Here is a 72,089-nt window from a genome sequence, read left to right on the forward strand (position 1 = left end):
CAAGTGGAACAACTTTTAAACCTGTTTTAATCAATAAAGTTCGGTTACTTATTCTAAATTTTGCATGAGTTTGGTTTGGAGTTTTTTAGTGTTCACCTTAGGGAACTCTGGTAGTACAAACAGGTGCTGAGCAGTAAGATCTATACTAAAACATATGTACAGTATTATTTTTGACTATAATCAGAATGGAGTTTAATTTGGCAGGCCGTGTGGCAAACCGTTCATTTCCACCTCCCTCCACATCAGTTCCTAATTGATCTAAATCAAAACCCCCAAAAGATATCTTAATCAACAGGTTGAGATGCTCATAAAGTTTTCCCTGAGCAAGCAGTGGAATTGCCAATTAGTGGTGACAGGTATTTTGAAAACATATTCATACTGGGTAGCATTTGCTCTCACTGCATCTTCCCTACTAATAGGAAAAGAAATCTCATTCTACTGCTGCTACAGTATGTGATTATTTAGTGTAAATTTTCATAAAACCTACAAAAAAAAAACCCCACAGAAATCTATGTAATATTTCAGAAAAGCAGAGCCTAAGCATATTGAGGGAGTAAAGGATCATTTTACATTATTTTATTTCTTAATCCCAGCTACAGTGATAATATTATCCTTGAATCTTTGGATCAGAGCAGCTATGTTCTTTTAGCACTCCTAGCTTGTAGTGAAGAAGTGTAGTTTGTGTTTTGTTCAGTGGGGTTCAGCATTTTAATACATTATTTCTGTTTAAAAACCTGTAGAGAGACACATTATTGATTGCAGTCACCATTCTTCCATCTCTCTGATGAATTCTGTCCAAACCAAAGCATCTGAGAAGTGCTTATTGGTCTAAGCATAAAGCCGAGAGTCAGAAGTTTTACTAAGGGAAAGGGTGGTTTTCAACTTGGTACTTCATCATATGCCTGACTAAGCAGAGTGAACGCACAATCTTTGCATTAAATTTCAGGAGGTTTCTAGATTAAAAAGCCTGAGTAACATGAGTAATAGTAGTGGAAGCATGCCCTAACTTCAGTACTGTTATGTACAAACTAATGACAGAAATATAAATCTTAACTTCATTATAGTAGATTATGTGTAAAACGTACTTGACATCACAAATTCATTTCAATTTTTGTATTTCCATACTCCTACTTTGGAAAGCTGTAATGAAATTCACATTAAAATTAAAGTCATTTTAGTTTGCAATAACAACTTCAGTTCAGTTGGTATTAACTGCACACTCGATCTATTAGAAATTAAGGACTTAAATATGCAACTGCTTAAATTAAATGATACTGAGCTAAGAATCATAGAATCATAGGATGGCTTGGCTTGGAAAGGATCTTAAAGATCATGTAGTTCCAACACTCCAGCCATGGACAGGGATACCTTTCACTAGACCAGGTTGCTCAAAGGCCCACCCACCTGGCCTTGAACACCTCCATAGATGGGGACATCCAAAACTTTTCTGTGTAACCTGCTTCAGTGTCTCACCACCCTCATTGTAAAAAATTTCTTCCTTACACCTAATCTAAATCTGGCCTCTTTCACTTTAAAACGGTTGTCCTTTTCTGTCACTGCATGCATTGGTGAAATGCCAGGGTGTTCTCAATGATGTCCAATGATAGGACAAGGGACAACAGGTACAAACTGGAACATAAGAGGATCCAAAGAAATACAAGGAAGAACTTCTTCCCTGTTCAGGTGAGGGAGCACTGGAACAGGCTGCCCAAGTGGATTGTGAAGTTTCCTTCTCTGGAGACATTCAAAACCCACCTAGATGAGTTCCTGTGTGACCTAATCTAGGTGGCCGTGTTCTGGCAGGAAGGTTAGATTGGATGATCTTTTGAACTCCCTTCCAGCCTCTGAGATTCTGAGATTTATATATTCAAAGGCCACAATATTTTTTCCCTGGAGTATCCTCTTTCCCAGACTGAAAAGTCCCAATTCTCCCAGCTTTGCTTCTTAGATGATGTGTTCTGACACTCTAGTCATTTTTGTGGCCCTCTTCTGCACCAGCTCTTGTAGTTACATGTCTTACCCAGAACTGTACTCCAGAACTGAATGGAGTACTCCAGATGGGCTCTCACAAGAGCAGAATAGGGCAGAGAGAGTTAGCTCCCATGACCTAATGGCCATGCTTCATTTTATGCAGCCCAGAATACAATTGGCTTTCTGGGATGCAAGTGCACATGTCAGTTCATGTCCAATTTTTCACCTACCAGTACCCCCAAGTCCTCCACAGTGTTGGTCTTCATCTATCCATCCCTCAGATTTTTTTGATACTGGTGATTGCACAGACTCAGGTGCAAGAACTTGCATTTGGACTTGTTGAACTGCATAAGGTTCACAATTGTCCACTCCTTATGCCTGCCAAGGTCCCTCTGGACGGCTCTCTTTCCTCTAGCATATCAGTTGCATCATTCAGCTTTGTTTTACTTGCAAACTTGCTCAGTTTGTTTTCAGTCCCATTATCTATGTCATTAACAGCAGAAGATTTGACTTCTATAGTGAATGTGTAGGGAACAGAAAGGATCTTCACAGAAAATGGATCAATTACAGGAGCCAAATGGAAAATCAGAACATTTTTTGGCATAGCTGAAGGATTCATGCCAGCCCAGTATGTCAGCAAGAGAAAGGGGTTAAATCATCTACTCAACAGCAGCTTTTTTTTGTTGATGACAAAAAGGCTAAGGAAGAAAAGTAAATCTGAAAATTATATTGCAAATGGATTCTGTTTCTTCTCCCTGATGTAGCTGTAAGGGTAAACGATAGTAGTAGAAAAGACCAATTAGAATCACTGAATTTGTTCCTGTTATGGTAACCAAATACAAATTGAAATCTTTCTCTTGAATAAAAATTAAGATTATATTGTTAATAGGATTTTCTTTAAGTATTTAAGCTAATGACTGTGAAGAGCTGCCTGACGCAGTTCAAAATTATTTGCTGTAGAATAGAAACTGGCTTGTTATTTCAACTACTTGTTGGCAGACTTTGAGAGATTTTGGTGTAGAAAATGACCTAGAACCTAAACAGTCTGACAATTAGTCTGATACTCCTGTAGCAGTCTCATATTAAATTCAATGCTCTTTAAATGAGAACAACTAATTTGGGGTTGCTTGATTATCTTCTCCTGAAGCCTATAAGAAATCTTCATACAACTTAAGCATAGGTTTTGTCAGAACTCTTATGTAATCCCTTCCTACATAACTGCTCTACCTTCCTTGGGATGAAATCAGGAAGCTGTCTGTTAGTCCTATGCCTTTTCTAAACCTGCCAATTTTATACTCTCCAGTGAGTAAGATTCTGGCTTGACAGCAAAAATCATTTCAAGTCAGATATGAAAACTTGTTCTCCATATCCATTCAAATAGCCCCATTATGTATAGCAAAAGAATGAATAAGGTCTCATTTTTGTTAGCTCTCCATGAACTTCAGAGAATATGTCCAAGTCTACTACAGGATTTTCTATTGATATCCCTAGCAATTAAAAACCAATACAACCGATTATAATTCTTCAAAACATTATGCTTCCTGCTAACCACAGGATTCCTGCCTGTAAGACTGTAACAGCTCAGTAGTTAAAACACATTTTGAGCTAAGAAAATGAAATGGTCCTGGTACCTGCCAAACCAGACGAGATATGGGCAAGACTGTTTTATGTTCTCTTCTCTGATCTAGGTTTCTTTTATGTGCTTAATGTCAGATATAAGCATATAAATTCCTAGAAATAGAAAGAAAAGTCAAAACCCCTTTCTGATCTGAATGTCCTAACAAACCTGTGCTCCAGTCCTCATCAGTGAGTTTTGAATTTGTTATAAATTATGAACTGAGTAATAGTCCCTTGAAAAACAGGTGTTTGCAAACAAAAGCTGCATGATAAAATCCTTCAAAGCAGAGATATCCTTGCCATTGAATTTCTCTCAACATTTTCATAGTACTATTTTACTGTAGATATCTGAAGCCATTCTTTTATAACTAGAAGAGCTGGAAAAATTTCAGTAACCCATAATTACATTTCCCAGTGGCTCTCTGTAGGCACCTTTCTCTGTAGTCTAGTCTTTGGGTTAGATATTTTTCTGAAATGAAGAATGACTCACAGATAAGTTTAAATCACAAGAAAAACTACTACTACTCCCAACTAATCTCTAAACCACCATTCCCTCTCCATGAACCTGCTCTCATTACAGTAGTAAGTGCTGAGCCACATGCACACTTGCTGGTAAACTTAGAATGTAGCTGAATTGCCAGTATTCCCTATATCCTTTATAGTTTCTTTTAGCAGCCAGGACTGATGTGCAGTTTGACTAGTTGCTTAACCTCTGAAAGAGGCAACCTAAAGAAATTGATTGTCAGTTCAGGATAATGTTGCCTTTTTCAGTTGTCTGACTTGGTGCTTACTTGTATTTGAGTTCTCAAAGTGATGTGTTCCTAATGTACTACTTAGGCAGTCAGGTCATCCGTGTTAGAGTTCTTGTCTCCAGGCTGTGCAAGAGACATTCAAATTGAGCAATGCATGTTCAGATCTTCCATTAGCAATACCTGTTTTTATATACGTATATCTACTATAAATTCTTGCACAGTCAAACCACAGCAAAAAGGAAAAGAAAAATCTTCAGAAGCCACACACAATCCAAACTGCTTAGAGAATAATATCATAATAAAGAAGTATATCTAAAGAAATTCTGCTAATTGAATTTGGTTTGTCTAACAAGCAAAAAAAGTGAAGTTAAAAAAAAAAAGATTCTGAAGTTAGGTTATATTTCCTCATGTCTTTCTTTTTATACCTCCTCTTCCCCACAGCTAATGCCTTTTCTTAACGATGAGTGAGTTACAGTGCCATGTGCTCCTCAGACGGTAGTTTCTGTGCACAGTGGGCTCTTTCTATCCGTTGCCAAGTCAGATGGACCTGGTTTCACTACCATGGGGTAGTTCCTGACCTCCTCCCACACAGGACATCCTGCAGCTCCTGATACCCAAACCCTGCCAGTTAAGCCCAACAGTTGCCTACCTGGGAATAAAGAAGGGAAAAGCTATCATGTTTTTAAATAACTGCCAAAGGTATTGATCTCCTCTGGAATTATCAGGAAATTAAATACTCCTCAATTAACAAGTGTTAGTCTCTCCAGAAACCTCAGTTTTTCTGCTGACATTGAAAAGGTTGTTTATTAATGAACTCTAATAAATCATTTTCTCTTCCTAGATTTTTCCATTAACCTCTGAGGAAGGTCACATAAGAAAGAAAAACCAAGTTGTTTTGTACCAGAGCCTCTTTGCATCTTCCACTTGTCTATTGAATATATTTCAAGCCAAACTTTCCCAAAAGCTTTTCCACAGGTATATTTATCACCAGGCCTTAAACAGCTGATATTATAAATAATTTTTATTAAATGTGAAAGACTTTAAAATCAATTAGGCAGCTGATTAGTTGGTAAGCCTATTTGTCACTGCTATCACCCCCAACATTTTTGACTGCATAAGCGATAAGTTAAACGTCTGATTACACTTAAAATTAATTGGTTTTTAAGAAAGTATCTGCAGAAAAAAAAAAAGTTTTAAGCTCTAAGGTACATGTCAATCAAAATATAATACAGGTTTTAACTGGAGAAGATTAACACATACCACTTAATAAGGTTTAAACCTGCCTTCCTCCTCCCTGAGAGTTACTTGAAGAGATAAAATTCCTGTCCAAGGCTCCACAGTATGAATAAGATGCATTACTTCCTTCTGCCAGTATAGTTTCCTTAACTTCAGTAGAATTTTGCATAAGGATAAGATGTCTAAGCCTGCTCTAAGGCAATTCATTACACACAGATTGTTTACTTCAGTACATCTTTAGGAAAGTACTTCAATCCAACAAGAAAATGGGGAAAATGGGGAAATCAGATGCCTATAACTTGAAAGAGAACAACAATCTATGCTAAAGTTGCATTTCTACTTTCTTCCAAAATAAAAATGAAACAATGGTAAGATATTCCTTTTTTTCAGGGAAGAATAAAATGCAGACAGAATAGCCTTTTTTTCTAAGAATAAATATCATGAGGGCATTATTTTTTTTAAATGATTTTTCAAAATTATTACAGATCTTGGGCACAGATGGAAGGAATTCTATAGACTTACACTAATCTTAACCATGAAATTATTCTTATAAATAAAATATAAATTATTTCTTATAATATTGCAAGTTTTGGAAAGAAGTCTTGCAATAATTCATTTCAGTAAGTACAGGTTTAAAAAAGCAAGTTTTCTTATGCTGGATATCATTCTGTTTAAAAGTGGGATGTAATTCCATAATATGATAAGAGTATAAGGGTTAAAAAAAAAATCATATTGAGAATATAAATCTTTATAGCAAATATAGTAGCAGTACTGGTTCCGTTTCTGCTTCCACACTCTTATAGACACTCTCTAAATATACTCTAAATCTACTTCTATCTGTAGTATATGAGTTTAAATATTTTGCATACTTACAGATAGACTCTGTTCTACTCTTGCACTACCAGTTTTAAACTTTCTCAGCGTGGATCACTGCTCTGCTCTTTTCTCGCTTCTTTTACATTCCAGAGCCCTACTTTTTCCGTTTCCTTAACTACTGCTGTTTATAGATTTTAAAGATGTCTTTTTACACTGAGGAGTCTTCAGGAAAAAAAAAGTAAACTGTATGTATCACAACATCAGAACCACTGTCCTTGGTCCTGTAGACCAAGATATATGGCCTTGGTATTTTTGATGCTGTGTTGTTGTTTTGTTATAGGTAGAAAAAAAACCCTATTTTTCTGAAAACTTTGACTAATCCCCAACTAGCCAAAGTTAATTAAGCCTTTGATTATTTTTATATGCTTATGTCTCATTTTCAAATACATAATATTTCTAGTTGTCCAAATGATCCATTCTTCTGTTCAAATGAAAAAACCCCAACAAAACAACAAAATGTAGGCAAGATTTTTTTCACGGAGGTACTTTTTTTCATAGCATGATGGATCTATCTACAAAGAATGTTTCATCACCTTAATAGAGCAGTGCTAAAATGAATGTTAAAAGTCATTTGAGTGTTACTGTGACAGTCAACAAGAATCCACTGCTGTAATTTTAATCAGTTCTGTAGAATTTTCTGAGCTCTACTAACTGGTCAGGTCAAATCATCTTAATTGCAGAGTTAAGATTCTGATATTCTGAAAAGGCTGATTGATAGTTTTCTGTGTATTTCAGTGTGTGGATAAAAGTCTTACGACATAACAGATGTCCTTTCAGAATGAATATAGGACATCAGCCTGTTTCTTACAAACTCTTATTTCTCTAACTAGTGGTTGACAGGATAGTTGCTGTTGTTATGTAGCAGCAACCTCCAAGAGTACAAGCACAAGATGATAGAGAGAGTTTGGGAATATGGATATAAATATCAACCACAAAAAAAATCAAGTTTACTTTTTATTAAAGGAATGCAACCTTGAAAGTTGGGATGATCAGTTTTAGAGCAATACAAGGATAGCAGGATGAGTATGGATGGCAGACATGGTAACACTGGGCTCAACACCAAAGGAGAATGTGCACAGCAGAGCTGGAAGTAGCCCCTTACCCTTTGAGATTCTGGTCAGTTTAGAGACATTAGAGCTAACACTGAGCATGCAAGCAGAAGAGAAAGCTTCAGCTGTTGAATTGGTAAATCTCAAAGACGCTTATTCATTGGCCTCAGTCCAATGATCAAGAATGAAACAATACATCCAACAAATAAGTGTTTGGCTATCATTCTAACAAGATAGAGGCAATGAACTGACAACTTCAGAGACAGCAGAGTAAACCTTTGAGAACTTACTGGCTTAAAACCAAACATAACTAATCAAAACAGCTGTGCAAATAAACTCAGAAGTTCTATTTTTCTTGACATCAACCAGTAATCAAGATATGTTGGAAAATAAGCCATCAGAACTGAGACATGCTCACAGATATCAGCATCTCAGAATGACTGTCAGTTCCCTTACGCTAATGAGGCTAGAAAGGAGGCTGTCATAAGGACAAACAATTTGGTGCAAGACAAATTTTAGACAATAAACCAATAAACATTAAAAAAATTAAAGTGTAAGGTTGTAGAATGTTTGGGGATGGATGGTTTGTTTTTTATCTTGGTTTTGGTTTTTGCGTTACCTCTCTCATCCCCAAATTATGAGCATCATCCCCCCTTACTGCAGGGAACAGTTTTTTGTTTTAACATATTTTCATATTTCTTTCCCCTTTAAAATTAGAATTTATCTCTCACTTCCACATCTTAGAAACAGGCTTTTTTTTTTTTCTTTACACATAATAAAATTTCATTTTCCATGTGTATCAAAAGTACTAGTTGCAGAAGGAGGTGCAAGTCCCTAATGACAAGTTAGAAGGCTCCAAACCTTCCTACCAGTAGGTGGAGCAAAAATGTCATTAATGTAGAGACAAACTGTGAACTAGGACTGTAGTCACCCACAGAGGGTGGTTTTTGTCTTTTCCGTTCTGCTTTTTAATTATTTAATTCAAGGAAGGCAGCCTAGTACCTCTTTGGGGCTTTTTTAAGCTTACTTTAGGTGTAAAGGGGGGATTCTGTCTGATGCAGCATTCAGAGGAACAACAAAAACAAAGTTGCTCTGCCAGGTCCCACCTCTTGCTCAATTGTCTTGTCTGAGTATGTGGGCAGAAGGACTGGGGATGTGGTTCAGCACAGCACTGCTATCTATATATATTCATGGACTTCTGTTTAGCTGATGGTTTCTTTGCTTGTAGCCCTGAGCTCAGTCCAACAGATAAACTCTGTCCTTTAGCATCCTTTCCTAGAACAAAGTCATTTCACATCACTTCAGAAATAATAAGCATTCACTGAAAAAAACTTTCTTTTCCTATGTTGTTTATTATTTAGTCAGGGATGTGCTTATGCTCATGACAAAAGCATGCTTCAGAATCATACATCTTTCAAATACACAGCCTTAAATCTGAAGTACCTCGACTGTGCTAAAATGTTGATAGATTTTTCACTCAGGCAGTACTCAAGAAGCTATTAGACAGAGTACTTTATCTATTAAAAGATCTTGAAAGCACCTCTCAACTTTGTTATGCTTCTGTGAGCTATGGATTAATGGGAATCAGCATGGGACTTGCTACACAGACAAGAATACCTACAGGATTTAACATTTAAACTGAAAAGCTCACAATGAAAAGCCTTGTCATCTCCTGACAGAACCATGTCTTCTGTTTCCAGCTTTCACAACAAAGACAGCTTTACATCAAATCACAGTTGAACACCAGGATGCAAATATTAAAGATAGCCTTTGAAAGGCCATTGTAGCTCATCATCAGAGTCTTGAACAAAAATGCAGTCAAAATTATATTTTCAATTGCTAGGAACTTCCTGTCTCTAAACTCAAACCTTTCCTGACTCACTTTGACTTTTGAAGATCATTAGAAAATAATGTTATTGTGCTGTTTTATGTTAATTTGGGGTCAGTTTAGAAAGGGTTAAATGGGCCAAGTTAACTGAATTTAATAGTGGTTTAATTACTTTGTCACCTATTATCTAGCATGTTATCTTATAACATGGAAGACATTATTTCAAATTTGTTTCATTTGATTTTGTCTCTTAGCAAAAACATACCTTTTCACATTGTAGTGTCTAGAAACTTTGGAAGGAATGATAGTGAGAAATTATTTCGAAATTGTAATTAAATGGTGAAAGTTTGATTACATTGATTCTCACTAGAAAAGCAACAGAGCTTGTGAAGCTAGAGAACAAGTCCTGTGAGGAGCAGCCAAGGATATTGAGATTGGTTAGTCTGCAGAAAAGGTGACTGAGACCTTCTCACACTCTACATTTCCCTGAAAGGAGCTTATGGAGAGGTAGATCTTGGTGCCTTTTCCCAAATAACAACTGATAACAAAAGAGGAAACAGTCTCATGCTGTAGGAGAGTTAGATCAAATATTAGGAAAAAATTCTTCACTGAAAGAAGCCCAAGGAAGTGATTGAGTCACCTTTCCTAGAAGTATTTAGACAATGTGTAGATGAAATGCTTAGAGACATGGCTTAGTGGTGAGCTTGGCAGTGTAAAGTTTATGGTTGGACTTGACAATCTTAAAGATCTTTTCCAACCAAAATGATTCTATGACTATGAAATTTAGGACACCTAAGATTTTAAGTCTGAGCTCCAGTGAGGCAGTATCCCAACAAAAAAAAAAATAGAAATTTGCACAATTAAAACAATCTTAAGCTTTTAAAATGTATTATTTAGAAGCAGTATGGAAGCTACTCGATTTCTAAGCATGAACAAGTTGCAAAGTATTTAATGCATTATATGTGAAAATATCATATGGAAAAAAGGTGGTCAGTACTAACAGATGCACCTAGGCAGGGTATACAAAAGTATATGCTCTGCAGCCTTTGTCAAAACACCTACTACCTTCTATTTAGATGGATAAAATTTAAGACTACTTTTAGCTAGAGGCTGACAAGTGCAATTCAAGAGTTTGATTTAGTACAGAAAAAAAAATCAAAACATATTCAGATCAAGGTTCCTTCCCTTAGAACATCTTGGTTATCTAAAATTACACACAGAAGCAATGTCCCAAATCAGTGCTTTACTGGTACAAAAATCCCAACACCAAACATCACTGAGAATTTTAGTAGCTCTCTCCTTTCAAGCCACACATTGAATATTCTGAACTTACATGCGTGGATTTCAAAACCTAGTTCTGAAAGTTTAGTGATTGTTTCCAGAGCTATACATGTGGATAGTAACAAATCCCCAGACATGCTGAGCTGAAATAAATTGTTAATGTAGGCATTCTGACTTTCAGTGGAGGGGAATGATATTTCAATGATTTTAATAGCATTTTAATTATGTCTTTTCCTTGTTTCTCTGTCTTGATAACATATATCTTGCCAGTTTGTTACTCTTACTGACTCAAAATACACACTGACCGTAATATAACATTACTCACCTCTATTTGACAAAGCAGTGACATCTAACTTTCTCTGTTCATAAATAAGTAGAAAGACTAAGGGATTGTCTAAATACATTCCATACTCAAACTAAAAGATGGTTCATTTCAAGGATTTATTTTTTAAAAAAAAAAGGAAAAAGGAAAATATTAAATCCTGGCCAGTTCTTCCACAAATGAAGTAAAATAGGCATATTTCTTGCAAACAGCTTTTTCAACTTTTCTTTGAAAGCTGTCTTGCAGTAAGTATCTGGAGGTTCATTACAGGAAAGAGATTTCCTTTGTATGAATTCTCCTTATATTTTCTATAGTTTTCAAGAGAAAAAATGGCCAAAATTTCTCTTAAAATTAAGGCACAGAAATGTAAATTATCAGTTTACTGAATACAGTCCTAATAAAACAGCTAGCTAATATATGTTGCCACAGTTAAAATAGTTAATATAATTGATTAACTCTGAAGGGATTTTGTTATGAAGTTAGAAAATTCAGTAACTCCAGGTGCCTTCTATGGCAAAATTAATAATCTTATTAATCTCTTTCATATGTGCCAAAAAATACCAGAATAATACAAGGAAGCCCCAAGAGCTCAGCATCTGCAAGACTAATTACATCCTGAACTATAAAAGAAAGAACAGGTGCTTGTGGAAGCACATGAAGGATATGAAAGTCAATGGAAAAAGCCAACATCAATTTATCAAAGGTAAGTCCCGCTTGACCAATCTGGTTGCTTGCTACGAAGAAACAATTTGCTTGGAGCAGAGGATGTCATTTGCCTTGATTTTTAGCAAGGCTTTTGACAGAGTCTCCCATGACATCCTCCTCACTGACAGCCTGTTAAGATCTGAACTGGACAGATGGACCACAAGATGGGTGAGTATCTGGCTGAATTGTCAAGCTCAAGGGGTGGTGGACAATGGCTCAAAGTCAAACTGGCAGCTGGTCAGGAGCAGAGCTCCTCAGGGGCCAGTAATGGATCTGATACTGTCCTGGGCTACAAACTGACAGATGAGGAGGATACTTTAAATCATCTTTTCACACCTTTCTCCTTGGACTTCTATATCTGCTCTCTCTCTTACCCAAGTTTGCAGCTGAAAAGCTTCTGCAAGAATTAAAGCATGGCCATGTTAATGTTGAGATGATCACAATCTTCTAGCTCTATTTTGCTTTAGTTAATTTTTTTAATTGGGAACTTCTAAAGGCATAGAAAGCTCGAAATCCAGAAGTCTGTTTAAGTCAAGCTTGGCTAAATCTACGTGAACAGCAGAATTGGCATAGCATAGAGTCATGCTAAACTTCTTTTGGAAGACATTTGGAGATCACAATTCCTTGTCATCACCCTCAGTCAGAAGTTTATTGACTTAAACGATTAGATCTGATTTCAGCAGGTCAGGAAATCATGTTCATCTTTAATTTTAAAACAGCCTAATTATGTTGTTCATAGGACAGCAGTAGAGCTAGTGCTTAGAATTATAGAGATCTATTTCATTTTTCAAGGAATTGGCATAGAACAATAAGACTGATTTTAAAAAGGGACAATATACAACTGTAGCAACATTTTAGCATTTGCATATTCTGTTGTTCATCTCTATACATTTCTTTTTCATCAAAAGGTAGTTTAACTTGGTATAACTGTCAACTCCATCACTGTAAAAAGAAAAAAATCAGCATCTGCAAAAGGCAGCAAAACCATTATGATTTGTACTGGCTTTAGCAGGTGACTGTGAGTATGTGTGATATCCAAATAAACTGTTTGCACTTAATGTTTGCTGCAAGCAGTTAATATCTGTTCAACTACACCAGTATTATGCATCAGTATGAAGCTAAATGTATTTCTAAGGTATGTAAGTGCTTGATCTCTCTGATCTCTCTGGCTGCTTTTATACAAGTTTTTACAGCCTTTACACATTTAGTTCTAAGGATGGGATCAAATATATACACTCAGTATGACACTCTACAAGACTGAATATTCTAACATTATTATGAAGAAAAGAAACATTGATGAAAAACAATATACCAATTTTCAAAATAATTTGTTTAAAACAAAGTGTCTGTGGAGGTTTTTACCTCAGTTTTTAGTTCCTTGTGTTTCTGGGTAGGCCTGCTGGCACCAAGCTGAAAGCTGATAAGTAGTGCCACTCCTAAATATCTGAACCCAAGCAAAAGAAATTAATACTAAGGCTCCTTAAATCAAACTTGTTTTTCAGCATATGTATTTATATAGTCAAGAACTTTGGGTAATCTGACTTCAGAAGGAAAACTAATCTTTTCAAGGTTTATGATTTGGCATGCCACCATCACACAATGAAGTGGAAAGGACTCGAATATTACAGTATTTCATCCAAACACTATTCATACATAACTTTTCCCTTCCTTCGCTTTCTAGTCCCCCCTTACTTGGGAGGGTTGAAAGCAAACCTCCCTAGGAAACCTGCTGCTCTGTAACTCACTGTTTAATAAGTTCTTTCATTTCTTTAAGCAAATATTGTCATAGGTGCCAACTGTCTTAAAAATGAAAGAAAACATACCCAAAAGGTATTACTCCATCGTGCAGAGAAGAATATCACCTCTGGATTAGATTTATTACTCTTCAGAAAAACACTCATCATCATCATCAACAAAAAATATGATGAGAACACAGCATGACAGCTAGAAACTATTTGGACAGCAATGCAGAAGCTACTTACTGAAGACTTCCCTGTGGAATTTTTTTTATATTAGCTTCATGTAAATTTATACAGCCACTGAAAGAAAATTGGCTGTACTAAAAGACAAGGTAAGAAATACAAGGCAGTTGAGTCCCTATGAAATCATGTAAAACAATATGCAGCAGATCACACCACCATTCTTTACAGTTAATCTAGATGAAGAATGTTCCTTTGCTCCTAAAAAGATGGATCTGGAAATTCAAAGAGGAGTATAGGTATAATTTCAAGCTATTAGAGAATCCATCGAGACTGGTCAGTTCAGGTTGTCCTATTTAAACCAGATATAAACTATTGTTAGAGAAAACAATGATAGCTAGATAGATGGAGCATATTTTGTAATTTCTATAAATAAACAGGTTAGACTTAATGCTTGATAGTTCCCAAGGCCATCCTTATGCTCAGCAGAGAACTCCCAAGAAATTACTGCTCATCAAGAAGGAGAAATGGAGACATTCCTCACGCACTGAAGGGCAAATTTGGAAGTCTTAGTGGTATGTGCCATTGTCAAAGCTCTAAGCTGATAGACAATTACTCCCAATAGGCCCTCAAAACAACATACATCAATCTGACTTCAGAAATCTTGTTATACTACTTTACCATAAAGGAGAAAAGTTGTTTTTGCTATGCGTGTATGAAAGTTTAGAGTCAGAAGTATATCCAAATACTACAGACTTTTGTGTTTTGATTTTTGGGGTCTTTTTTGCATGGACATCAGCAGGTGGAGGACTCTTGGGAAGCAAAATTGATCCAATCTAACACCACTATGAGGAGAAGTCGGAAAAGAAACAGAATTATTTAAAAATAGAATTTTGAAGATGTGGCATTAAATTTTCCAAACTTTCTGAACACAGAACAGACCTACAAAGACTGTAATTCTGCAAGCTCTGGGATTACCAAGACCTGTTTTCTACAGAATATATTCTTGTTTGACCCTGCCTCAACTTTCTCAGTAATCTTTCTCCTACCTATCTGGCTGCAACTGTCAGTGAAACTTCAGTTTCCACATAAGTCCAATGTTTGGAGACTGCTATCTGTCTATGTGATTTGACATAAATGACCCAAGATCTCTGACAGAGAGACACATGAAGAAATTTGTTTCTCTAGGGAAGCAGCTGAGAGATCAGGAAAGACTTAAAGCTATTCAAGCCTGTACAGAAGATAATTTAACAATTCATTACATGAAAAGTGCTCCCGATAATAACCTGCTCCACATATTTTAATATTTATGGTTGGTAACTGATGATCAGAAAATGTGACACCTGAGGACCAGTGACTGACTGACCTTTTCTAGATTGTTTTTCTTCTGTTGAATATGTCAGATTCTTGGAAGTTCCAGGATGGTTCAGAAGATAATATATTCATTTCATCCAAGAAACTCATGCATCTGTGGCTACATTTGGTACCACTAAATAAGCCAAAAAAGCTGTAGGACCAGATACAGCTTCTAGCTACTTTGAGAATTGTAACACCCACCAGTATGTGGGGAGTAGTGTCACCTTCCTGGCATATGATTAGGAAGGACGGATGCAAACTTCACTGAGAATCTGTTCCTGCTGCGATTCAGTATTTTCTAAATTTAAGGAAAAAGAGAATTATGAACACTGACAATTAAGGCATCATACAGCAGTTGTACATCTGAAGGATAACTCACAAATAAGAGTCTTACTGAGGAAAAAAACCATATAAATCCACTTAAAATACTGACTCCCTTCTTGATATAAGCTAAATTGATATGAACAAAGTCTCTGTAAATTTAGAGAGCAGGAAACATCAGGTAATAAGAATATAAAGACTAACATTAAACCTATAATAAGAAGTCTAATTTAATATTGTTTCCCCACTTCTTACCCTCTGTCACAAGAAAGGATTAATATTGAGCCCTTTTCTCCTATCATTAGAATATTTGTCAAGAAAATGAGAGGTCACAATTTTAAATAGGTCATTTGTTGAAAAAGTCCTGAGCTGTTCTGCTTTGACCTCTTCATGTAGAGTATTTGATTGGCCAGAAATTTCATTCCTTTTTTCTTTTGTTACTAGTTCTACTAACTTTCCAAGAACATCTGGCATTTATCAAATAGAAAACATGTTATGAATTATAATTCTATGCTAATCTTGTAAATATCATATATTTTTAATGAGTTTGCATGTTTATGGTAAAATATAGTCTGCTATACTTACAAAAGCAATTTCTTGGAAAACACTTTCAGAAATCTTCAGAAATTAGAAGAACTAAACATTCAAAATATGCATCAACATCCAGAAGTATGCAGACCAATAATGAGTTTTTAAAACCAAACAGCATTTTATGCCACTATGTGTATGAATGTCTTATATCATGAGATTAAGACATTTTTCCAGAAGATAAAAGACAGGAACATTTGAAGTCCTGCGTATTGGCCTTTTATCTTAGAATAGGTAAGTGAAAAATAGAGACATATATCTACCCAATATTAGTGTAGAACATAAAACTGTGGGGTGGAAAGTGCACCAGTTCAAGCAAATATATATATTTCTCTAATTAAATACAAGCTCAGATTGCTTATTCTTGATTTATTCAACACTTAGAAGTATCAGATGTAAGATTAGGTTAGCTTGGCTTGTTTCCCCACCCCCATCTGTTACAATATGCTGTTTCCCACTGTACTTATGCATAACTAGTCTTAGAGGTGTCAGTGCTCATTTTGTTTCAGTATTTGATTCTCAATTGTTTATTGCAGGATATTTAGCCTTGGACAATTTTTTTGGTGAAGTCAAGTTTCATAAATTGCTTTGTTTATTAACGTTTCCGTATAACAGATCATTAAATACCACCAAAAAAAAGGTCATTAAGTAGTATCTTTAAGACAGAAAAAACAAGAATAATCCCTTTTGGATGTCCAAACTGAGACAAGAATGTTTTTTAATACCAGAATCATAATTGGCTATTATGAAAGCAGACATTTCCTTGATGAAGTTTCTATTGACTTCATTTCTAGCTGCGTTGCTCATATTGTAGCCAAAGAGATTTCATGAATTGAGGAACAGAGCAACATCCTTCAAAAACCTTTACATGATGTGCTATACAAAAGGAAGAGAACACACACCTCTGGAGCAGCCTTTTTCTTAAAAAATCCCTCAAACACAACACCTCCCTCTGACCCCCAGTGTCCCTAATCCAAACAAAGGAAAAAAATCAAAAATAACACACTAAACAAACAAACAAAAAAAAACCACACCAAAATTACAGAATATCTCTTCCATCACTCTTTAAATATGATCTCCAAACATCTAGCTTGTCAGAGAATCCTGCCTCAGTTATTTAGAGTTCTTCACTGGAAACTTGATCTGAGTCAAGAGTGGCTGTGGTGTACATTGCACAGATCACGTCTGTACATAAAGTTGACATCACAAAATCATGCAACTTGAAGTGATATGTTCATAGCACCTGAAGTAAAAGAGAAAATAAGATATATGTGTTTTGACTTTTTTTTATCTCTTCCTGAAAGTACAGTGTTCTCTTTTATAAAGAGTTTGATGGTTCTGAAAAATTAGAAGCAAATTGGACTTTTGTGGAGTCTGCTAAACTTGTAGGAGTTTCAAGACACAGTGCAGGAAATCTGATTGAATATCTGCCTAGATTGGCAATATATGGCTACACTGCAAATCCAGCTTTGTTATGTGCTTTGTTTTCCTCTGCTCTGACTATGATGCTATAAGCAAGTGTGCTTTACTTTTTAATTCATTAAATTAGTAATATAAGGATATAAGGCTAGTTCAAGTAGTTGAAGGAACAAGACCTTTTGTCTCAGAAGAAACCTCAAACACTAACCCAAATCGATTCAATCCCACAATACCACTCTGCATTTACTTTTACCTTCAAGAAAATACATCAACTTTCAATTAAGATTTCAATACTACTTGTAAACATATAGTCAGTGATGCAAGCAAATCTAGGTGATGTTTAACTGTGAGTCTTCTTGTCATGTTTTTGATTTGTTTAAAGAAAGAACAGCAGTAAAGCAAACTATTCACCTAAATTAATGTCTGGTGCCTTACAAACAAAAGGATCTCTCTCCTAATGACACCTTGATTAGTTCAAGGTTTATGTACATCTTCATGCTGCTAATCACTTGCAAACAATATCTGTTAATGGATATCTTCCACATATTCCAGATATTTCACAGAGAATATCCCAGATATTTCATAGAATTCCTCCCTTTATGATAGCTGCTGTAAGTGAAATAGCAGTAGGGTGTCATCTTTGACAAGCATCCAAACTTTGGTTCAGCAATGGAGAAGAAAGACATTTGTGAGAGGATGCTAGTACACAGGAGGCTATGAAGGTCTTTGCTATACAAGTCCAACCTGATGCCTCTCCTAGGTCATGCTGCTAATGCTGGTCTCTTTAAAGCTTCAGGAGCAGGCATTTTGTGTTTGTAACTGACAGAAGATTGAACCTTTTTACCAAACACTCACACCTGCTTTTAATTCCAAATGTTATGTGTACATATTTTGCCTGTGGCATTTATAAATTATAAACCTATGCTACCAGGAACTGTGTTTCACTCTTAGAATAAGCCCTGATTATCTGAAAAGTGAACTGGGTTCATTCATCATGCATTCAATTCCACAATTTGTTTTACTGAATGCCTCTTAAAGAATGTTTCTTATTAATAAGAAAACTGGATTTCTGCTCTAGTATCTTAGAAGTCTCTGAACTTGATGAGAGCCACACAGGATTCCCATTTTCAATGATTTTCTTGAATCACTGAGGAGGAAAAAGACAAAGATTTCAGCAAAATAAGGAGTTTGCAATAAGTTCATTGTCATCATTGCTTTTCACTCTTGCAAAATATAAAGAGTAATTATGCATTTTTGGAAACAAATATTTTTCCAGTTGACTTTCCCTTAAAAAGTTTCTTGGTTTAGATAATTTCTCATGCAGTTAGGAAGAATAAAGTTTGTTAATAAGTTAATGTTTTAATATGAATGCAAGTGCTACTCCTTTTATTTATCAGTGCATCAGTTTTAACTTTAAAGCCTTGCCTCAGGCTCTGTTCCTTGCCTTCAGCACTCTTATTAAGAAAAAAAGATGACAAAATAAGCAGTTTGTCACTTGCAAAAGGAGATAAAGATGCAGGACCACGTTTCCTCAGATATTTATAGATTCTTACGTTGGGGTTGATAGATTGAAAAAGTCATACAACTGACTTAATGTAGAATAACAAATCGTAATTTTTGCCAACAAAGTCACCTGGGGTTTAGCAAGTAAAAACTAAGAAAATTTTCTTTCTACTCTACCAAGAACAGATAAGACTACATTTATGTCCTTAGAAAGAAGTTGTCTTGAAGAAATCAATGATAGAGTTCTTCATGAACAAGAAAACTGATCATCTAGCTGTTGAGATTTATCTGGTGTTATTGTTTCCTGGTGTCTAGTACCAGTATTTTATTCTGAGTTTTACTGAAATTAAAATGTGTTTAAGAAATGCACAATAAATTCACTTGAAGAGTGTGCTTTTTGGGTGTGAAATGCTTTGTTTCCAGAAATTCTCATATCAAGGCTATCAAATACATAAGATAACCAGAGATGGACTAGTCTAGCCTTTTATTGTATGAGGCAAGAAGATGCTCCATTCTGAACTAGTTATAACAGTAAAAGAACATTAGTTAGCATCTTCTCACTGTGCCAAGGTTGGATATGATTTTCTACAATAATCTTCAATAAACTGCAAAAAAGAATACCCCCAAATATCACAGAGGCCATAATTCTTTTTCTATAATTTTAAGGCCTCATAAGGTCAGGTAGCGTGGTGGTGTTTAGTGAGAAAATGAAATTAAATTAAATCAAGTGTAAAGTTTACTTGGATATTAACTTTTAGTTATGGTATCCCACAGTTCTGCCTAAGAAGATATGAGCCTTGTAACCTCACAATACTTGAAAATTTATGGAGAAATGGGAGTGTGGAGCAGACAGAAAATACAAAAAGATAATGACAACAAACACCACATCTACTCCTGAGTTGCTTTTTGAAGAGAAGAGGCACTAAAATAACCCAAAATTAATTTAATTTAGACCATATTTAAAGTAGAAACTCTATAGATCTATACTTCTACTTGCCAGCATGAAGGTTAGAACGCAGTTGCATTCAACATTCATTGAACTACATGTATTACATAGTGAAAGTATTTAATCAGCTTAAATTACCATGAAATATGAGAAACACAAATAAGCATATCATAATAAGAAAGCCAGGTATGTAGCTTTCTAGTTGTCTAGGGTAACAGTAATATCCCATTAGTGGACCTTGGGGTTTTTCATGTTCCCAGAATTTTTTGCCTCTTCTGGTCTCTGATTAAGAAACCCTGCTAAACCTGCTGCTGCAAATTCCAGGGACTAAGACTAAATTACTTTCTGAATCACTTTTGGATCTGTACTAAGGAAAACCATAACACTGCATGTTCTGCCTCATAAGCACAGTGTAGCCTCTTACGAGTTTCAATTTAAACAGTCAACATCACAATTACTACTTTCATAGAGTAAAAGAAACAGAAATGTTTAAAATAACCAGAAGAGAGAAGATACTGCAGAAACAAATAAACAGTATTTTTAAATATACATTTTTCCAAACATAGTACCAAAACTAATTTATCAGAGCATAATAATTAGGCTGATTCTATACACTGATATTTTTATAATACAAAACTAAGTGTATAAATTCTTGTATATAATAAAATATAAGACACAAGAGTAATAATTAAATGCATACTACAAGTGAAAACAAAGGTCAAGCAGAAACAGTGCCAACAGTGTTTCTCTAACAGAAACACTTAGCAATGTATTAAAAGATATTAAAAATTAAAGGAAAAATTAAAGCTCCAGATATGACCCCGATATTCCATTCAATTAGAATGTTGATAAATAGCATTACTAGGTGGAGGGACTTCATGCCAACATTCAGGTAAAACAGCCTGTATCGGCAGCTTAAATGGACAAGTTCCATAGACACTAAAATACTTTGTAATACTTTAAATGGCTAAAAATCCTGTATGATAGGCAAGCTCAATAATATTTCTAAGTATAAAATTCTATGAGTTTGTGATTAATCAGCTCTTGATTCAATCCTTAAGAACTGATACCCAAAAAAAGGACAAATGTATCCTTTCAAAGGAATGACAAACCTTTGAAAGCAGATACTAATTCATTGCAGAACATGAGGGATACCACCCTTCTAAACAATTTTGCTAACTACACTACCTGTGATAGGAGTGGCTCTACCTCCACCTTGCTGTATCTTCTGAAGTGAATCAGCTTTCAAGTAGAAAAGATACAGAAAGTGTTTTGAATTTTTATTTCCCTGGAAGATTAACTGCAGCTGCTGCTTCGGTATCAAATTCAGCTTTGTGGGAGAGACAGATTGCTTCTTCAATACGTAAGCTCAAGTTTTCATCGGGTAATCAACAAAAATCTGAACTCCCAGGAACAGTTTCCACTAGCTGAACTACTCAAATAGAGATATATCCTTTTCCATGTCAACAAGATAAAGTCTCACATCATTACTCCCCTTTATATTTATCTTTAGATCTCCTCATGTAGCTCCTGTAACCATGACAGGATATGTCTGAAAGACTGTCACCTGCTCCATTGAAATGTCTAACCTTCTTTTGTCAGGCAAACACTTCACAGGCTTCTGTGATTTCCTTCTGCTTGTGTCACAAATGTATGCTTGATTTATTTTAATATGAAATAGTAGATGTGTTTTCCTTTTGTGCATTCGCTGTACATTAGGAAACTGTGGAAAAAGTTCTTCTGAGAGACAGATACTTCTCAACAAAATAGTCTGTTAAGTGGTTTGAGTTTTTCTAACAAATAGTTAAATGTACTTACATACCACATAATTAAGTTGGTCTAATTTGTGAGATCTAATTACTGTATCAGGCATTCAAAGAACCTGATTCCATTGAAGCAATGTTCATCCAGGTACAGAGTTAAGAGAAACAACCAATTGTTTGTTATTTTAACAATTTGTCTGTGAAGCAGACTCATGTTAGCATTTCATGTATTTCTCTATTGGCAAGTACAGTCATCAAAATCTGATAATAGGGACAAGTGTCAAATAATAGTCACAAAGTCAAAGCAAGCAATTGGTAGGGTAAGGATAGCAAATCAGTGACATTCAGAAACAAGCACCAAAAGAATCAGCCTGTGATTTCCAGCACACAAGAAATGCCTGCAATAGGTGAACATGAATGAATTTTAACCAATGGTATTCACTAGTCAAGAGCTATAGTACAGATAAGTTTATATTTTCATTTTACATAATCATAGAGCCAAGTATCAGTTTCTTTAATTAGCTTTAACTAGCTGGGATAATCGTGATTCCTTGGAAAACAGACTAAGGTAGTTGTGTTCTTAGAACAGACATTTCAAACACTGCTTACACCCTGAGTCTGTGCAACTATGTTAGCAAAGCATGTTAGTTTTGGTTATGGAATAGTGCATTTAAAGTGACTGAAGGCTATCTAGAGAAGGTAATAATCCTCTAAACAGGTTATTATAGGCAAGAAACTGTACTAAAATGCAGTATTTCTGAGATTTTAGGTTGCCAAATGAGAAAAACTTCTTAAACTTTTAATTGCAATTACATGGAAGGATTTTGGTTAACTCACCACGTGCTGAAATACTTACTGAGACATTTCTGAAGATGCATTGTTACCATCTAAAAAGAATGTCCTGATCCAGATATATTGATTTCAGCATAATGCACTCAATTAGAATAAAGAATTTTATTTGAAAAGTCTAACAAGCAAACTTATTTAGTTGGTTAAAAATTCTGGAAATCCTATATTAGCAATTAAGATCTGTTACTTCACCACTGGAATTCTAGTCAGAGGTATTATCATAGATTAGTTTTACAGGAAAAAATATCACTGTTGTACCTCTCACTCTTTTTACCTGTAGTGAAAGAGCTAAACAAGATTTTTAAAAGATATTCATATATTTCAAAGATATGGAAACATTGCTCTTCTTGAAAATTTATTACCTTATTCTTAAACTAACTTGTATTAACTGCTAATTTAAGCCATAAAAATTGCACATTTATGATAACTGACACCTTAGTGTCAGTTTTCAAAGATGAATCTCCTATGCCTTATTCTTTGGGGCTCATTGATTGCTTAGGCAAGAGAAGCTAAACCAAGAGAGAATACCAACTGCCTGAAGCTTTTATTTTAAATTACTTGCTATTCTGCAGATTCAGCTGAGGGATTATCTAACTTAAGTTGTAGTAGGATTAGCGAACCATTAAATCAGCAGCACAATGCCACGTTTCACCAAATATTTGAATAAAAGAAGCAGAGGGAGTTCTACATGGAAAGTAAAGTAGCAGCAAGCCAAAAGCTGCCTATTTTTTTAAAGTTTCTACTAAAGATGGAAAATATTATTAACAAATTAAGAAAAATATGTAATGAAAGTGTATAGACGTCAAGGTCCACTGTTAGACAATACACAGAAGAAAGTAGACATCTGACAACTGAAAGACAGGAAAAAAGAAAAAGTACTTTACATACTACATTTTGGGTAAAGTATTTCTGTTCCAGCATGCTGAAAATAATCAAAAGGTTCTGCAAAAGATTTTTTGTTGGGATATTTTAGATTATAGTCTAAGTCTTACCACCATCTCATTTTTAGTTCTTCAATAAATGTTTGAAACTTGGAGTGGATTCTCTGGTGACTGTTTTTAGGTAGCTTATGCACTTAGTGAAATAGAGTAGGCATGTGTTTTCTATTTAATGTAATTTCATATAGCATGTAGTACACCTATGGAACTGCTTGCATTGGAAGTAATGAATGGGAGAAGTTTACAAGTTAAAGGAGAAACCATATAAATATTTGAAATTAGAATCAGAGAATGACTAAATAGACAACACATTGCCAGGCACAGAAAACTCCTGAAAATAGTTGAAGGTCTAAGAAAGTGGGAAAGAGAGGTATGTTGCATACGTTGATACTGTCTCTAGTTGCCTTAGTGTCTGTGTGTTTACTGACATAACAGGACAAGCAAGTCTCACAGATCTTCAATATAAGCCAGTTATCCCACACATCCACAGACCTAATGCAATGAATTCTTGAATGTGCCCAGTCTGTATTTCTGGTGGAAAATATCCCTGCAATGACACTGGAAGCGTACAAACAAGTGTCACAGCATATGAACAAAACAGAATTACATCCTGGGTTTAAACGTTGGAAGACATGTCATTCAGCAAGTAGATATTCCCATTGTCTAAATTGCCTTCTAAAAATGTTGTACTGGATAGACTGATGTCTTTTGTAATCCTTGAGTGGAAAGTAACAAAGGAAGTACTTCTAGATACTGTCAAGATTTAGTATTTTCTGTAGAAACATGTAATAGCATGATGCATCATGTTGAGACAAGTAAACACATTCTTAATAATGTTGGTTCTAGGTGACAGAAAATAGCAAGATGTTCATTACTCCTGTTGTCAAAAACATAGTAAATAAAAACTGTAGAACATTTCCAGTGGTAAAAGAAATGTCTAGGTAGTTCATTGTTATTAAAGGCGAAGTACTTGTGTAGCCCATAAAACTATTTCAACATTCTTGTTAAAAAGGTAGAGTATTGGCAGAGCACTTGTAGCACTGGGTCTCTGGATGATTTGGCCCTGACTTGTTGGGAGCCAGTTTCAGCCATAACAGAAATTGCCTGGTATCCACATGCCTGTGGCCTCCCTGTATTAGCTTTGCTCTGGAAGTGCTCAGGGGACAGGGGGCTGTACAGGCTACACAGTGTCTGCAGGAAAAATAGTCTCTCTCTGCAGCCCCAGTTCCAAACAGAGTAGTGGGGATGTAGTACAACAGCATGCTGCTCAAAAAACTTTGCCCTGAAAGCTGGGAGAAGATGGAAGGCTAGAATGGGGAAACTTTCAAGGAGCAAGACAAGGTTACAGATTCAACTGACTGAATTACAAGGCAGTATAAAATTTACACTATAAATATAAATATATACACTATATATGTGTAAAAATACACTATTATAAAATACATATATTGTAATATTTATAAAACCAAAAATACTTTAAAAATAGGAATTTTATTAGGTTATATTTAAGACTTAGAGAAGGAAAACTTCAAAGTTCCTATTCCATAGCACCCAAGAACAATCTATTTTCTGTTTGGCCAATGTAGGAACATTTTTGAAGTTAACAGAACACAATACTTTCATTACTAACTATAGTTAGATATAATACAGGATAGAAAGCTGTAGTGCTTTCAGACAATCTCTCTCCCATACCTCTCCTTCCTGTGGTTAGTGAAGTCCTGGTTTTCAGTATAGGTCTGTACTACTTGATTGAACTATAGCAATTAGTGCAAGTCAGAGGCAAGGAATACTGTAGTTACGCATTTTGTGCAGTTTGGCTGTAATAAAACCTAAGCATTATGAGCTCTCATTGGCACAACTCAAGAGTTTTCAGCATTACTTAGGAAAACCTCATTTGAGGGCTGAAATTTGCTAAAATAGAGTTCATCAAATTAATAATTACTTTAGAGTAAGTAATGAGTCATATCTTCTTAGTTGGTTTTCTGCAGTATGTAAGCATATATTTTTTAGACTACAGAAAAGCTAATGACGGTAGTACAGTCTACATGATAAATACAGAGTAATAAAAGCAGTAATCATCTATGTATAGCATAATTCTTGTTTAATACAAAAGATTGTATGAAATTAAGCTCATAAGAAAAATGAAGATGTAGAACAAATATTGTGTATAGATTATAAGATGTGACCTTCTGTTTGTTACACTACAAATTAAAAATAAGTAGATAACACTGATTTAAGTATGAATTCGCTGAGTAAATAGAGTTTTGTGCACATTTCATTGAAATTGTAACTATTTGGATGAGTTTATGAGGATGAATTTGGCTGAAATAGTGTAAGACTTGGCTTTGTTGTGTTACTGTAATATACCTTGAGAATAGTTGTATGTCCTTGTCTGTATTGACATTTTCAATTCAGATAAAATAACACTTATTGCGCTGATGAACTTGGCTGCCTTCCAGGGAAAGCTAAAGTATGTTTAACCATATATTTTCAGTAAATTATTGGAATACTATCAAGAGCAGAAGAGACTTTAGTCTAATATTTATTTATTCTTAAATATCGATCCCTTCTGAGTGTCTCACAGTAGAGATATTTAACATGACTTACACAACTTCTTCCATGGATCTGTCAACATCCACCCTGGTCCTACATAATTGCTTTAGGAAATAAATGTTAAACCAAACTACTTCTGACTATTGTTTCCTTTAATCAGATCCTTGATGAACTAATAAATAAGTAAAATCAAAACAGAAGATCCTATTGTTTCCTTAATTACTACTCCTTCCCCTTCCTTGCTTACAAGTCTGAGCACATGTTCAGTTAACATCACTATGTGTGGTTAAATGCTGTAGAAAACAGCTGAAAGTAGTTTAGTAAAAGCAGGAGAAAATAATTATGGAAGGCACTGATGATTTAGTCTAAACTGACAACTTTGCAGGAGCAGTGAAGAGCCTGGCTCTTTCTTAATGACTTCCACATGGATACTAGCAGCTGCTGTTGGCCCTCCCAAAAGCCTTCTCTCAGGCTGAACATACCTCAGCCTCTCCTCATAAACCAAATGCTCTAGCCCTGCCCTCACCTCCTCATTATTTATATCAATAATACAATATCACTAATCGTTTGTAATACTATTCTTACTATAGTCATTATGCAGTGCCAAAACTAGATACAGTGTTTTGAAGTTCACAAGTTTGACAGAGGACTTCCAGAGTGCTTCAAACACCACACAACAGCTACTCTCAAGGTTTCAGAAGTAATCCTTGAATATTATCAGGAATTACTTCTTCCTTCAACTTCTAAACTCACATAATTCTACTATACACACAAAAATGGTCAGTTATGTGAGGCAGTACTTCAATGTAGAGTTTTTGAGAATGCAGAGGTTAGTATCAAACAACACTAAATAGTGCCATTTATTAAAAAAAAAAAAAAAAAGAAAGAAAGAAAATCTGTTACCAGGCCATCAAATAAGTCTTGAAGGCAGGGATGGAAATAAGAGCCTTGAGTGGTTGGTCGTTACTCTCTCTCTGCCCAGCTTTGCATTCTCAAGCAGCCACAAGATTACTTATTTGTTCCAGCTTGAGTGGACTCAAAGATGGCAATTATTCACTATCCAATGAGATCCAGAACACTATATTACTCATTATCTCTAGCAACTAAGCTGTATTTCTTCAGCATTACTTGCCAAACAAAGCTAATTGTACAAAACCTGTCTCAAAGGAATAGATACACAAACATCTGCATCTGTCATAGTGACAGTGTTTATTTTAGACAATCTCTTTTTTAAAGGAAAATAAAAGGACTGTTTCAAAGAGAGCAAAATGTTTCCATAGAAACAAACTTCTTGGCTACTAGAAGCTTCTTTCTCATGTTCCTGTTTTTTGAAGACATAGACTTATTGGCAAAATATCTTTAGGAAAAAGACTCATTCCTAAAATGATGAAAGGTCAAATCCCTACCAGGACTACAAAAAAAACCCCTCACATTCCATCATATATTACCTATTTAGGAGCTGAAAATTAATATGTTATTTTGAAAATAAACACCCTAAAAATTTTGATTCACAGGAATGAAGTTAAAATAGAGAACAGAAAGAAGAAAATTTAGTTCGGGATTGAAGGTCACTTGCAAAGAGTTATATATATCACCCAAGTACACTTAACTGGATCTTGCAACTGCCCAGCCTGACTCAGTATCATCTTAATAGCTTTCAGTAAAGTACACTATAAAAAAAACTGTTGTAAACCAAGTTATGCCAGAACACAGTAATATTGATACTTCATTAGTTCATTAGTTTGTTTAATTATTTGACCACCTGGTGCTGTGCAGTGATTCATAAGTTTGCTTTCTTTCAAAGGTTCATTGAATTTAAGTGGAGAAAAATCCTATTAAGCAAAACTAAATGACATGATCATTGTCATGCTGACAAGTCTGAGCAAAATAAGGTAATTAAACACTTGAATATACTGTGATCAGGTGTTGCATTTACAAATGATCAAAGCTAGTAGTGCAGAGTGTCATTAATTAAGTACCATATATATACACCAAAAATCATAATTTCCGAGGTTCACTATTTCCAGCAAATCTTTAACCATGACATCTTACAGTTAGTTGTATAGCAAAATGCAAACCTGATGGTACTCCAGTCACTTTTGTAACTTCAGGATGTATTGTGGTGAGGTAACAGAAGCTGAGATGCTCAGGCTGCTTAACATTGTCTTCCTACTCCTTTTCTAGTCTGGCATAGTGAGAGACACCTGAGCCATACAGGAGAGCTTGCCATCTCGTGGTCTAACGGCAGTTTTAGTGATCAAATTACCTTCAGCAGCAAGAGCTATGCTGCCTATAAGACTGCTACATAATTAATATCCTTAATTAAAGTGTTACTAAAGCTAACTCTACAAAACCTACCTGTCACCCAATCCTCATCCTCCAGAAGGGGACAACAATTGTTTTTGGTCTATGGCTTACTTTTACTTTTCCCTGAGCTTTCTTAGCTGAAGGAAATAATGTGAGAATTTATGAATAGCAAAACATGTAAAAGGAGAGTGTTATGTTGCATGTAAAATGTACTTGCTTTTTATTACCAGCTTTCAAGGGGTTTTTTCCCCATAGACACAATGTTTTCCGAAGAAAAGAAAAGTAAACTGACATCTGTTAAATTTTAGTGTGTTTTCTTCTTCCTCATTTGTACAAAAGAAAATTATCTTCTTAGGCCAAGTTTACAGCACAATAGAAAGATTACTATTTTTTGCCTATGCCCTCCAACCTGAAAGTGGCCTTAACAAGTCATGAGGGTCACTTTTTGGCTGGAATTTCATAACAAAATCTTGCTTGTGCATAGTATTTAGAAAGTCCCAGGTATGTTTGTTTTAAGGACTTCAGTAAAATTTAAAACGGGAAAGAGTTAAAGCAAGATTTAAAGAACCTTAAAGACCAGTTCTTACAGGGCTTCATCTGCTTCAGGACACTGTACTTAAGGACTTGTGGCTTACTTAAGGCTTCAGTGGCATAGAAGAGTCAAGCATTAGCATACTAATATCTTTCAGTTGAATCTGGAGAGATTTTCCCATGAACATGATGACACACACTGTTCTTCAACTTAGCTTTGAAAGCTTGCATGACACCCCAAAGGAACAATCATCACCAGATTCAAATTCAGGCAAACTCTCATCACCTGAACAATACCTGTCATCCCTAAAATAATGGCAGACTTCTTGTTAATCAAGCATTAGACTTCTGAAGAAAGACTTTGAAACTGAAGCAACAAAAAAATTTTTAAAGGCTGCATGGGAATTTGTCTGCATAAATCCTTTGCTCAGGAAAAGACAAGCTAAGGAACAAGAGTTCCTTTCTCTTGTTTGTGCCTGTTACTTTCATTTCTATGTGTTTCTTAATCCATTTACCAAGGAGAAGAAAAATCGACAGTTAATTAATTTTAATGTTGCTTTGTCTCCTGTAACAGATATTTTTTCCTCATGTGTATTCCCAGGCTTTAGTCTTTCCAGTTATCCCTTCTTTCCTGAAGTAATAGGTAGTAAACTATACTTCCAAGACCTCACAAGTCTGATCACCTCTTCATTCGGATCAGATACAAATTTTTAATGATGTAGGAAAGTGATTAAACTTATCCAAATTTCTTTATACAATGTTTTTGAAGTAGGATAGAAATATGTCATAACAATCCCTGAAGACAAAACTGCCTAGCTGAACAGATTCCTAAGCTTTATTAGATCTTAGTTTACCCAGTGTCTCTAATTAAATGAGCTTTTGAGTCCAAGTCCAGCAGTGCTTTACACACTGTAAAACTCTGCCCCTCTATGTTGTACATATTTAGTGTACTCACAGTTTTCAAGGTATCAGAATGAACTTACTTACTGCCTTGGAGAAAAGAAGCTTCTGACTTTAAGAGAACTATACAATATGCAGACTTGTTTAGTGATCACACGTGTGCCAGTTACTTCCAGAGCAGTAACCAAAAATGATTCTATTCAGAGGAAAAGAATCAAAGCTCTTTGGTTAAGCTTGTCCTTCCCGTTCATGTTATTTCTTCATCTTTCATGTCAGCAGCCAAGTCATGTGGGGGGATTCTCAAAAAATCTCGTAAGAGATCTTTCAGTAACAAAAGTCGTTGCTCTTTCATTTTATGCAAATGAAGTGGATCTTAAAGCCACATCAATATCAACAGGGGGAGTTTTGATACTGATTGTAACAAAGAACTGGATTGAGCACTTTTTCTTCTACTAAATCCTGTAGTACAGACATTTTGGAAGTTTCGGTAATCCATACCTGTTAGGCACAAAAACATCTAGGAGTCTGCATGTACAAACTTTAAATTACAGAGCTGGTAAATATCTCCTATATCCCAATAATCTAGGGCCATTTTGACAAGATTCTGAAAACTTGTGCAAGTTACACTATTAAAAATTGAAGCTACAGGTGACATACTTAACAGAGTTATTTTTTAAAGGATATTTTATACCAGGTGACTATAAACCTCACTTTCACCATCCTCCTCTCTTTTCTTAATATATATTTTAAAACATTGCTTGCAAAACCACTGAGTAGTTTCTTGACAGAATTATGCTACCAATACATTTGTTGTTGTTGAAACTGGCATGCTAATTTAAGTATCAGCATCACTCGTCTCATTCACCTTGAAGGTACAACTTACATGCAGATGGATTTCTTCCACACTCACACCAGAGGCAGCAGAGGGAGATATGAAGTTACTGTAGATGTTTTTCCTCTGTAAGAAAACATTGAGTTCACTAATACTGGTGGTTAAAGAAAAGGCTTTGTAAGAAAGTGATTCAATTCCGAAATGAGTTTCATTTTTTGCCTGTGTAATGGTCAAACCAAAAGGAAGAACAGGAGAAGAGTAAGTAATTTTAAGGATTTTGGTGGAGTGCAACTGGCAATAAAACTCACTGATTTTAAGGTCAAACTAGTAATATTAATACCTCCCAAGAAACAATTTCCAATACCTCTTCATAAGATATGTCTTTCTTATTATTAGTCTCAGTGCACTAAGTTTGAGTAATGCATGTAGTAAAAAATTAAACTATTTTAATTATCACTTAAACACTCCTATATACTACACAAAGGTTGAATCCAATAGTGACAAAGTTGATATTGTCAGAATGCTGTATATCTCATGATCACTAAAAGTAATAAAAGAAATTCTATATTCACAATCTCATTATAATAATAGTAATAATTGAGTGCTGTAAGTGATACCTGAATCCAGTGAATGCCATTCCTGAATAATCAAATATTCTTGCTCTTTAACAGATTCCAGCTTAATGTGAGTAAAGCTGATTTATTTCTCTCCCATACATCAGCTTCAATACTACATTAATGTTAAATTATAATCTCACTCATCCTTCTACAAGCCCATTAATCACATTTCTTCCCCTTTTGCAAGTCTTCAGCTTCAATGAAACAAAGATTAATTTAGAAGTTATTCTAAATCAATTACCATGTCCTACCAAATATCACACTACACTTTGCTAAGATATTTCTCTTTCTGTACCATACGTTTCTTACTATCTGGCAGTTTTATTGAGCGATTTTTCATAATAGAAAATACTTTCCTGAAGAAAAAACCCTCAACCATAGCAGGGACTCCTTTCTAAGTTCTGCCACATTTCTTGTAGTTACCTGACATTTACCTTATTCCTCTGTATGCTTTATTAGCATTTGTGTATGGGATTTCTTCATCATAATCTTCTATTGTAACAGTATCAACTGAAGTAAAAACTAGGACTGATAAAGTTTCCTCCGTAAGATACTTTATCTTTCATGCAGCTGCAGTGAAGCTGTAGATTAATCATTAGCAAACTAATTCACTTGGACTTAACTGGGACTTAATGGCTACAGAATGACCATTAATTTATTAAGTTGTTAATAAAGATAAAAGATACATAGACAGTCATAAACCTCTGAACATATCAACACCTCCTCATTGCTTTAAAACAAACATTTAGGTGTTAAGAAGATGACTCAAAATTACTGTTATTCAGACATAGATGCTATAAAAACTAATTACAAAATAGTTTGATTAGTTTAAAAGTTAGATTAGTAAGAATGTCAACAAAGTGAATATATATGGACTGAAAAAACCAAAACACTTAAAAATTGCAGCCATAGCAGTTGTTTTCTAAAAACATTAAAAACATCCATCTTGTTAAAATGAATCCAGTTACCGATATCTTCAGACTTACAATTACAACTTAAAAAGTAAAGAAATACAAAAGCTTGAGACAGAGGAAAGGTAAAATTGTTATTATGGTCAAAACACTTCCACAACTTTGGTCACAATATTATTGAAGTCACTGAAGGTGGGTCTTGCTTTCCCTAGTGGAAATCAGATACCTTTCAACTTGCATTATAGTGTGCTTATGACGATTTCATACCTTCTGCAGAGGTTTTAGCATCTTGTTGACAGAGACACAGCTTGACTAGGAAAAATTATTCCTACCAATACATACTACAGTTTAGCTCATTCATAGCTGAACCATTGCCTAATCAGTTCAAAATGTCCCGTAGTCAAAAATCATGCTTCGTATGTGCTGCTTCCACTTATGCATATTTGTTTTATCTTTTTGGCTTAAATCCAGACAGGTGACTGGTATGCTTACCAGAGGTATTTACAGTAACTCTGGCAGCAGACACTTAGCAGTGAGGCTGACAAGAAAAACAAAAGCATTTCAGGGACAATGTATGCACTAATACTCAGAACTCTGCTACACAAGCTCCAATAGCAAGCCTTCAAAAGCTTAAAAGACCTCCAGCAGGAGGACAACTAATAGCAAAAACAGTAGGATACCCAACGATTACCTTCTGTTCTGGCCCAAAGGCTCTGAAGAAATTCACATGTCATTGTTCCAGAGCAGGAGTAAAAAGAAGTGATGAAGATAAGGAAGAGCAAACTGGGAACTGCTTTCTTTGATGCTTCTCATCTCCCAGAAAGAGTAAAGACATGAAAAGCAAAATCCAATTATAAATGGCTAGCATGTGACAATTGCAGCACAGTAAACTGAGCAGGGAAAGGAAGAACAAAAAGTGATGTGAGCAATGAAAATGGCATGAAACAAACACAGCCTGTTTATTTTTGTTTAATATAGATATTGTTCCAGCTGTTTATACAAATGTATACAACACCTACAATGCACACATACATCTAGAGGTGAAAGGTTTAGGTTGGTTTAGATGGTAATTCTTGCATGATTGTCTTGGGATACATTAAAAATGTATACTTTATTTCATCAAATTTTGCTTCTTTACTGAATGTTCCCATTCAGAGCATAAGATTACACATTGCTGGAAAAAAGTTCTCTAAATGAATGAAATTAAAACCAGCCTTTGGGTTAATAAATTAATAAAAAATTGGTCATTATTCAGGTACTAACAAAAAGAAAAGTTACCCTTATTTTTGGAAATAGGTATATTATTGAAGTATACTGAAGATCTTGGACCAATGGCATTCAGGTAGTACATTTTTCCAAAACAGTTTAATAAAATTGTGTCTATTTTTAATTTATTATGTAATTTCTCCTGTAAATTACATAACAACACTTTTGTTCTCTGAGGAGAAATATTTTAAGTGTGAGAGTAAAGGTTAAGAAATGCACAATAGAAAAAACTGTAGATCAAAGATTTACCTGTATTTTCCACTTTTAAGTACATTGTCACATCATGCAAACTAATGCGATAAAATTGGAACACAAAAAGTTCCATTTAAACGTAAGAAAAAACTGTTTTACTGTGGGAGTGGAGCCCTGGCACAGGCTGCTCAGGGAGAGTGTGGAGGTTCCTTCCTTGGAGGTCTTCAAGACCCACCTGGACATGTTCCTGTGTGACCTCATCCATGTGGACCTGCTTCTACAGGTTGGACTAGATGATCCCTAAAGGCCCCTTCTAACCCTACCATTCTATGATTCTATGTGAGATCTGAATCCCCTGTTTATTTGCAGTAACCATTCAGCTTTTTTTTTGCTTTTCTGTATTTCTTTGTAAACATAAAGTGCCGAATATATATTGTGCTTGCTCTTTTTAAATCTACTTGTCCATTTCCCCAGAAAGCCCGTAGGCTTGAGCTGTCAGGTTTTCTGTTTCTCACTTTTTATTGTTATTCTCTGCAAACAGTTGAAATTAGATGGAGTGGGACACCTACTTCCAGCTTGCAGCACACTTTCAAAAATCTTGACTGACATGAGCTATCGTTCAGCTACAGGACCAGCTATTTTTTTTTTTCATAGCGATAAGAGACGGATTGTAAAGACATTCAAACAGCTAAGCTTGAAAATAGGATGTCTTGTGAGAATTTTCAAATGCATCTAGGCTTAGAACTTTTTGGAAGTTACATAGGAAATTTCTTTTTTATACCTGTTCCTGTTTTCGTGCTTGACCTTGGGCACATCATTCTGTGTCTTGTGTTCCTCCTCTCTAAAATGGATTCAATAATATAATAGTCCCATCTCAATTGGTAATGTCAGGACAAAATCAAAATCATTCATTGTGAAATCAGCAGGGGCTACTGCGTTGGAAGAGACCATCAGGCATATCTCTTCTCATGTAATGAGTAGGTCTGAGCACCATGCACAGAACAATAATTTTACCATTTAATTGCATAAAATATTAATGGGAAACCTAGAAAATTGAAGAAATGTATTCACAGTACATCTTTGCATCCTTGTTATATATGGATAGTACATTTCTATGCATTCCTTCCTTAGGATTTTGCAGAAGCCAAATGTGTTTTAGGCTTACATGTTTCAAAATGTTAACTTTGTTCTCATTTAAAAAGCGATTGTTACATGTAAAGAGCAAATGTCACATAGTTTGTGCTTCAATTTAAAGAGAAAAATAGCAGTTGATCTAACCCAATGATAAGCTTTTTTTTAATGCATCAGACTAAAAATTATAATAAGCACAGTAGTTTTCACTTCTGCAGAAATAAATGTGGCTGGCATCACAGATGTATCCTAGTCTATAGGTATAGTAAGACTTTCAGTTGCTCGATTTTATCTACATAGTGACAGAGAAGTGGTACTGCAATGCTTTATTTAAAGTAAAGGTGACATAAAATGCTTTCCTACATCATCTTATCTCAAGATATCTTTTGAGATTTCCTAGTTTTGAACCAGTTGCAAAAGAAATAACCTGTTGGCTTAGAGAAACATAAAAAGGTCAACAAACACTTTTTTATCCTCCTCTGTATGTTCTGCAGCTCAGACCTATCAATTCTTTCAAAGAACTTATCCCTGCAGCTATTTTGCAATTTGATTTTAAAAAGAAATCCACAAAAGACAGCAGTAAAATGTAGTGTGGAATATCAGTCCAAAGAACAGAAGTAGTTGCTTAGAGTAGTTAAACATACATATGAAACTTAAATCCTCCAAACTGTTACTGATAAAAAATGACCAAGACAAAGGCAATGAATACACAAAATCATAGGATATTCCTAAGTAAGGGTAGTAATATATATCAGAAAATTGGCTGTAATGTATTTAACAGAGCTTTGACATTGCATTTTTAAAGCAATGAATGCTAACACTATAAAGATTTTAGGAATTCAAACCTTTCTCCTGAAAACTGAATATAGCCCAAATTTTCACAATGAAAGTTATTATAAACCTTCCTCTCTTTTTAGCACACAACACAAACAAATCTCAGTGAATTTCTACTTTCAGACACTTACAGACATGGACTTTTCTAAAGAATTCACTTGCTTAACATGTCCCAGAGCAAATTAATTCATACTTGCATGAATAGGAGTAGAAGATAGGAGTAGAAGAGATCTTGAGCAAGTGGGTTCAGTTGTGAGACTGTAGTCTTGCATGTGGCCAAAGACTCATACTCATTTTTCTTTCATGAGCATGTGCTTCCAAATTAATTACTCATCCCATCATAATGCTGATTCTAAATGCCTTTGTCCTCACATCATCATGCTCAGATCACAAGTCTTTCAAAAACTACCCTGATTCTTGTTGTATAGTAAATGCTTTTTCCTGTATCCATTATTTTAGAAATGAATTAATCAGGGAAAAAAAATGGTTGCAAGTTAAATCACATCTCTGTTTTCATCCTAAAGCTACTAGTAAGTAGAACTAAGCAATGTTATTCAATTGCACTGGATTAACTTGAAAATCACAACATAGAATTGATATGTTGATACAGATGTCTGAGTCCTGTCAAACCAGACTGCATTTCAGATATTTGTATCTTGTTCAGAGCAACAGGAAAGATGCTCACTGCATTTAAGCCTACATTCAGACATTGTTAGTGCCCCAGATTAATAGCCTTACTAAGCTCTTTGTTTGAAATCTTTATTATCTTCAAATAAAATACTGTGGGCAAGGACAGTTATTTGTTAAACAGAGAAAGGTAATTGGAACCTTACTTTGCCTTGTCATCATAAAACCCTGGTTCTTCTTCGAAAAGAACAGAAACACATATTTTTATTTAAATTAAAATTAAGATAACTATCCTTCACTAAATAACTGAAATAGAATTTGCATGAAATCACATCAATTTCTTTGCTGCAAAGCATGTAATTTTGTACTAAATTCAAAGGAAGTTCATTTCAAGAAATAACTCTTAATAACATTCCCCCCAATAAAAAGTGCAATTGACAGGTATTTAATTTCATTTAACTTTGAGAAAATAAAGTACAAGATTTCTTATACTGATAGAGATTAAAGTTAAAATTAAATAATTCAGTGTTTGGTAGATAAAAAAACAGAACCAGTAATTCATATTAACCTTTTAAGAAACAGGTTTGTTTGAAAATGGATGCAAATATTAGATACACTAATAATATTGAGAGATGGAGAGGATTCAATTTCTTTATGAGGTTCTGCTTTCATTTGCATTCTTGATCTAAATCAAGAATAACCCAAGTAAAGCAAATTAAAATATTCTTCTTGATAGGAAAATAGTGGAGAACAAGACTTTCGTGATTTTTCTTGTCCTGTACAAGAAGTAGGTACTGGTTTTGTGTTTCAGTTTTGAAAAGAGTTGAAAATTCTTCCCGCTGTTCAACATAGTGGTAGACATGGATGTACACTAACATTTTTAGTGGAATATCTGCTGCCCAGCATGACCAGAAGCTGACCTTTACAGGAGCACTCAGTGTGCTGAATCCATGAACTGCAGCACTGGTTTGCTCTGTCTAGTCACACATTCCCTGTGATGCTGCTTGTGGATTCTCCATCCCCACCACACAGCTGATGTGAAAGCACTGGGAGATGGACCACACCACTAGTCTCTGTGCTGGATTCACCGTGCTTTTTCTAACATTCTGAAGCCAAGTTGGATTTACAAGGAGAAAATGGCACAAAACCAGGAAGAAAGAAAGGGTTAATGCAACTCAACTGAGCAAAATTGTCAGAGAGCTTCTGGCCAGTGATTAGGGTAGCACTTCAAGCATTTCTTACTCCGTAAAGGGTAGTTCTCAACTACTTTGCCTTAAAGTCTTCTTTAAGCTCCTCATAGAGATCAAATAAAGTTTGTTTGTCAAATCCCTGTGTACAAAAATCAGCTCCTATATTAGACCTAAAAGTGAAAGTGTGCTAAGCTCTCTAAATCCTGTTAGAAAGATAAACCCCTAAATCTTCTCCACTGTCTGTAGCATCGAGCAACAGGATTTGCTATTCTCTTTGTGCTGTTGCTTTTAAACATTGACTTCAGTAAGTTTAAAACTACCCAGTAAATAGACTTTGTTGTATGTCTATTTCATGTGAAAATGTGCTCTTACCTAACTCTGGCATCCTCAATGAAAATTCATAAATGCTGCTATATATCAGTACCTCTTACTTAGTTTTTCTTTAATGTGTTTTTCTCTGGAACACATTCTCTGTCAAGATCTGAATCTAACATTTATCTCAGAGTATAGTATTTCTTAGATACATATATAAGTATGTATTTATGTAGTTATATACTATACATAAGTATATACTTATGTATAGTATATAACTACATAACTTATGTATATAAGTATATACTTATGTAGTATTTATCTAAATATATCTGTATACTTACATATTTCTTATATATACTCCTAATGAATCTATGACTATGATTTCCAATTTCATAAATATACTACTGATACACTCTTTGTCAATTTCAGCCTAGAACAGCCTTATAAACTGACTTACAAATCTCCAGCTGAGCATATTAAAAGCGTGGAAAGTAAAAGGATGAATACCCAATTATTTAAGCACTAGTAACAGAGATACTTATCTGCTGTTGTGTTGATTTAAACTAACTTGTGTTGAAAATACAGTCAAGAGTGCACAAAGAGATGCACCAGATTTATCTAACTTTCTGTGCAGTACTGAGTGTATGTGCACACCATCACAGCTTGTCCACTAACAACTCATTTGAAATCCTCACTACCTTCATATTAGAAACCACCACACTAAACTCACTTTTTACTGCAGTGTAGCCATCTACCTCTGGAAGCAAATGTTTTCTCTTCTTTTATTACTTTTCAAGAACAAGACAGACTGGTCCATAGATGGGATTTCTATATACAATGACATAGAAACATATTGGCCAAGTTCACACTGAACTAGAACCATCTGACTTGGGTGCTTCTGAAGCAAGTGGATTTTCTACTCTGCAGTTTGTGCTAAGAAATCAAATCACCATTTCCACCACATGAGAAAAGGATCAAGAAATCTGTAGAGAAAAACAATCTGTGAAAAAAAAAGTATCAATAAAAAACTGGAGCAAGGTTTGCAAGTAAAAACAGTATTGTGAACTTCTAGATCCTTATAGTACTACAATACTATTACTATTTTAAACTGTAACATTTTTCAAACTGCTATAAGGAAGGGAAAGTATGAGAACTGCAGAGTAAGATTTTCTTTCTTCTAGTGGCAGAGCTAGCTTTGTTGTGTTCTCATAGTAATATTGCTTGGAGAAATGTTAGAAGTATAGTATTAAAAAGTTAACAGTGGTTATTTCAAAATGGGAGTTCACTACTGATATAACTGTCAAGCACTACTAATTTTCTCCCTACCTTTCCTCACCAAAAGGAGGTTGTTTTTAAAGGCCTGCTACTGATTTGTAAGTAATATAAACATGATTTTTCGTATCACTTAATGTTGAATCCTTATGGAAAGTAAAGAATACATTATTCTAATCTAATAACATTGTCAGATAGACTAATTGTTCCACAATCTCACAAATTCCTAAACACTAAAAAAATACAAGTGATACTTTTGTTTAAGTAGCATTTTCATGCCTTAAATGACTTGGTTTAAAACAGATAGTTCTGCTTTAGCTGAAAAGTATTTTGCAGTTTTAATTCAATTTAGCAGCCAGAAACAGATAAACAATTTAAAACTTGACCATGAGTAATTGTTCCAGACTATGGGTTGAGAATTTTGTCCCTGTGGATCTGCCAGCATTTATAATTGATCAAAAGCCATTTTTAAGTTCTAAGGCAGGTTACAAATTGTGAGTTCTATCTTCTTTATAACCTCCGGTTCCTGTGTTGTTATTTATGAATCACCTTTAGCAATCCTTTGCCAGAATCTGAATTTCATTTTATAGCAGTACTATGATGTCTGAATGATCATGAACTTTGCATTGTGCTACTTACAAGGAAAGGTCCTTTTACTCTATCATATCATTCATTATTATAAGTCTTTTTTCCCCTTCATCCTCCCTGCACTAAACAATAAGATTTTAAAGACAATGGCACAAGAAAATGTTATTAAGTTTCGCAAATTGCAACTACTCTTAACTGCTAATGATGGAACTAACTCTCTGTTCAAGGTAAATTTAAAGGAGAAATTGTAATGAAAAAAAATCACAGGATCTCAGACTAAAAGTAAAGTAACACTCTGATGCTCTCTGCATTATAACTGTTGTGTTACAAAATTAGATAAATTGACTTTTTAGAAGTGATTGAAGCACTGGTCTTGTAAGGCAAAAACATAAAACCCCCCATGATTTTAGACAATATGTTTCGATTACGAAGTAGGCTTTCCAATAAAAATACTGCCAGTATTGTGAGACTTTGAAGTCAAACTGCATTAGCCTAATACTGGTATTATAAATCTTTTACACAGACTTGATTGACCATATTTTTTACCTATGAAACCCCATATTTTCAGAAAAGACTACTGACTGATGGATTTTCCATCTGGGTTCGCATCTGGGGCCATAATGTTTCAATAAGCATTGTCATCCCTTCCTGAAAACCATCTCTTTAAATCTGCTGCAAACTGACACTATCATTAGTCACTCTTTAGCATTTCATTTAGGAAATACTGTAACCTTTCAAGAGCCAGAGTTTAGTTGGGAATGCAGTTCTGCTTAGATTGACAGTTGTTGATTGTGAACGGACAAAACATGATTAAAAAGAATGATGTGGGTTTGCAAAATCAAACAACCAATGGAATCATTATGAAAGATCTTCTGAAACACAATTGTTAAATATTTAAAGATAAAAATCCTGTATCTAACAACTGCTGAAAAAAAAAAAAGACTATGATCCATCTTGGAAGACACCAGTTTCCAATGGATGTGTTATTTTTTGATCTTTTTAATGAGGGTATAAAAAGTGAGATTAGCTTAAATATGTAAAGTTGAGCTCATTAATATCCTGAAGGAGGCGTATGCTTATAATTTAGAGGCATTGCTGATGCTGTGAAGAATGAGATATTACTACAAGAATAATTAGGCCTTGCTTCCTAGTAGAAAAAGATAGAAATAAAATTCTTAGTACCAAATTTCAAAGCCATAGACTAATGGAATAATAATGAGGAGTTGTACTATATAGAAATACATCATTAGTTGGAACTAATAGAAAATGAGAGAGATCTGAGTATATTGTTTTAGTCAAAAGATCACTATAAGCAACAATGTAGGGAAAAAGATAAGGGAAAAGTGATAATAAGGTCTGTCAGACAAAGTATCTGAGTAGAGAAAGGCAATAGGTGAGTACACAAGACACAGAGAATCATAGAATCATAGAATGGTAGGGGTTGGAAGGGACCTTTAGAGATCATCTAGTCCAATCCCCCTGCAGAAGCAGGTTCACCTAGATCGGGTCACATAGGAAAATCTCAATTAGCATATTCTGTGTGGTTCTGATTATCTATGTTCAAAACCAAGCTATCTTCCAACAAGGGTAGTAATTGATTGTCAGGATGATCAGGAAAGGAGAATCTGCTTTAAGAAGAAAAAAGTCCTCTTGTTTAGTTTAGCACAAAAATGACTGAGAAAGATATTGAGTATCCTTAAGTGTGTTTGGGAGTTACACAAAACAGTGGGGCAGGAATCATGTAACTATTCAAGTGTGATCTGGTGAGTTTCAAGAGCCTAGCAGAAATGTGTAGAAATAAGTTGTCAAAGTCCAGTACTCATTGTCTGTGTTCTTTCTGATATTAACATGTGAAGATTATAAAGTTCAATATCAAACTTGCATATTTGAAGTTATGTGATATTACATGGGATTTTGATTGAATAGAATAATACACTGATGTAATTAAATCACAATATAAGTCCAAACCAACTTAGCCGAGTATAGCAGTACCTTTATTGGTAACATAGGCTTCAACAGAAGGAAGTTTTTAACTTAGGTGTGAGTGGAGTCCTAAAAAGCTCATCTGAATGAAACATCAAAACAAAAGAGCTCAAATTAATGCAAGATACAGTTTGCCTATTAGGGAAGGAATTTTATAATGGGAAAGGAGTAATCTCAAAGGTGGATTATTAAATCTGGGAGAAGAATGTCTAGGAGGACAATTTACTGTAATCTCAAAGGGGGTCATAGAAAAATTCATTATTGTTTCCAGATTGTTTATTCGTACCACAATGTTACTGCCACAACTCTGTGCTTTAGAATTATAGTTGATCAGCTGCAGAAGACAAGGGCTCCCCCACCAGTGCATAAACCAAGAGTTTGTTTTCTCTGTTGTTATTTTTTACTTATCTGTGTGATTCATAACTGCAGTTCTGGAGCTTGTGATTCTCAGACCTGGAGTTTGCTACTTGTGTTAATGTGTTCTACAGTCCTCAGTGGAGTCAGTGCACTGAATTAGCTATTCTACAAGATGTTGGGATTATGGGACTAGCTGCTGGCTTCTATGAGACAGAGGCCCTTTGAACTCTGCCTAAAAACTATGTGGAATATTAGAACAATATCCCAGTAGAGGTGAATATTTCTTATTTATTATTTTTTTGATGAAAAAATATTGCCAGGCCTGTTTATATTATCTAAGAGAATAATTACAGAAAGGTAAATTTTTCCTGTCAATATACTGGAAAGAATTTTAGTTGCCTTTTGTTTATCTTAGTAATTGGTTTTGCACTCAAGGCAGTGGCTCACAATAAATGATAAAAGCAATTGAGAAAGATAATTGTGTGTGTCCAAATGGGAGTAGAGGAGAGAATTGTCCCACCAAATCTTTACATGTGGCTGATCACAGAGAGTCACAGAACAGTGGGGACAGGTGAGAGTGCAAATCAGCTTGCTGTGCTATATTTAGGATCGTGATTCCATCTAGTCATTCTTTCTGATCTATATTCATGGGATTTTTCTGAGACTTAGCAGTTATATGTCAGAATGATGGGTCTTAACCTTGTTTCAGAATAAAGCATCAATCTACTTGTGAGCTCCACAGCCTGACCTGTAAGAGTTCCAGAGATTCTATGGTCCCTGTGATTCCTGTGCAGAGGGTAATTCTGAGCTTGGAACGCAGTGATGGATAAGATATTCCATCAAAGTTATGTCTCAGATTGCAAGTAAGAGCTGCCCCAGGAATATCTGCTGACGTTGTTGCCAATCTATGATTTCTATTTGTTAAACAGCACTTTTACAACTGTATGTTTTTTTTGAATTTTATTTTATTTCTCTGCTCTCTAGTATATAAACTCTTGCCATTTATTCTGTTTGCTTTACTGACAGCAGCAGCATAAAACAGGTCAGGTATATTCTCCTCAGTATGAACCTAAAAACACCTTTTCTTCTATGTAATATAAACCTTGCTTTCTGGTAGCCAGGACTTAAACATTTTGGTGTTTGTGTGTCAAGGTGGGGGAAGTAGTCAGGAGCTGGATGAATATTTCACGTTTCATCCCTCCTAAGGTGTCAGGATTGCACATCATTGACTTCAGATGTACTCCATCATGCTGTGCAGTGAAATTCTCTGAGACTGAAGCTAAGAATTGTAGTCCTTGAATTTTTATCACTCGTGTAATTCTGAAAATGTCCCATTCTTCCAAAGTACACCAAGTGCTTATTCAAAAAGCAAATATATGATTCTAAAGAGGTAACATTGTACAGAAAATACCCGTTTCAGTGCAGGATATGCAGCACGGTTCTTAGTGTTACTCAGTATTTGTAGCACACCATTTCAGAGGACAGAAATTGAGAAATGGTTTTAAAGTAAAAAATTCTAAAACTTATGAGATTTTAATTGAATGCTTTCAAGAGTTACTGTAGTGATGAAGCAACATAATTTCAAATCATATTTAATGTAATAAAGCACAGTTAGTGATGTTGTGTGAAAGAATTGCACAGAATATATCCTTTTTAACCAAAGGATGTGATATTAAGCTAAAAATACACAAAGAAAACATGACAACAAAATCCTACTCCACAAAAATGAATTAGCAGTATCAGTATAAATTTATTTATTGAACAAGTGAAAACCCATTTCATTTTATAATAATAATTGTTTTTAGAGATAGAATGTGTTTTTTCAATGTCAATGACAACACTGACATTCAATATAGAGGTATGTAACATACTGTAATGCATCCTAACCTAGTTTGTTGTCAAATATTTAACTCTAAAATATTAACTACTGTATGGTAATTTCAAAGTAAAATATAATATTTGAATGCCAAATATATATTTTCTAGGCAAAAGATATCTTTCTAGTTCTCACATAAACTAATTTACCTCACGTTTCTCTCAAGCACTATTGTGTCTTCTCTCGGAGTCTCAAAACCAGGTTTTGTTTCACTTTTATTTTATTGAGATAGTCAGGGGAAAATGTCATATTAATACCCATACAACACTAGTGGGATCATCCACATATATTGCTTTTCATTATAGCTACAGGACAAGAAGCAGTGAAAAGTGGAGGTTTGTGAGGAGGATGTGGCCAAAAGCACTACAGACATATTGTAGAAAACTCAATTGCTTTCACAAACACCTTTTGTGTATTGAAACCCTGGTGTATCTTGACACAAAGCTGTTAACTGACAAAATTGAAACTCTGTAAGCAGCTAGGTACTGCTAACTGGAGACACCACTAACTACAAAATGCTAGTTTAAAAACCTCTTCATGAATTCCTAAGTTGTTGAATAGTAGCTAGAGTGGGGCTGCTCCTTGAGGGTCAGTGGATGGAAGCTGAGAGTACCTGCCACGTGAATGGTCAACACTCAGCAATGGGCCCAGCCAGGGGAGCAGATTTGGGAGGACAGTAATAGGTCCTGTTGGCAAGCCAAGGAGCATTGGGCAATGGGGAGGGATCAAGCCAGGACCAGGATCGAGGCAGAAAATCCAAGAAAACACTGCTGCAGCTTCTCTGTGGCAAGGGCTGAAGGCTTCAAAGCTGGACTGAAATGGGATCATAGGCAATGGTTGAGGGGTGAAAGACCCTGAGGGAGGCCAGGCAAGGATGAAAAGGACTAACAATGACCTCAGAGCCCTGATACAAGTATTCCAAATCATCATTTAAAAAAAATTTTGAAACTGTAACCAGATTTGTAGTTAAAGAGCAAAAAAAATTTCATACAAACTGTTCTATGATATCAAGGTTCCTTTTTCCTTGTAACTACTGAAAAATACATCTCTGTTCCTTGTCTAAAAATACAGGAACATTCCCTACAGTTGTTAAACATTTTTCTGGATATAACACTTTGTTGATTTAAACTTATTAATATACAACTATACATCAAAGATCTAATTATCTGACAACTTTCTAGCTGTATTACTTTTTCACCTTAAATAGCTTTTCCCTTGGCATTCAGCTTTAGAATGAACTCAGAAAAATCAATAATTATTCTCTTCAATAATTTAGTCCAGTGGATCAGGACTTAGAATTTTTTTTTATTAAATATATTGATTTAAATAGAAGGAAAAATGTTAACAAGGCAACTATTACATCAGGAAATATCATTTTCCATCTCTAATATGCCTCATGACAGCTTTTACATTTTTAACTATTCTGGAGAGGAAAGGGAGTAACAAGTGGTTGTGCCTTCTGAAAGACTCACTAGGGATATGAAAGATAAGATCATTATGTTTACAGTGAGCAATCTTCTTTAGGACACAATAAAAGCTCTCTTTCATTTAACTCTTTCCAGGTATGACTCATATGAACTAGGATAGATGCTTTATGGAGTTGAAAAATCATGAATGATATGCAGGAATTTACTACCAAACCTCCATTGAAGTGCTAAAAGCATTGATTTCCTTCAAAGCTTCCCAAGACATTAGTATTTATGTCTGGCTGTTCTGAAGGATTAAAAATGTGCTGGAGGTGAATAATAAGCAACATGCTTAGATTCAAACATAATCAAACCAGGAAAAAATATTTAGAGTTGGTGTTTTCAGGAACTAATGTGATCTAACAAAAACTGTTAATATTTATGTATTACATCCTATTAGTCTGTGATAGACAAAAAACAAGGCTAATCAAACCAAACAAAAAACATTCAAAAAACATTCTTATTCACTAAGAATAAAATACCTTTTGTGCTGCTAAGGATGGTGGTATCTGAGATATCTAAATTCTTCTGTGGATCTGAACCTATTCACCTAACTCCAAGCTCAGGAACACTTAATTCAATTATTCATAAATATTCCAAGTCAGCTAAGTCTGACTGTCACTCCAATGGGATCAAATCCATTTCACTTTTGTGTATGCTTTCATATTACCTTTAAAGAAAAAATCCAATGACAATGCTTTAATTTCAACACGGTTCAGAACAACAAATGTTCAGCATTTATATTGTTCATGGAAAAAAAAATCTCAAATGCTTTTTTTATCTTGTATGGCACTATCAACTCTGATGCTGTCTGCCAATGGAAAGAATGAAAAAAACATAAGAAGAGTGATGCACAATGCTAGTGGAATAGCTGAAAGGATAAGCTGAATTTACATGAACAACTGGAGCTGGAAATACCAGAAGTTAAGCTGTTATGTTTATTTTGTGTCCTCCTGTTTGTCAGGAAAGTTATTACTTTTCTCAAGTGACTTCTCATGCAGATTGTATATTTTATGTCAGAACTCCACAATTATAAGAACTTAATATTCAAATATTTTTAAAAGAGTTTGTCAGTAATCTCATTCTGTTTCTGAATTCTTCCTTTAGAGCTCCCTTTCTTTTTTTCCCCTCCCATTTTATCTTTTCTCTCCAATAATGTTTTGCCAGAAGATTTTGACTTCCAAAGTTTGGAGTTTTAAGATGAGGTACTGTATACATAACTTACAGTGAGCATCTTTAATTTCTCACCCCTATAAGACTTTGAACCTAGTAACAAAAAAAAACCACCAAACCCCAAACTGACTTTCTTATCATATACAAATGAAATTTAGGTTTGTTATTTGGAACCCAATGGTAATTAGTTTGAAGGATCTCATACTGGACTGTATACCAAACAGTGATTTTCCCTTCAAATCCATAAACTGGTGGTGTACTTAGTATAGATTTTGTATACTGCTGTGTATTGAGGTATATCTCTGCATTGCAACATTTTGACATACTGTCTGTAGCATTATATGGTAAAACATAATACTTATTTTCTGTAAACAGGGAGACATGCCAGTGGTCTTTTTGTTTGTTTAGTTGCTAGTGAATTTAGCCTTCGTGCAGCAATATTACAGATTTTAATCTACTTGATACAGTTTGGTGGGAGAAGAAGAGGCTTGATAATTTACCAAACTGCCTGAAGACTTTCCAAGACATTGAATTATGCAGACTGTAAGGATCAAGGTGTGACAACTGAGATGGGGAAGCTGTCAGCCCTACTGGTTGACTATAGAAATTATCTGAACACTGTAGTTTAGCTGCCAGACAGCTTGTGAATGCTAGTCACATAAGGCTTTTTCCATATTTCCTTTGTTTCCATTTAAAACAAAAATCTTGGGACAAGAATTTTCATACAGGCCATTAAATGAATGGGTGGGTTTTTATTCCCCAAGTGGTATCTCCTATTCGTACTATACTAAAGAATGTTTATACCTCTGGGAGATGCTCAGGTGTAACCCTCATCTGCTCAGACAACAATCAGCACCTGTTAGTGATTATGTAAGTATTTAAATCAACAATTCCTTTCTCCCATTTTCCTTTGAGAAAATGTTTTTACTTAGTAAGTATAATTTGCTTTTTTCGAGTTACTTCTAGAAATATCTTTTAGTATCAGCCTGCTACTTCATTACTTGATCAATACTTTGTATAAACCTAGTGACTATAGCAGGCAAAGTTTATACTAAACTCTGGTTTACAGATTTATTAATCTGAAAGCACTTTGCAGTGACAAGTAGTTGAAGAGCATGATTCTATCTTGATCTTATAAGAATGCCAAAATAAATGCCAATGTATTTTAATAGCTTGAGTAAATGCAGCCAAGCAGTTTTTATCAAAAAATCCTGAAGGCATTGTTTTCACTGTTTCTTTTTTTTTCTTTCTCTCTCCAAATTGGAAGTTACTGGGTGGGTTTTTTAATCAACTCACATTGAGATGTAGTTGGACCAAAAGCGTTCACTGGAGTTGACGAGAAGTCCCTGCAATTGCTAGGAACCGTGTCACAAGTTTGATAAAAATGTTTTAGGTTGAACTACAATATTGTTATTCATATATTCTCCAAGAAGCTAGTGTCCTGAAAGCACCACCAGTAATAAATCCAAAAGTATTAAATGCACAGCCATAGGGAAGAAAAATAACTTGGGAGAAACAAAGAAACACCACTTCTGTCAGGATGTAATGTCATATGACCATGTCCTTAAGTGTAACTGCATTTGTCATCTGTTCTTCTCCATCCTTTAATAGAAGAGAAAGATTCAGCCTACAGGCTTGCTTTCCTGTGTCTAGCACTCTTTCCTACTTTGTGAAATGAATAAGCTTATCAAGTAATCTTCTTCCATTTCATAAAAATAAATTAAAAGCAGTAATACTTCTGAAATTCAAGTACTTCTCTGACAGAGATGCTAAACAAAGCACAAAGCCACAGAGCTAACCCAGAAAGTCAGTGGCTGCACTGCTGACTTTAATTAGTGATTTGAAATCACATTTAGCTATGTTTTAAAAACAGAGAAGAGAGTGTGATGTCTCTGCTTTCCTAATACCCAGCCCACTATTAAAAGAGAAAAAGAAGCAGCTGAGTTGTGAAAAATTACATTAATAATCTTTTAAACATTAACTTTCCTTTCAAAATAACTAAATAAACAGTGATTGTGACTACAGTGCTGTTAACTAACTGCCCTAAAGCTTGATAAACTTTTCTTTAAAAACACTTATTTATTGTTTCAGGTTTCAGTTACACTAGTATAATAAAGCATATTTTTTTGTTTCCTTGCAGCCTGTGGAGGAACACTAAAGAAAACCTTCTTTTATGTAAGAATCCCAACTGCTGGCAGTCAGTTGCAATAAAATCAGGATTCTACTTGAAATTTGGCAACTGGGAGTCTTTTGACAGTGTTTTGCAGCTACAACCATTGTAGCTTGTCCTCCCATGCATTATAAGAGAATAAATATTACTCTTGCTTTCAAATAGCTGCTGTGTTAAAAGCTGGAAGTGTTTCACTCAGCATTGAAATGTATTAGAGTCCATCATTATTACTGAGATACCTCTTACTGAATCTCCATTAAAGTACCTAGGATTATGCAGGCTGCAAGATCTGTCATGGACAGGTTACCTGCAAGTATGAAGGCTACTGGGTTTAAATTGATGTTGTGGCTGCTACTGGATGTGTATAGCTAACTAAAACCAAAGGAAAACAGAAGAGTGGGGATTATAAAGCATTTGAAAAGGCTTTTAAATATGATTTAAAGTTCAAATTTTGATTGCTAACTCCAGACTTTTATACAATTGCTGTGAAAAGTTCTATGTTGATCACATTAATTCTTCAAGTGAAGTATTGTTTGGTGGAAAAAAGAAGTATAATGATTTCACTAAAGTGTCAGCATGATTTTATTACCCACTTATTCTCATTTCAAGTATGTAGAGTATCTTGTGAAGGGCTAAGGTTTTGAAACTTTTTTGTCTGATTTGATTTTTCAAAATGACATTAATTTTAATATTTTTTTTTCTTCCTGAGATTGTATTTCTTGGTTTTGATTGGGCAAAATGACAAAATATACCAAGGAGAGGGCAAAGTGAAGCCTTCCATCCATCAGTTTGCTTTCTGGGGAGCAACCTGCTCTGATTGTCTTTATGACAAGAGCTCATCTTCAAGTATTCTAGAAATATACATGTTAATTACTTTACCTATGCTGATGGGTGGTAGCTGGCTAAGTTACTTAGTGGTACACATTAATATGATTTTCTTCAAATACATACTGTTTTTGAAAGGTAATTAAGTTGGAGACAATGCAAGGTCATCTCCCATGTAATGTAAAGCTCTTCCCATGATGACAATCAATTGCCAAAACCTCAATATGTCAAAATAGCAATTAGTAAAGTACCACTTTGAGTATCTACAGTTTTTTTCTGAAAGGATGATGAAAATACAGGATGAAAACAGGTAGTAAAAAAGAAATATTTTTGAAAGAGAGAACCACTCTTTTTTGTGTATGTTGGTCTGTCCCTCAAATGCTTTATGTGTTTCATGTGGAATCTCCTCCAGATTTCTGGAGGAGAACAAAGTATATATGATATGCCCATGTGCATTCAGAAGTTTTGACACATGGATTAATACTTTCTGTCTTGTCTAAATTTAGAGTTAAAATAAAAGATTGCATGAGAAATATAACTGTTTAGCACACAAAAGTCAAGTTCTCTGTTCCCAAAGTTATTGAGGCTTTGTATGTATAAGTATAGAATTCCTGTGCTCATGAGGTTTCAGCATATTCCTAAGTACTTATAAGGGATAAAGCCTGCAGTACAGTTACATGATGTTGCAGGAAATGCATAAACCCAGGCTTCATAAATGATACTTTGTGATGTTAAATTTTTTCTATTCTGTGTTCTTCTGGAGAAATGGTCAGATCTGTCAAAATTTCTTACAAACTTTTGAAGTGTAACCGCAAAAGAATTCCTGGAAGAGCTGAGAGGTTGCAATAGAGATAATGCAATGCAGATTTTAAATTTGCTTTTATGCTTCTGATCAGTACTGTTAATATGAAACAAAATGTCAGGATTTTTGGTTTTTAGGATTTTTTTTCCACATCATTCTGTAGAATAAAATATTAAAGAGGTTGAAAAATGAATTTCTAAATTAAGTAGTCAAAGGAACATATAACAAAAAAATTCTTAGCAACTTAAGCTTTGCAATCATATGAAATCCAGTAAAAGCAGTAGAAGAGATATTATTAAAAGTAATATTATAGTGCTAAATACTTTATTCCAATAGGAACCTTTTTGTGTAACTCTGAAACTGCCTACTAAAAAAGATAATGATATCCTCAACTCTTTCTGAATTCTTTTGTTGCTGGTAAACAGTATATATGTAAATCACAAGTGAGCAAACCCAAGGTGATAGCACAAGATATGTTACACCTCTTTAACCCTGAGTCTTCCATTGACAGATGCTGGCATGACTAGAGATGCCTAATCAGTCAGGAGTGTTATGGCACTTGGGTAGAATAGTAATAACGATGTTGGAAATTAACGAAATGAATTGTGTCTTACAAAACCAGTCTTGAAAACTCAATCAGTTGCAACTGAGGTTGATTTCTGACTAAGGAGATCACTTAGGAACATTTCTGTCAGGCCTAGAGATTGTTAGCTTAATAAGCTTACAGTTTGTAAAAGAATTTGTCTTCTGGTTAGAATCCCACACAGGAAATGGTTTTCTATCAGGGTCTTTGAATGTATCTGATTTAAGAATAAATTTTGCTTCCCTGTGCATCTCCTTTATCAAGCTCAGAGATCCCCATGTAATTTTTCCAGATTTGTTGAAGCTGTTTATCTCTGGTAGATTATTTTACTGATTTTCTTTCAGGGTTTAATCCTGATTGTAATAAGCAAGCAACATTTTCCCTCTCTACCACAGTGTAGTTTTCTATTTTTATGTATATCTTATATGTATATACACACACATATATTTGCATACTCTCCCCCTATATATGATATACATACATGGTATATATACCAAGACTTGAATGTCAGTAAGACAGGCATAAAGAAAGAGGGAAGTTAGCTGATTCTACAGGAAAAGGTTGGGTTATTTTAATATATACACACACACACGTATATATATACACAATCTTATTGAGCTTATGCTGCTGAAAAAGCACATAAAAAAAAATGAATGGATGGAAATGGTAACTCAAGGAACTAGCTTTCAGGAAGTCATCCTTACAGTGAAGATCTACTCTTAACCATTATAGGTTAAGTGAAAGGAACTAGCACCATATTTAAATAAAATATTTTTACTTCATATCACCCTAAAACAATAATTTAAAAATACAATAATTCACAGTAAATAACTTCATATAAATTTTTTTCCAACTGATCTTAGGTCTCTAAAAAAATAGTATTAAAGAAAAAATCCTGATTTGGAGGCTGTTATGGAAGGCTGCTATTTCAGTTTTCACTGATGCTCACAGTAAACTATCCAGTTTTATAACATTTCTCAATATCTTCATAATTCCTTAATGATTAGGATCTTGATTAAAATTCATTTCTGAATCTCTATGAGAACTACTTTAAGCAAATATTGTTTTTCTTATACACAAAGAACACTCCAGTTAATTTCATCCCTCCCTCCATGTATTTAAATCAAATTTAAATACTGTTCACTTTTTAAGAGAAAGCATCTCTTACTGTACCACAAGTTGTTCCATTACTTTTTGGTGCCAGTGGTAGGTGGCCAGGTCTTTACAAAGCACACAATCTGTAATACAGTTGTGTTATTCACACAATTGCTTTTAACAAGACAGCTCTGAGCCAACTATATCAGTGTCTCTGTTTGTGGTAGCATTGTTGTATAGACGATGATATAACTGACTAATAAGCTATAACGTGAGCAGTAAGGACTGTGGAAATCTAATTTACAAGCTAAGTGGTCATTTCTGTCCATGACTTCAGGATGCTACTACACAGAAACCAAAAATCTGAACTGCATGGTAGTGACATGCTCTCTGCCTTGAGCAGTATGTGCTGCTGTCAAATGAAAATGCAACATGGGATGAACACTGTATGTCTCCTTAGCTCAGTAGCAGTTTGTCAGTGACTGTGACAAGAACAACACAAATTTTATGACTATGTACTGTTCAGATGAATAAGTCAAACAAAATAGAGAACATATCTGTTTTAAGACATGAAACAAGTATCATGAAATACTCAATTGCTTTCAATGTTACTCCTAAGTATTTTTAATTCAATCCTGATAAGTTATTGCAGATTCTTTGAATGTAGGAGCATTTCCCAGCTTCATGAATAATATAAAAGTGAAGATGCAGTTGGATATGTAAGATGCATACTTATTTTAAAAATAAACTAACCAAACCCAAACACTTAGAGCTTTTGTTTTACTTAACAGCACAGAACTACATTTTCTTGTACCTCCTGTTAAAGGATGCCTAAGTATGTGAGACTACATCTTTCCAGGCACCTCCAGGCAAAATGGGAAGCATAACTCAAGTAGTTTTTAGACATTGAATGTTATCACTACTCAAGTGAATCAAGTTAAATAGGTTTTTTTACTAGGTAACATAGTGTTTTTCAAGAGATTAGCACTGACTATTAGAAGATGTGTGCTAATTGCATTTTATTGCAGATCTGTTAACTTCTAAAGTAATATTAACACTGTTTAATTAAAAGACTGATACTGCCAGTTTAAAATGTGGATGTAAAAAACCAGAGTAGTTAAAGCTATTATGTTGCTTTTGAAGCTAGTCTTTTCTTGACAAACAGAAAAATATGTTGCTTGCCTGTTGTGGAATTCCAAGCTAAAAGTAAAGAACAAACAATAGATATGGCATAACTTTCTGGACTTAGAAGTACAATGAATGTGAACAAGCAGATGTGATGCCTAACAGCTTGTGTACTGACTTTCTGCGATTTCTAACAAGGGAAATAGGGGAGAAAGGATGGCCCCTTCTGTTGCCCAGTTTCATACTAAATTAACTATACTTGTAGGGAAATATGGTACAGACTGGCATACTCTGCAGAGAGTTTATGTGCTTGCAAGGGAGAAGGCTTTTTTAAAATTGATCCCTCTAGCGAGGTGTGAAACTGAGTTTCTGATCATAGAAGAAATTTGTTAGGTCTTCATTTCTATTTCCAAATGAAAAATTCAGTTTGTTCATTTAATTTTGAAGTGAAAGATAAAAAATACAGTGAGTGAACAGTCTGGGATGTCACTTCTGAGTGTCACACTTTGAGTAGAATACCTTCTTCAGTGACTAGGGATATCACAATACTCTGCCGCTTCCATTGCAGTAGAAGACCTTTGATATAAATACCCAACAGGATTTTGCTACAATATTTCTTTTTATTACTAGAATAATGAAGAATGGAAGAATAATGGAAGCACAAGGAACCTCATGAAAAATTTTCTGATATTTTCAACAATTCTTGGTTGGGAATTTCTTTTAATAAGGTTGACTTTTTATTTTTTAATATATTTAACTATGTGGAAACTCTCTGACTTGTTCTATAACCTACTCAATAGTTATCCTAGGGCTAAGAAGTGTTATGTTACCTGGAGATTCAGCATTGTTCTCTATTATACTATATTGTACTGTAAATCTCTGACCTGTTTCTTGTTACTTTCTTGATACAGATCTGATTTGACACATTTTTGTTTTAAACTCTTTATGACCATCAGATCATTCTGCTATCATAACAATTATTCTGCTATACCAACTAGTAAGCCAGAATAAATATTTAATGCAAACATATACGGTATGAGTCCTTAATGTAGTCTTATCAAGAAGTCACGCTATGGCAGACTGTTGTATGTTTTAGTTAAAACACATTTTATGGTTCAGTGAATACAGAGGTTCACAATAAGAATTGCAAAAGTATTCTAATGAATGTATTATTTTTTTAAAAATCTGTTTTTTAATGGGTGGTTTTTGGAACAGATTACTATTCTGAAATAGTTCAGCTTCTTTAGAAGTCCAAACAGGCAGCTATTGTCACATTTTTTCTGGTTTTCATTCAAGTAACTTGATAGCTTTTGATTTATCTGCAAAATGTGATGATAACAAAAAAAGAGTAACAATGATACTCCCAGCAGAGAGCAGCTCTTCAGATGAAGATCTTCAGATCTTCAGCTTCTCTCATCAAGCAGCTCACAGAATACAGGATGGTTAAGGGTGGCAGGGATCTCTGGAATTCTTTTGGTCCAAAAGTCCTGCTCAAGCAGAGTCATCTAGAGCAGACTGCCCAGGATTATGTCCAGACAGTGTTTTAATATCTCAAAATTAAGGAGGGAGACTTCACAATCTCTCTGAGAAATCTTGTGGCAGTGCTCAATCACTCCCATAGTTTAAATAAAAAATTAGTGCTTCTCAATATTCTCTGATGCTCAAAATTAAATCTTGATGTCGATGGCCGTATGTACAGGACTACAGAATGAATCCACAGGAATTCATGGAACCAATATTTTAGTCATCCAGTTGGAAATGGCTAGCTTTGAAAAAGCATTACAGAGTTCTTTTTGCTACAAAAAAAAAAAGGAGAAGTTTTCAGAATTCATATTGAGTTTCCCACTCAGCAGCAATGGTTGTGATTGTTATTATAATAATTTATATCAGTTATTAGTATGTAAAGTTTGTAAATGAAGCTATCAAAGGCAACATTTCTGCTGATCAACAACTGATGGATATTTTTTTCAGATTTTAACTGAAGGCTTTTATGTGTGAAAGAAAAATCTTCAAATATCTAAATCTTAACTGATGAAATTTAGGCTTAATATGTCTGTTTATACTTGATTTCTCTCATCCTACTTAATATCTCAATATGTTTTCAGTGCACAGCATGACAGATGCTCTTAGAAGATGATTCTCTGTGATCAATAAAGAGGAATTATAAGCATGCAAGTCCCTGTAAAAGAAAGCTGATTCAAGTTTCATGGTAAATGCTTTAAGTAATACATTACTTCCTGAAGAAACTAATAGGATAAATTAGTCTCTAAAGAGACATACAGAGAAACATTATGGAAGGACCAGTTCTTGCTAGGCTGAGATAAATGCTGATGCTGGAGTTTTTGAAGGTGCACGCTACCATTAAAATAGCTGGACATGACTCTAGCCAAGATGTCAACAGTTCAATGTGACATCTTTTCCAAGACTCAGAAGAGCTATTTCTAGTTTAAGGATCATTAAATGCCTCAGTGGTCCTCTAGATTAGTTATTCCTTAGTTTAGTCTTAAACCTGACTGTGTTCTAATTTTACACATAATTAGTTTGCAATAATGTAAAACATTGTTGATTTTATTTTCTTCAAGGATCAAAGACTGAAACATCTGTTGAACAGAAATGTCTCGTTTTAATGCCATAACTGATGCAGAATAAAACTGTTATCCATCTTGAAAATATTAGAAATAAGCTTCCAAGTACTTGGCCCCTGGAGGGTTTTTAAAAAGCCTGGTCTTGCACGTTTGTTAGCTTCACATTTCTGTCTTTATCTTTCCTTCTGGTTCCTACTCTAGTCTCCTGTGGTAATGGGAGCTACTTCTGTCTGTCTCTTTCCTTCTCTATTCACTTTTCAGAAACTTCTCCCAGATGTGTGTGTAATGCCTCAAATAGAAATTGCTATGCCTTCCCTGTAGAGAAGTCTCATGATCCAAGAAATCAGAGACAGCTTTTTTCTCTGTTAGCCATAAATTTTTAACAAACAACTTACAAATACCATAAGCAATAAACTGACAAACAAAAGTACATCAGCACTAATATCTCATAAAGATCTCTTTGAGAAGCATGAGAAAAAACTTGCCCACTAGAAAAAAGGCCTCTCGGCTTTGTAGGAAATGGGACTTACACAGATAGTCCTTGTTATAGAATCTCTGCATGAGTAAGTGTAACACTTCTGCATCAAATGTATATTGGTTGAACAACCCAAGCTAAACCAGTTTATATTGTCTATGTCACTGATAATTTTTTTGAACAAAGAGTCTGCCTACAAAGCCCCAAGTAATACAACTGTTGCTCGGTTAACGACAGACAATAGGTTATTTTTACGATACAATTATTATCTGTCTCCTCTATTAACAGATCAGAAGACTGTCCAATCAATTTATTCTTGGTTTAAGCCAGTATCCTCACACCTGATTTTATCCCTAATATACAAAAATCACCCAGACAATGTGGTTTTATAGGTCTTCAAACATCTCAAGTAATGGGATGTGACATATTACTTTGATAAACAAGTTGTTTATCTCATCATCCTCTGCAAACTCACTCATCACTTCTATTTTTTGTTAACTTTTCAGCTGTTAGCACTAGCATAATTGAGGCTTTTCAGTTGTGCTCATACTCAAACATACAGAGTTTGCCCCGAAATTATCATTTCTGTCTTTGTTTTGTCCTCCCTAACACCATCTCAGTTCATGTATGTGAATTTATATTTCTTTGGAGCTGATGTGAGGTTCACATGCTTGCAGATTGTCAATTGCTCTTTGCTGTTTTACTCCCCACCTGTCCATTCCAACGTATACCTCTCTGTAACTTCTTATCCGTTGCTCTTGAAAAGAATTTTGCCCAAAAGTCTAAGTTTCAAAATCTGTTTGGATTTGGTTTTGGTTTCTTTTTTTGGAAATTGTATTACACTCTTGAGTTGAATTTCTATAGCTTCTGAGAATATTGCTTCCCTGTTGCACACCCAAAATCAGCTATTTAAGCTAGAACCTGCAATAGATGATGGAAAAGATAGGGGTTTTTTTTTAATCAAATAGAAAGTCTTTGAATTCTACCTTTAACCCATATCCCTGGGATGAATGTGACATTATCGAGGTCTGCTTAGATTATTTCTACAGGATCTGATTCTGTATATATAGGAGTAATTAAAGCAAACAGGCACCCTGAGAAATCTCTACTTGCCTCAGCTAACCAGCTGTCAAAATTCAGATAAGAGCAGCTGAAACTTTCTTTGTTCTCAAGTCTTTTGCACCATTACTATGATAGCTGTGCTTGACATGGACAAAGGAAAGACAAAAAGTCCTACAAGCATACATTATATTACTTTACACGTGCCATCACTAGTACCACAAAAACAGAAATTATCACAGTACTTTTATCATTGTGCCACGATACATAATTCTCTTGTACAAGACATACCCAATACAATCTTCTCCAAAGATTTAAGGAGTTTGATCTAGAAAACAGCTAGGTTTACCTCAGATTTGTTAAAATAGAACCAGGAAGAAATACATATTTCTCTTCAAGATTTCACATTCTCAACAACCTTTATTTTTTCCTTCAGAAGTTTTAAATAATCAGAAAGAATCCTGTCATAGAAGGTCATCCCTAGGCAGTGCTCAGGTTCATTCTTCAACTCTGATGCCAGCTGTATCTCTCCTGCCTCCAATTATCAATCAAATAGAAATTCAAACAGCAGTTGATTTGTCTTTGGTACCTACAAGGTCTGTGTAGACATACTATTATCAATAGCAAGAATGATGAAAGTGTCCATGAGGATTCTTCAGTCTTAGTTTCTTGCAATGATGAGTGAATACTGCTGAAAGAAGTTTTCACACAAAGTTCCAAAATCACATTTCTTGGCTTGAATAGCTGTATCTTTCCAGGTGGACTGAAAGTTTATGCTGCCTTATAAACACCTGAAAGCAGAAAAATAATGATCTTGATATATATGTTGTCACTTAGAGTTCAGGTCTAGGTCTGTTAAAAAAAAATAGAAATGAAAAATAAAACCAAAGCAAATCCAACAATATTTAAGGATGGATTTTTTCAATCACAGAATCACAGATCTAAGGGAAAAAAACAACATAAGAGTTATTTAAAATCTATTCTTAGTTCTTAGTATAATGTGAATCCATCTTAAAAGCCATTTTATTACATTATATGTAATATTACGTTATAATTATATTACATTACACGGTCCTTTTAATTTTTTTTTAGTTGCTTAAGCCCTTGCAGGATGACAAACTGTTCTATAAAATTGTAACCAATTGATGCAGTTCCACTACCTGAGTCAGCACCACAGGTTCTTTGTCAAAATGCAAATCACTAACTAGGGTTTGATTATTTTTTTTTCTGTTTTCAACCAAAAGCTGTTTTGCAGCCCAGTGGATGTACTGTGATGCTACTTGTGTTGTTAGCTTCTTTCCATGTTTTTTGTGGCAGAGATTCTACCTAGCTTTGAATGTCTAGCCTATTCTGTCAAACTGAACTTTACTATACTGACTTGACCTTTCTCATATTTCTGCTGTTACTCTCAGGTTCATGCAATTGTAAAGCAGAACAGAGATGGTTGTCCGACTCACAGAATGCTGAAAAGGTCAAAGTAGCAATGCAGGCTTCACTGCTTCTCCAGGTATAAGGTGTTCAAACTGTATCCACATCATTTTCATGACTAGACTTGAAATAAGCCTGGATAATGGTCTATGCAAATTCTTGATTTTGATAGTGAGAGTGATGTTACTCTGACGAGGACCTTAAGATTTCAGTCAAAACTTTCCATTCCCACCGTGCCAAATTAAAACTGTAAACAATGTTTCACTTTAGACATTTTGGTCTTTCTGTGACCTACTCTAAGTGGTCCTCCTCTCCAGGGGTTTGGACTGGATAATCTTTGAGGTCCCTTCTGACCCTTAAGATACTGTGAGTCTGTGAAATACGCCTTACATGTTTCCCACGTGATGTTTAGGTCTGTAATGACTGAGACATGCTAAAAGAATTTTATTCTTTTTCAATCTTTTGTTTCTTTTTCAAACAAATGTTATGTTACCATAAAATTAGAATGCATGGTTTTGGAGGTTGATTTTTTAATTTCCATATTGCAACAAGCTTTCTCATCTGAACAAAACTTCATTAAAGAAATTCAGTACCCACACCGCTGTATGTGACTATTGTCTAGTATAAAGCTAATGACTATTCTGTGTATTTGGCACTCCACAACCTCCTATATAATTATGTATAACCCTCGATTACCACATGAATTGTATCAGATGGATTGTGGTATTTTTCATGTTTCATTGGCAGATGAATTAATTATTTGGTTTTTTACAAATCAAAATCATTGGTTATGGTTTTTATTTTTATTTCAGAAACAAAAGATTCAGAATTCTGTCTGAATTTTCATGCGAATTAAAGTCAGAACTTCTCTGTGTGAAATTAGATCTAATAAATAGAAACATAGTTCCCTTTTCAAGTCCCAGGATCTCTTTATATATTAGATGTGTGTGGTTATGATGTGGATCCTCCCTGATGTTCTAATTTCATGATGAGAGCTATAGTTAATGAGAAAAATCTTAGACATGTTTTCTGTGCCTGGTAGAGGGTCAGAAATATAAGATAAAATTTTCACTTCATCTGTCTCAAAACTACCTTTAGGACTATTCTAAAACCTAGTGAAGGTCAAAGGTAGATTCATAAAGTGAATTAGGAGCACCCACTGCTTCTACCAACAGACAGGCTTTCAAGAAATTCTCTCTGGGTACAACTCAGAATTTCATCTCTTTCTTTACCCCATTGCTTTATTTTTAGCTGTACAGCAAGTATGAACAGTCATTCATTCAAACTGAAGTTAAAATGTTTCTTTAATCAAGAGAGACTGTTGAGTTTTATGATTCTAAATCATTTTATAGGGTTCAATATTTAAACAAAATCTTCATATTGTCACGGGGTGGGGATTTTTTTGTCTTCCTGCTTAACACAGTTGGTAGTCACTCAACATTAACAGTCTAAATTCAGGTGCTGCAGGTAGTTGATACCTCAAGCCTGTCATTTAAGAGACATTTGGGGAACACCTTTAATAATATGCTTTAACTTGATCAGCTGTGAATTGGTCAGGCACTTAGATTAGATGACTGTAGGTGCATTGTAACTGAAATAGTCTCATCTACTCTGTCCTGCTTATCCTATTATGTCCTACCCTACTCTAAGAATAAAAATAAGTCACAAAATTTATGTTAGCAGTTCTAGTTTCCAAAAGATATGTTATTCTTTATTGATATCTATGTTAGATAGAAGTTTTGGGTTTTTTTTAACAATCAGTATTATCTACACAATTGTAGAGAAAGGAAAAACTATTGTTAGCATAAGTCTTGGAACTTCTTACCTCTTAGCAGCAACTCAGAGGAGGGATGGCTAAAAGTGTTCTTACCTTCTCTTCTGACTTTATACCTATTGTCTCCTGCTTTTTAAATCAAGCAGTTTATGAATATATGCCCTGTAATGAAGACATTGTAAAATTCAGCTAATAAGATACACTGTTTTTAAAACATCTGAGTGGAGATCCAGATACTCAGTGTTCAAGAAGTGTAATGATTGGGTTTCCCAAAGAAAACTTGACTAACTGTCTTGTACCTGTATCTTACTGTAATATTCAACCATTTTTCACAAAAGATCCATGGTTCCATTAGTGGAAACAATCCCTGGTCAGCTGTATTTTGTTATATCTTCTCCTATACTAGCTAACAGATTCCTTAAAGTAACTTCTTTCTGTATATCTCTAAAAAAGTCTTATGTTTGTCTCTGTTTTCATTCATTCAGAGATAGATATTGTGTCTTGGTTGCTGCTCTGTGATGACCTTTCTGGAGCAAGGTAAGTTTTCTGAGATCTTCTGTTCAAATTGTTTAGACTGGAGAAGTTTCAGAGTTGTTGAGGTTTATACTAGAACAGGTGACTTGCACTGTGAGGGAAACATAAGTGTTTAAGAAATGAATTTTCTATATTTGTTCTTTGGAAAGCTGATGATTTTCTGTACTTCAACAATGGATGGAATTTTTCACATATGTGTGGGTGACAACTCATCAAACTTTTGCCTACAACTTTTCTTTTCTATATGTAGAAGTTATACTAGGTTGCAGATCATGAAGATATTAGAAGCTTCTCTTACTTCTTGATTTGTAATAGAAACATTTAAATTCCATAATTTTTGTCCTAAATTCTGTTTATGTCACAGAAATTTCAAATTGCACTGTTTTTTGCCCTGACTCTGTTTCACATCTCTCTTAATCAACAAGGGGGAAAAAAAACCTCCTCTTGTTATCTGTTTTGTTTTGGGTTTTTTTCCCCAAATATTATCATTACAATGATGTTGTAGAAGAATGAAACTAAGTGTAAAATTCTAAAGACATTGAGACAATCAAAGGCCAAAAAAAAAAAAAACCTTTAAAGAAATTACTAGACAGATCTGCATTTTGATTGTTGACAGTTTTTCATGGTGAATTTAAATAAGTCTAACTTTAATTGGAGATGGTCATTGTTTTCAATCTATGCCACTGAGATTGTCAGAACAATATACATTTGAATTTCTGAGACAAAGTTGTGAAAGAGAGTATTTAATGATTGAATGGGAATATTTTTTTAGTTCAGGTTAATTCAACATCATAGTTTTGTTGGACTTGAAATTATCTCCAGTTTGATTTGGCCTGACCAGACTTTTTTCTATTAGTTACAGAACTAGATAAGATGTGCTAGCATTGGTCTACTGAAAAACATCCTTTTCTTTAAGTCCCTCTTGGAAATCTTTCACTGGGAATATATCTTGTTTATTCTGTTGTAATCTTTCCTGTCTTATTTCTTCTGTTGTAATATTTCCTGATTCCCCTGGTTAAGTGAGGTGCAGCTTTATCAGCACATAATTTGTCTTCCTTACCTGAACACTTTTAGGTATAGAATATGTCTCTACTTGTAAAACATTGTACAAATTTATGATGCCCTATAAATGATTAAAAGCAATAATACAGCTGAGTAAATAGAGATGACTTTTTTGAGGTTGAAAATGCTGCTGCTTTATTAGAGAACAAAATTAAAAATAAACATTCTGGTGTAACTGCACTGACTTTGGAGACAGTTTGCATGAAGGTCACCAATGTTTATCTGTCTTGCCATTTTAAAGAACACTTCATTCTCATTCTCTTTATGCTTGTTTCAATGTGGTCATCTGTTCTGTTATCCTCTTTCCAATCCTTGTATAAATAGGACTTTTATTCCTGGCAGACTGTTTTAAGATCCGGATTTAAAGTAAAGTTGAGAGAAATACAAGCAAAAGAGAAGGGGAAAACTCTTGGAAATAAGGCTGGAATTAAGTCCCTGTATTACAGTAGTCATACTCTAGTAGAGTAGTCTACTAGTAGTAGTCATCTCATACAGAGATTTTTTTTCTTTTACAGCAACTCTCTCTTTCTCTGTAAGGGTCCAGCACTCTCGCTTACTATTTTTTGCCTTTTTAAGTCTCTCTGGTAATAACTCTCTGAAGAGTTTCTATGTACTTACCCTGCAAAATTTGCTGCTCACACAAGATTTGTAAACTCTATTTTTGAAATTAAACTCCTTTGTGAATGTATTTTCTTTATTACATATAAACTTCTACTTTGTTACAAAATGTTATGCACTGTCACTGGTCAACCTATTTCACTGTGCTTATTTATGTGTTCAAAGAAAGAAAATATTAGTTATATCCTGTTTAGTATACTTTGAAATTCTGGGTACGGCAAGCTTCTATTTTGACTATACAACTTCTTTTACCCTCTCGTAAGTATCTGCTTTTGGCACATTTGAACAGAGGATGTAGGCTATAATGCCCTGTGGTATAACACAGTATGATGGTTCTTAGGATCAGAAGGCAGATTTCTATCATGACATAAGCAATTATTTTTCAAAACAGAAGCACATCTGAACAAAAGGGTTTCTGCTGGTTTTTAACATTGTGCAATTCTCTTGTGGGAAGTGGAATGAGAAAAAAGTCAAATAAGGGAGCTTCAGGAAAAGCAAGATTAGACAAAATATGGAAGAACAGAGGAGAGCATACATGTCTGGCTGTTGGTTTCTGGAAATTCTAGAAGCTACAGTATGGAAATCATATTTTTATTTATGCAGTGTTCAAGAGGATGGGACTATAAGGAATATTTATTAACAATGACTTTACTGAACCTATTTCACTTAATGATGAACTTGCTGATTCCTTAACATTGACATTGAAGCATACATCATGAGAATCTGGCTCAGATTACAAATTAAAGTGTCTTTAAAACAGAAGAGTTTAAAATTTTTGATTTATAGCCTTTCCTTATCTTGGAATTATCTTGTATATAAATATTAGAATTGATCTTCTGAAGTGCTTTGCAATCATGAATCATCTAAATTATTTATGAAATGTGTAATTAAGAACTAAGATTCTTTTTTTTTTTCTGAAGAATAAACTATCTCAGTTTCTAAAGACAAATCTATCTTAAAGAACAATACATTTTAGTGCCTGACAGAAAAATATACACATGTTCTCGAGTGCCACACCCAAATGTTCAGATTACGATTGTGAAGAATAGCAATGGGGTTTGTTTAGTTCTTTTAATCAACCAGTGATATTTATTCTTGTTTAATATTTTAACTTGTAAAAGACCATCTCAATCCTCAAAATAATTACATTTCAAAATCAGACTCTAGATCCTCACTTGAAGACAACTCATAACTCCACAGTCCAATTTCTTCCCAGTCACAAGACCAAGTGACCAACTCCAACTCAAAATTGCAATCGTAACGTTATCTTAATGACTTATCTTAATGTCAAGAGGTTTCATGCAGCTCTGTAGGGGAAATTGTCTTCTGAGGGGCTCCTGTCATCTGGTCTTGTCTTCTTTGAAAGAAGCATCAGTTTGCTTTGGAACACCCCTTACTATTTGAGTGTAAAATAACCTGAGTAGGTTTCTGCAATCCCTACTTTTGACAAGACAATCACTGCAGGCATTAATTTGTCCTTTCTGTGTCTCTCCTCTCCATCCCTCATAGTGTTAACAATTTTTGTTAAACCAATTTTCCAGTCTCAAACCCACCTGGATGTGTTCCCTTGTGACCAGGTGGACCTGCTTCTGGAAGGGGGTTGGACTAGATGATCTCTAAAGATCCCTTCCAATCCCTACCATTATATGATTCTATGAAAGTGTTCCTCATTGTTCTGTGAGCATTGTTTAAGCCAATATCCATTTATAGCAGGTAAATGTGTCTATTCTAGTAGACAATATATAGCATCACCTTGAGGTGTATGTGAATATATATCAATCTAATTTACTATTTGTATATATTCTGTAACAGTTTCAGAGTTTTCCCTGTGTGTGAATGGCAGTGTGTAAGATGTGATTGATGGCATGACTTTATTTCTCCTTGATTAAGAGAACATTACTAAACAATTGATATGAAATTCTACTATGCTATTTCTAAGAACAAGCATCAGAGCACTGATGCTTTAAATGTGTGGCATTCACTCAAATGAAGAGAATGTATTTCTGAGCTCAATCAGGTAACCTGAGCCCTACCTCAAATTGTTCAATTTTGTTTCCTATCCAAATACTCTGTTTCCCAGTCTGAAAGCCTAGAAAGACAGTAGCCTTTTCTTAGAAAATTACATATATTAACTTTCTGCTATGACAACTTTTCTGAGAAGTGTACTTTCCCTCATGTCTGATTAATTACAGTGTTTCCTTTAATCAACGAGCTTCGTCCTATTCTCAGGGTAAAATGTGTCAAGAAATATGTTCTGAACTTGTTTTCAATCTCATCTCTTATATCTTTAACAAGAAAAAACATTTAATTACGTTGTTTTCTTGATCACACACAAACATCCAAAGAAACAGTCAATGAGTCAATGAGTTGACAGAAAATGTCAAAGTTTTGCATAATGAAAGGAATTTTTTTTTAAACCTAAAAATTAAACAGGAGATTTACTGTGGAGAGGTATAATTTTGGCCCTTTTCTTACAGTTTGGGGGTTTTTTGGTAAAAGAGTTTGATGATCTTTGCTTAGCAATATCTAAGTATGTGAATGTAACTCATGTTTACAATCAAAGAGCAATGAGTGTACAAGTGTTGTAATCTGATTTTAAAAGATGAAATATTTTTATTAGTGTTTCTTTCTTTTATTTTCTTTAACTTACATATTACTGAAAAAAAAACAAAAAAAAAAGAACATAACCTCACCACAACCCGATTAAATTGTGTCAGGTATTACGTATGCACAGAAACTAAGTAGTTCAAAAACTACTTGCAGTACAGGAAGTTGTAAACTACTTTCAAATCACAAACTGTAGATGGACAAAGCTGTTTCAAAACTCAAATTTCTTTGAAATATTCCAAGTAGATCATTCATCTTGAAGAAATCTGTGTTTATTGTTAGCAATATCATCAGTCCACAGCTATTCTTAAGCTGAAAAGTAATACACTTCTTTGCTTAATAATACACTTTGCCTCTTTGAAAGTAATTGGATATTGCTTTCATGTTGTTCATAGAGATTTGTTTCCAGGAAGTGATTTACTGATGGATATTTCTCAGAGTGCATAGAAGAGAAAGCGTAAATATGAAGACACTCTTTTTACTCAAACATTTAAAATAGAATTAAAATAGAAAAAAATTGATGCAAAAGTTAAACCAAGATATATTTAACTGAGTTGTTAGATGAAAATCACATACTATAAAATACAATTTCTTAATGATTCTAATTTTTTAATATATAGGTATACAACAGGAGATTAACCTATGGCAATTTCTAGTAAAATTGTATTTGTGTTAATGGTTGACAATACAAAACACCTAGGAACTTCAGGAATAGACTAGTAGACATAATTGAAAGATCACAGACAATAAAGGCATTCTCCCACTAAGAAGCAACCATAGAAACAAAGTTTCTTCAACTGATGAATCTATGTAATGTTTAAATGCTTTTCTTAAAGAATGATTGATTTCTGTTGAAAAGTCTCTGCTATGAGCAACATGTATAAGCAACCCTGAAGCTCTTTGCCGCTTCTTAAGAGACCAAGCGTGCTTTGAACCAACAGTAGCCTGAAAGATTACACTGCATAAGGACATTTATACCCTAGTTATACATTGTGAACTAGATTTTTAAGTAAGTTCTGCAGAAAAAAAATAATATGCCAAAATACAAGGTATCCATATTGAAAAAGAACAATTTCTGTTCCTTCAGGACAAATTAAACACTTTTACCCAACCTAAAAAGTTAAATAAAGCCATTTTAAGTATGCAGAAATATTTTTTATTTGTTTGTTGTCAAGAAAATTCCATGAAAGTACAGACCATTTCAGTGAAATATAAAAGTAATTCCAAATACAGTTGGCAAATTAATCCACAGAGCAGGTAATGACATGTTTCTGACAGAGAAAATAATTGGACCTTACACATCCAAACGTGACTATTGTGAAGATGCTCACTTGACTTATTTGAAATGGGACCATACTGAAAACTCAGAAGCTGTTTCTAAAGAATAATATAGATCTATCCTTGAAAATATAAAACCTTGACATAATAATTTCTGATTTAGACTGACAGGTTATTCTTCTCTCTTGCTTAGTCAACGGATTTGTTTATATTTCTTTAAATCTATGCAAAGCTTTATGTCAACACTAAGTGGTGCATATATATGTTGGCAGTTGAAAAGTCAAGAAACCAAAAAATCTATGGTTTGGAGGTTTTTTGGTGGGTTTTTCTTCCTTCAGATAGCATTAATCCTGGAAACAGCCTCATTATTGCCTGGTTATAAATCCAGAAAACATTTGGTCATTTGTCCAAAACTGCAAAGCAAAAATGATCTTATGTAAAAGGTATTGCTGTATTTTTCAACTCATAGTTGGTAACTAAAGAAATGTGAGCAAAATTATGAAGAAAATTATTCTGTCCAGATTTCTGTGGCGTCTTCATTCTCTTGTTCTATTCTTCTAAACAGATTCTCACACCTATTACCAGACTGTTATGCTTGTCACAACTAATAAAAGCAAATGGTTTTAATTGCTAAGAACAGTTCTCAAAGCAGGAGCATTAGGGAATCCTACTCATCACCCAGCTGTTCAACCAAAATCTATTTGCTGCTGCTGTCTGTGAGCAAGACTGTTTTTTCATCCAACCTTTGAAATTTTGGCCTTGCTTTTTGGACCACAAACGTCTGTTGTACTTCAAGCGCTAAATCTACTACCTGACAGTGAGAAGCTGTTTATTCTATTACTGCTACAACATTACTGAAAGACATGTCAGTTTGTTCTTGTAGTTTCTCCACATTCATTGACTGGCATGTAGGATTGCATTTTTTCCTTAGAAGCATAAAACAAATTTGTCTTTTCTTTTGGCAAAAATATGAACATCTCTAAATGTGTTTGGTGAAATGAAAATAATTTCAAGATGATGAATTGGGTTTTTCAGACATTTTAAATCCCAGTAGTTATAGGTAAAGAAGGTTGGTCATTGGTAATCCATAGAAATAGATATTTGCCATTCCCAGGCAGCCTGTGCCAGTGTCTCTCAATCCTTTCAGTGAAAAAGTTGTTCCTCATCATCAATGTAAATCTAAACCTCCTCTGGTGCAACTTGAGCCCATTTCCTCTTGTCTTGTCATTCATTACTTTGGGGAAGAGATCGACTTCCATCTCACTACAACCTCCTTTCATACAACTTGAGCAGCTAAATGTTCATATTACACTTTAAATTTTTGCCAAAAATACTTTGGAAATAAAATATTCTTTAATAGTTTATCATTGGCTAGGAGATGATATTTCAATTGTCTCTTCTTCCTATCCTTCCTTTCAGTAATTTATTGTCTAGTGTTTTCCACGAGTTAAAAACAGAATGTGTGGAAAATCCTAAATTAATCATTCTCTAATATACAAAGGGGTTTTTTTTTCACAATTACAGAACCTAAACATCCACAGATACATAAAGTTCTGTTGCATGCACTGGATAGCTTCCACAGAGTGAGTCCCTTAGATACATTTAACACTCCATGTGGAAGTGCTATATGCTAGAAAATGCTCCAGACAACATGTGATATGATGTCTATACTCAGTAAGTAGCACTTCTGCAAACTACTATAAAACCCAGGAGAGAGCCAATGTGCCTTATCACTTTCTGCTGCTACTTATTGTAACTAAAATCTAAGAATATGCGTGACAGAAAGTGGAAAGACTTCTGGAAACAGTAAAACCTATGCTACTTCTGTTGGTTCATAGTGAGTTGTCCTCCTAATTGATTGTCTTACTGTGTTTTCATGATGGAGTATTTTATTTATGAGATATGTGGAAAGGTATGACTTTTTGGGAAGCTATTTAAATGATTGCTTAAATACTACATCTAATAGAGGAATGAAAGTGTGCCAGGAAGGGGCTCTCAAGAAGACAGAGCATAGCAGTGTATCATGAGAGGTGTCTAATGCAGTCAGGTCTGCCTGGATGCAAGGAGAAGTTTTTCATCGCTAGGACAGCCAAGTATTGACCAGAGACAGGTTGCCCAGACAGTAGGATTGTACTGTCTCTTGTTCTGAATGTTTTCAAGCCTTAATTGATTAAAGCCTCTGTAATCCAATCAGATCTGAACCCCTTTGAGTAAGAGGTTGGACTAAAGCTTTTCTGAGATGCTTTCTATGCAGAAGTATCCTTAGGAAAATCCAGTCTTTTGCAAAGCATTGAATGTTCCATATTCCCAGAATATTTCAAGAAGTGAGAAACTTTGGATGCCAGGAAGTTCTCTGTTACAAATGTCACCTCTCCAACAGAAGCTGCTGATTCTGCTCCTGTTACTCATGCTGACTACTTTTAAGTGTTCTGAGTACTTCCACTGAAATTAATATGGTTACTGTCAGAATAAGCTATAACCTGTGAGGAAGAACAGCAGAACTAAGCTGTTAGTGTTATCTAATCCCTGAGAGACTTATCACTTCCCACACAGTTGTGAATTAAATAGCAAAGACTTAAAGAGCAATAGCACCTTTTTAACAAAGCAAACTAATTTGCTTACCTTAAATTTTAATAATACCTAATATTTGGTAAGATCGTCGGCCAAAAACTAGAAGCATGTTGATTCTAGTGTTTTCTTATTCAGGAGCTGATCTGAAGTACAGAAATACAGCTAAACTGAACAATATCTAAATTGGAATTACGATGCTGAGTAAACCTTTTTTTCTTTAACAAGTGTTATCTATCATTATATGATTTGATATATGGCTAATAAATGTAAATTATGCTAGAGATGTACAAAATGCACCCAGAGACACTCTCTTATTAATGTGCATCATAATTTAACTTATAATACACGTTCACCAGACTAGAATTCTACTGATTAATGTTTGCCATGTAAAGTGTAGTATACTGATTGATTGTATGAATGCAGTAAATACGAGTCCCAGCTGTCAACTTATCAAACTGGTAAGAAATTGTGTACAGAATTTACACATGAGAATGAATATCTGCTACAATCATAAGATCATAGAGTCACAGAATCATTTATGTTGGAAAGATCTTTAAGATCATTCAGTCCAACTGTTAACTTATAAATGCCACGTCCACCATTAACCATTCCCCTAAGAACCTCATCTTTTGAGTATCTCCAGGGATGTTGACTCAGCTACTTCCCTGAGTAATGCATTCCAACATTTACTAACCCTTTTATTGAAAAAAATGTGCCTGATGTCCAATCTAAATCTCCCCTTGCTCAACTTGAGACTTTTTCTCTTGTCCTGTTGCTTGCTACGTGGGAGAAGAGACCAACACCCATATCACAAAAACCTCCTTTCAGATAGATGTAATGCGTCCAATGGGAATGAGAAAAGACTCCTCAATGTTTGGTCATTCTGATTTTCATTTCTTTTTTATTAAGGGTAAGGACTTCAAGGTCTTTATTTAACTTTTTTAATTCTACAATAAACAGTTGGGCTTTTTGTAGGGCATATGTTAAAATGAACTGCACTTAAGTTATTAAGTAGAGGAAGAATATTGTCAGCAATGTTCACTGCATTATCTCTTTAGATGCAGTGGATACCAGTTTTGATTCAGCTGTCTGGAATGGGAGACATATTTAGTCCCATACACTGCACTGTGAACACTGGTGCCATTGCTATGATGAATATTTCCTTAAAGAAACAAAGAATCTGCCCATGAGAAAGATCATACATTCACATTTTTCGTTCTTTCAAATGTAGGACACCAAGTGCTTATTACTTCTTTCCGTATCAGAAAAGGAAGAACTGTATGTCATAATGTCACTACACTATCATTCTTCATGATCTCACATAGTTTACTGTTGAGGAGTGTAGCATCTGAGTGGATGATTTCACAGGGGAAAATTGTTTAATCCACATAGTTTAAATTAAATCAGGACTGAAGAGGATTATTTTCATGCAATTAATTGGTAATCAGTGAACTATACATTGAGGGTCAGTATCATAATTGCAACATAATTTTATTTCTCATGGAACCTTTATTTAGTGTTGCATCCATCCTGTAAGAAAAATAATTCCATTAAGCAAACTAATAATCTATTTATATCCTCTATTCTTTTTTCTAGCACTTTAGAATTCATTGTCAAAGGCCTTCAAAGTATTCTGGTATTTGTAAGCTTTAGGGAGCAAGGTATTCTTGTGGACTTATATACTTACATACCAGGACTGGAACAGGGCATCCAAGTTCCATGATGTCAAAAAAGACAAAAGTAATTCAAGAGATAATGGCCTTTGGAGAGCATCTCTAGCTTCCAGCAGCTCCATAGTCTGCCAAGTACAGGCCAAGGGAAGTTTTAGATTCCTGTAGTCCTAATCATGATCCATTTACAGGTATTCCATCTAAATGCCAATGGCAGGCTTGCATCTTGACCTAGACCTGGCAATGCAGTATTAGAGAAGCCATATACAATGATAGATAGATAGAAAGATCGGTTATAGTGATAAAACTTATGGAAACATTGCTGCTAGTAGAGCCACACGGGGATTTTGCAGAACTGCTCTGGCTTTAACTGTGTAATAAATCTGTATTTGTGATTATCCTTGTGATGGCTTTTCCCACAAAATACTTTTTTAGAAAATATTAGTTGGAAAGTCCTCTGTGTTAGTTTTCCTGTGCAATTATTAAAATGGTAACAAACATTCTACAATTCCATATGTTAAAATGAAACCTTGATCTGTTCTGACAATCTGACACCAATTAATATTTTGGTATCTCTTTCCTGTGAATTCCTTTTACAGCTGCGATTACTTATTTTTTACATTCCCTGTGTTACTTATTCATACAGTCTAGAACTCATTATGACTTTTCATATTTTTAATTCAAAGCAGATCTTTCTTACAATGATTTACATAGCTACAATCCTATATTTCCTATCATTGTAAATGATATAAAGATATCAATGTATGTGTGTTGCTGAAATGGCAATGGATGCTTGTTCATGTAAACATTTTGGATCTGTTAGGGTGAGTTTGCTTATGAATCTGACTTAGGAATCACTACTACACAGCAGTTTAAATGACAATTTGTTGTTGAAGATTTTTTTGAAGTTAGGTGAGCACATCAGAATCAAACTATATATTCTATAAAATAGAGAGATTCTTAATGTCTGAATCACCTCCAAGGGATTAAATTAAACATAGCAGGCTGCTTGGAATATAAATTGAGAAAATAGAATTAAAACTTGAGTCTAGATCTAGTTATTTCCTACCTGAGATTTTAATCCTAATTTGTGTCTAATTGTTACAGTTTGAACCTGTATAGAGGTTAAGACATTTATATTATCATTTAATTTGTGAATGTAGGTTAAAAAAAGATTTTTAGAAGAAATGTTCAGCATTATAAAAAGGCAAATACCCTCAGCTACTTGTTAGCAATGCCTTACAAATTAAACAAATAAAGAAACAAACTCAACATGTTATATATTGCTATAAAGAATATTAATAGTTTTGGCTGCAGGCGTTACAAATTAGGAAGAGAGAGATTTTTCTCTTGGGAAAATAGCTTAAGGGGTATAACAGACTTGGAACTTTCAACAGCGTGACTAATGAATTATCCAATTTTACCCCACACAGAAGTGTAGATCTTTATTGCTCAAAGCTAATCAGGAAACACTAATTCCCTTTATCATCATGAATTGTAATGAATGGGGAGTGTAAAATATGAAATGGGGATTAGACAGGGTAGACATATTACACTTAGAACCTGTTACACAGTGATATGTGCATGTTTTGTGACAAATGTTGAATTAGTTTCATATGACAGAATTTTACATGCTAATTATGTTCTGTGTGAAGCAGGATAGGGGAG

Source organism: Colius striatus, chromosome 4 (genome assembly GCF_028858725.1).
Source record: "Colius striatus isolate bColStr4 chromosome 4, bColStr4.1.hap1, whole genome shotgun sequence".
NCBI lineage: Eukaryota > Metazoa > Chordata > Aves > Coliiformes > Coliidae > Colius > Colius striatus.